The 72,089-nt window shown below is 36.6% G+C and overlaps 2 long non-coding RNA genes across 4 annotated transcripts; both read right to left on the reverse strand.

Annotated features, from left to right (window-relative positions):
• Nucleotides 1-26,219: 26,219 nt before the first annotated feature.
• LOC141706161 (uncharacterized) lies at nt 26,220-28,681 on the reverse strand. 3 transcript variants are annotated; one of them, XR_012568680.1, is made up of 6 exons: nt 28,667-28,681; nt 28,105-28,351; nt 27,895-28,000; nt 27,644-27,785; nt 26,457-26,554; nt 26,220-26,351 (listed from the first exon to the last, which is right to left on the reverse strand). It is a non-coding gene; the product is annotated as an uncharacterized LOC141706161 (long non-coding RNA). The 3 variants fall into 3 exon arrangements; XR_012568682.1 differs by having other exon boundaries at nt 26,457-26,616; XR_012568681.1 differs by lacking the exon at nt 28,667-28,681 and having other exon boundaries at nt 27,895-28,003; nt 28,105-28,203.
• Nucleotides 28,682-29,974: 1,293 nt separating this feature from the next.
• LOC141706162 (uncharacterized) lies at nt 29,975-30,890 on the reverse strand. Its single transcript, XR_012568683.1, has 4 exons — nt 30,621-30,890; nt 30,391-30,473; nt 30,145-30,281; nt 29,975-30,065 (listed from the first exon to the last, which is right to left on the reverse strand). It is a non-coding gene; the product is annotated as an uncharacterized LOC141706162 (long non-coding RNA).
• Nucleotides 30,891-72,089: the final 41,199 nt, after the last annotated feature.

A 72,089-nucleotide genomic window follows, 5' to 3' on the forward strand; every position in this document is an offset into this window, starting at 1 on the left:
TTCAAAGGTGATTGTGTATAAGCTCGAGGAAGAGCATGGGTCCATAGAATGATGGACGGAATAGAAATATTAAGGCATGGGAACTACGATGCTATAATGCTTGATGCTGATATAAATACATATATGTTTTGTTCTCCTATGACAAACCTCTATAGTTCAGAGGTAGATTCCAAGCCAGATATTTTATGGCAATATTTTTTTTTACATATATATACAATTCTCTTCAGTTCGCTCTTTTCTCTTCTTTTCATTTCATGTAAGCTGAGAAGAATAACCCTTCTAGAAGGGGAGGTATTGCCGAATGACTATCTATCTTTGTGATAGAAGCCTAGTAGGATACCACATGTTGTTTAATTGCTTGTCAAGTACTAAAGGCTGGCCACCTTTTGTACTAACTATGCGATATAACAAGTGTTCATGATCATAGTGATCTTTCAACAAATTCCTTTACTTCTATTTGATTGATCAAATTTTGGAAAATAGAAACAACTGAAAAAGGAGTAATAAAGTGGTGGTAGTATGCGGAATGGAAACACATTCGTGATACTAAGGTTGACGTGGTTATTAAAAGGTTATAGAACGCTAGCGAGCAAAAGTATAACCAGTATAATATTAGGAACGAAAGGTGATAGCGATTACGAACTGGAAAAGAATGGGTATTGAGAAGCAAAAGTTCTAATGCTAAAAGCTATAATGAGAGTCTGTGCAATAGACTTGAAAGAATTTGGAATGATCATTTAACGCGGATTAAGTTATCTTACGACAATAGATCATATGTCAGTATTGAGGTATCGCCTTATGAGATCCTTGAGGGAAGACAATATCGATCTCCCTTATGTTAGGATGAAGTTGTAGAGCGCAAGATGCTCGGACCCGCAGTAGTCCAAAGGACCAAGGATATGATAGATCTAATCAGAGGACGGCTGGTAGTAGCCCAAGATGGTCATGATAAGTATGTTGATTTGACACGAAAGGATAAAGAGTATGAAATAGGGGACCTAGTAATGTTATAGGTATCCCTTGGAAAGGATTGATGAGGTTCGGAAAGAAAGGAAAGCTAAGTCTACAATTTGTTGGACCCTTGGATATATTAAGACGTTTGGGAAGTTAGCATATAAGCTAGCCCTAACCCCGAACATGTAGCAGGTCGTAACGTGTTTCACGTATCAATGTTAAGGAAGTGTAATTCAGATGCCAGATAAATAGAGGCATATGAGCGCATAGATATGCAACCCGACGTAACCTATATGGAGCAACCAGGAAGGGTTATAGAGTGAAAAAGAACAAGTGCTTAGGAGAAGGATTATCAAACTAGGCAGAGTCTGGTGGTAGAACCACAATGTGGGAAAAATTGACTCGAGAGTTAGAAAGTGTAATGCTAAGCAAGTATCCCCATTTGTTTTCTATCTGATTCCGGGACGGAATCCTTTTAAGGAGGGGAGACTGTAATAACCCCAAATTTGGAGAAATTTTGAAACCCTTATGAATAGTGTTTTTGCTGAACGAGAAAACTTTTCATGCCACGCTATGTAGGGGTTCTGTTATTGATCTTATGGGATATTATTAGTACTCTATGTGGTATATAAGTGTATGTAAAGATCGTCAGAATCCAATTCCGAACACTTTGATTTTTCCAGGAAAATCCACAAGATACAGAGAGAATTGAGTATAAGGTAACAGGATAAAAAGGATTTAAATTAAAGGATTATAAGAGAGGATCATAGAAGGAATACAATATATTGAGAAAGGTTAAGGGAACCTAAGTAATAAGATCCCGGGTATGATCCCTCAAACGATAAACGAAAACGAAAGTTAAGCGAACCGTATAACAGATCAGCGGTCATTAGGCAAACAATTAGGAAGTTAATCAAAAGGGATTAGAGAGGATGATGTCACCCAACCAATGAGAAGAGGACAAGGAGGGGAGGATTACATCATGAGGATGACACAAGCATGACAAGGGAAGGAAGAAGGTGTGGTTGAATGAGAACCACGCAAATTCAAGGGCAAGAAGGTAATTGACTAAAGCAAATACAAAAACCTAGCAACCAAGCAAAACAAATCACAAAACACCAAATCCTCCATTTCTTCATGAAGCTCTCGGCTTCTTTCTTAAGAAATGGGAAGTCCAAGCTCCTCCACTTACTATTTAGCAAGGTAATTATCTAAGCTTCCCCATGGATAGTTACATACTTCCTATAAGTTTAAGCTTCTAATTCCAAGCCAATCTTTTTCTATAAATCATGAAAGAAGATGGTGAATAGTGTTTTCAAGAACTAAAATTTGTGTTCTTGAAGTTTTGTTTAGATTAAGCTTGGATAAGGGCTTTAAAGGTGATTCCAAGCCATTCTCTTGATTCTCCACTCTCCAAGGAAGGTATAAACTACAAACCCTAGCTTTAGTTTTGAGTAATTAGGATTGAATGTGTTTGATATAGCATATGTGAAGCATGATGCTTGATTGGTTGAAGTTTGGTTGAGTTTGTAGAGATTAGTTGGTTTTGTTGCATTGTTGGAGTTGTAAATCTTGGTAATTAGTTAAAGAACCTAAGTAAAGCTTTTAGTTCATGTGAGGAATAAGTATAAATGGTTAATGTGGATTTGTTGGGGCTGTTATGATGTGGTTTGGAGGAATATTGGTTGTATGATTGAATTGGGGTTGATTTGTGGTTGGTATTGAATGTTTTAAAATTTGGGAAATCGCGTAAACATAGCCGTCGTAACGTCCGATTTTCTGTAGACTGTTTTTGTGCATAACATTAGGACCCGAGAACCCCCTGCTAGATTATGACCACTTCCATGTTTAGATAGCTCATGTTACGAGCTTCGTTTTGATATGTAGTTCGTTCGATTCCGATGCACGGTTTAGGAGAAACGACCGTTTCAAGTAACGGCGTTTCGCGAACGAAACTTTTCCCCTCGCCTTACTTTGAAACATAGGTTAAAGACCAAAAAGGGTTAATTAATGTATGAAACATTTATGGTAAGTATTTTAGGCAGTTGGTAAGACACTCGCGAAGGAATCGCTTTAAAACTCGTAAAGGTTAAATTATTAAAAATGGTGGAGCCGAGGGTACCCGAGTGACTTAAGCGAATCAGTGAGCACAAAACAAGCGTTAGAGTCTAAGTTAGTTAAAGTATAGATTTACAAGTGACTTTGGTTTAATTCCAACTTACTTGTTTCTTATAGGTTACCAGACTCGTCCCGAGCCATTCGTAACCCCCAGTCGCTCAGGCAAGTATTCTATCCGTTATACTGTTGTTGTGATGTATACACTTGTATATGCATTATCTTGCGATAGATGCATGTTGGTTATTTAGCAAATTCTTGCGATATATTGTAGCATGTGATATGGTATATATGCATGCCTGTTTCATATTCTTGAAATATATATCTGTTGGTTCAGTTGATAATACCTATGCTAGAGGATAGCGGTATCTTGCATATACCCTTAGTATAGGGACCCAAAGGTGAAAATATTTTCTAAAACCGGGAGTCGAGGATCCCGAGTAGATTTTGTATATATGGATATGGATATATATATATATATATATATATTTATATATATATATGGTTATAGTTTTCCAAACTATTAATCGAATAAGGTTTATTCGATAACTTTAAACTTTATTTATTATTGAATATTATTTCGAATATTATTCGAAGGCGTATGACTCCTTTTATTTATTTATCTGAATATTATTTGAATATTCATTCGAGGGCTTATGACTCTTTTATATTATTTATTGAATATTATTTGAATATTCATTCGAGGGCTTATGACTCTTTTATATTATTAGTGAATATTATTGAATATTCATTTGAGGATCTATGACTCCGATTATTTGCTGAAATATATTCTTTATTTTATTAAAGAATAAGGTGTTAATAATCAAACTTATTTTCGATTATTCAAATAAAGATAATACTTTCATATAAGTATATCTTTGGTTATTTAATACTCGTTTCAAGTATAAATTTTAATACTTCTACTTCAATTATTTTTATAAAGACTATTCTTTATGGGAATATTATTTAAATAATAATATTCGGTCATTTTCTAAATATTCCGGGGACTGATTTACTTCATTAAATCAGCTTTACTCCAAACACTCTTTAAAGTGTTTTCGAGTCTTCAAAATGATTTTTAAAAGTCAGAGTGGATCCCAAAACTCTTTTTTTTATATATTTAAGATCTTCCTTTTAAGGGGATTTAAATACTCGCTCAAAACCAGGGGAATCAGGCTCTGTGGTGTATTTTATATTCGCAACGAGGTTGCAGTTTTGGTAAATGAATTGATTACTTGCCCAACGTTCGGGAAGTAAGCCCATCTAATTGAGTCGGCATAAGCGACAGGCCGGGGTACGGTCTATTATTGTGTAAGTGGCTGGGTGGCAGTCCATAAACGCGTGAGGGGCCGGGTAACGGTCTAGCGCGAGGTCCTAATGCGGCCAGGGTGATGACCGGTGAGGAATTCATCCATCTACGGTAGAAAAGGTTACTTATTGGTATCTTTGCCTGATCAGCAAGATATCTGGTTTATGCCAAAATTCTTTTCCTTTCCAAAATTCATTGGATGTTTCAAACTCTGTTCATACTTTACATAACAGAGGTTCCAGGAAATGTTTAAGAGATATATATATGTGGATATATATATATCGGGACTAAATAAAGTATCTCATAACTTTTTCATTCAATAATATTTCAAAGATTGAATCTATTCAAGTCTTAACTTGTGGTCTCATCTATGGGATGTTTTTCTTAAAACTAATTATAACTTGAACGGTGGTAGTTCAAGTAGTATTTGGGAAAGATATAAGTATATTGGGGTATCTTGTAACTTCATCTTTGAAACTTATATCTAGTTAATGATTGTCTTATGAATGACAAAGATTTTCGGAAAAACGTTGAGACAAGGTTAGATATATGAGATCACCTTGCAACGATATTTTTATATATATACAGTTATAAACTGGAACTTTGTGTGTATTATGCATGGAAGAGGACTTCCAATATTTTGAAAAGTATATATATGTATATATATATACTGAATATTTTGCGACTTCATCGCATTAAGATATCAAACTTGGTTCATTTCTTTTGACCAAGACTTTCATGAGTACTATGAGAAGGCTCATATACTAGTAAGTATATATAACACCCTCCAAATCCGGGGTATAGATTTGAGGCATTATTAACAACAATTACCAACTATACCTGCACAAGCGGAATATAAATATAATAATTACCCCGAACTATCACTACTCAGGATCTTTTAAGGTTTGAGTTTGAAAAACAAGAATCATGCACTACACTTTATTACAAACCCAACTAAATAAAACCTGTCTCAAGAACTCTCTTTATTACAAAATTTTATTCTATCTACAGTTTCCCTACACAATCTTTTATTCAAACTACACAAAACTTTTATTCAACCCAACATTACTACTTATCCTGCTACACCTGATCTGGCACTTCAAAACTCTCTTCGGGAATAGGAAGGAACACTCTTGGTATAAGAGGGTCCCGCCGCTTGACTCGCTTCTTGACTACGCGGGTCCTGATGGGTTTCATTCTCTACCTTAACTGTAAAACAATAGGAGTAACAATAAAAAGGGATGAGCCAAAATTGCTCAACAAGCCTGCAACAATATATATATATAAAGAGAAAAATAAATGAACCAAAATGCTGCTGGTTTGAATAACCATTTGTATCTGTATATGATAATAATTTGCCAACACTGGCGAGTGCCAAATGAACAAGACTGGAACAAGAACCAACATATGCACTATAACCTGCTGATCAGTCAGAATATAGTGCGGATCTATACCCAACTGCATAGACCCAACCAACATTAGGAGTACTCAGGCAACTATGGCCTATTAATTAATGGCCTGGGTAAAACCCAGTCCGCAAAGTAACCATCCAGTCCAAGGCTTAGCATCCGGAATAATCGGAATGCTATTGATATATCCTAACACCAGGATATACCAGACTATATGTAACAAGGGTAAAGGAATTGAAATATGAACAAGAATTCCATAAATTGGGTAAATCAAGAATTTAAATGAAATGGAACAAATGATATAAATGGGTAACAGTGTGTATGAACAATGAATATCAAAGAGAATTGATACGATAGAAAGGAAATATAAATCACTATTCTGAATTTAGAATAGAGGAAAAACTTGCCTTGCGCGTACTTAACCTGGTTTAACTTACTGCCTTCTGACCCTAGCTTGCTCTGCCTTGCTAACACTGAACAAATCATAGAAAGATAGGTGTTTAGGTAATCTACTACATACGTGTATCTTGAATTGATATCACGCAACCTTATCAGTCTACCCATGCGTTTCTATCTGACTCGCATATATATATACATATATTTACATAACACATTTATACACATAATCACATATAACACGTAACACGTAAAGCACACAATCAATTTCTAGATTTATAATTATTTTTAGAATCAATTCTAGGCTTATATCTGCATTACTAGTTGTATCTGATTTTATTATAATTTTTTTTTTCGGGATTTATTCGGCTCAATTATATCCCTACTAGGACCTTCGAACTATCAATTATCACCAATCACTCTTTTTCAGAAGAAATTATAACCTACAATTATTTTTATTGGATTCGTCTCATTTTTCTGAGTCTAGGGGTCTTCGTTTCACTCAAATCGGACTAACGGTTAAATTGTTATGAATTAAACACTGATAATTCAATTTATTATTCATTATAAATAATTATTACAACCTTTTAAATCCTAAAATAATTTTTACATAATTATTTAAGAAAAATCAAAGTCAAAAATAATTTTTTTTATAATTTTTGGAGTTAAAACGAAGAAGTTACGATTTATTGAAAATTATGTGATTAATTATTGAAATAATTAATCACTTAATAAATAAATAACTAATAAATAATTAATAGATAATTATTTGCTAATTTAAAATAATTAATCCCTAATTATTAGGATTAATCACAATTTATTACAAATATTTATAACTTATCGGTATTTATTCGATTAGATCGATTATTTACAAATAATCAATCAACTTAATTAACTGATACGCTATTTATCGGATAGATACGAATTATTCGAATTATAGATCATTTAACGATTAATCACTCGTACGATTCGTTAAACAGATAATTACCGATAACTACGATACGAATAATTATTACAATATTATTCAAATAACTAACGCTCGAATAATAATTCAATTATCGAATCATTACTCGTAATAATAACTAATTATCGAATTATTAATCATATTATTTAATTATTTCTAATCTTTATTTATTAATTAATTACCTAATTATTAATTAATTACCTAATTATTAATTAATTAGATAACTAATAAATAATTAGATAAATAATTAAATAATTAATTAAATAATTAAATTCGAATTTATAAATCAATAAAATAATTTAGAAATTAATAATACTATTTTTCAGAATATAAAACTAATTTTTAATTAATTATTAGAATTTTTAAAAACTGATTTTCTGATTTTAGAAAATACAATAAATAATTAATATTTCAGAAACACAACACAGGTTTTCAGATTAGGATTTTTAGGATCAAACCCGGGTCGTTTCCCGGGTTGAAACCGGGTCGACTCGGGTCAAGGATGAACAGCCAAGCTGCCCAGAATCCGGCAATGGTGGCCGGTTCCGGCGAGCTTTCCGGCAAGCAGCATACATGTCCAAAACACCACGGTTCTGCACCGTTCTTGCTTCCAACATGTTTCCCACGACTCCGCCATCACAACCACAGATTCTGCTATCCCAGACGGTCCCTCCGTCGTCTTCTCCGGCTAGAATCGGAGCGTTTCCGATGGGTTTCATCGGAAAAACGATCTCCCAAAAATCGAGTCAAAACTTTACAAAACTTATACCAAATCGGAGCTACAGACCTCAGCAATCATTCCCAACAGTTCATATCAATCAAAAACATCTAAAAATCTAAAGAAAACAAAATCAAAAACACTAAAACTCATAAACTCTGCACATCGATTTAGGGGTTGTAAAATCAAAATAAAAATACCTGATTACTCCTAAGACTACAACCAAACTAACTACATCAATCAAACAATCAAACGATTACTAAATCAAAAACCCCTAATTTCAGTCATAAACCCTAAAATACGAATTTAAATTCGAAGCTATAACACCTGAAATTGATTACATAAATAGAAAGTAGAGATCAAGAGGATCGTTTTGGTTACTCACATGATTGAATTGGACCACAGAATCACGATCAAAATCCGGTTTGATTCTCTGCCCTGTTCTTCACCCACAAACCCTAATTTCTTGATTTTCTGAATTTTTCTGATTTTTTTATGACTAATTAACTAATTAATTAATAATAAAACAGCTATTTATAGTACTGAAAATAATACCCCTAAATAAAATTAAGGGGCTAATTACACTCCTAATAAAAATATTTGGCCCCAATTTTTATAATTTTTGGGTATTAATATTGAATTTTTAAATATCCAATAAATACAAAATAAATACTAAAAATTCCCAAAAATTGTGAAAAATACAAAAATTACAAAGAAAAATGATATATAATAATTTCATGATCATATAAAAATAAAAATGTGATTTTTGTGGGGCTTTTGGTACCCGAAGGGGTCCGGAAAAATTCATTTTTCGCGAAAAAGGTCAATTGGTAAAACGTCTAGGGGTTCAAATTAGCAATACGGTACAGGGCATTTTTAATAAAACAGAGCCAATGATTTTGTTTGAAATATGGGCTTTTAAAATACTGTTTGAGCTGTACGGGTTTTGATATAATATATATAATTGACGATAAAACGCTCAATAAATATCCAAAACACGTTTGGATCAAAACAACCAACACATAACACATAGCAGTTAGGGTTCAACGACTTAACACATTTAATCACATAATAATACACATAATTTATTATTATTATAACATAATACAAGCGTAATTCCTCAGTCGTTACATTCTCCCCCCCTTAACAAGATTCTGTCCTCAGAATCTAATTATGCAAATAACTGAGGATACTTTTCTAACATTTCACTCTCAAGCTCCCAGGTTGATTCTTCAACCACTGGGTTTCTCCATAAAACTCTCACTAATGACACAGACTTATTTCTTAATACTCTCTCTTGCCTATCTAGAATTCTTATTGGCTGTTCTACATATGACAAATCTGCCTGAAGTTCTACTGGTTCATACTCTATTACATGCCTTGTATCAGGATTATACCTCTTAAGCATAGATACATGAAATACGTTGTGAATGTGCTGCATATGGGGTGGTAGAGCTAACTCGTACGCAACCTTCCCAATTTTCTTCAAAATCTCAAATGGTCCAACGTATCGTGGCTTCAATTTCCCTTTATTGCCAAATCTGGTCAATCCTTTCCATGGCGATATTTTGAGCAATACGTGTTCTCCTTCTTGATAATCCATATCCTTCCTGGCTTGGTTTGCATATCTGCTTTGTCTGTTTTGTGCTGCCTCGATTCGTTTTCGAATAAGATCAATCTTTTCTTTTGTCTGCTGAATTAATTCTGGACCCAAAATCTTGCGTTCTCCAACTTCATCCCAGTGCACGGGTGATCTGCATTTCCTCCCATATAATGCTTCATACGGTGGCATTCCAATACTGGCGTGATAGCTGTTATTATAAGAAAATTCCACTAGGGGTAAATGTTCATCCCAACTGCCTTCAAAATCGATCGCACAAACTCGTAGCATGTCTTCAATCGTTTGAATTGTCCTTTCACTTTGGCCGTCAGTTTGCGGATGATAAGCTGTACTCATATTCAACTTCGTTCCTAGACATTCTTGAAATTGCCTCCAAAATCTTGAATTGAAACGAGGATCTCGATCCGATACAATTGATACTGGTACTCCATGACGCATCACAATTTCTTTGAGATACATGTGCACTAATTTGTCGAGCGAAAATCTTTCATTAATTGGTAGAAAATGTGCCGACTTCGTAAGTCTGTCAATGATTACCCATATCGCATCATGATTTGCCCTAGTCTTCGGTAGACCTACCACAAAATCCATCGCTAGATGTTCCCATTTCCATTCTGGAATGTCTAATGGTTGCAATAACCCACTCGGTCGTTGGTGTTCCGCTTTAACTCGCTGGCATGTGTAACATTTACTCACCCATTCTGCTATCTCCTTCTTCATATTCGGCCACCAAAAGTTTTCCTTCAAATCGCGATACATTTTCGTGCTTCCTGGATGAATGGAATACTTCGAATTGTGCGCATCTCGCATAACTTCTTCTTTTAATTCTGCCACGTTAGGGATCCAGATTCTTGACACAAAACGTAAAATTCCCTCATTATCTTTCTGAGTTGTAACCTCTTCTCCTGTTAAGTTGTCGTCTTGACTCATCACTTCTTCTTGACAACGGCGAATCTTTTCCAGCAATTCTGGTTGGAAAGTCATAGCGTAGATAGTTTCTGCAGATTCATCGGAAATACGAATTTCGATTTCCAATTTATCGAATTCCCTGGCCAATTCTTCGCATGAAGTTAACCGATTTAATCTTTCTTTTCTGCTTAGCGCATCCGCTACAACATTTGCTTTTCCTGGATGATAACTAATTGTAACATCGTAATCTTTAATCAATTCCAGCCATCGACGTTGTCGCATGTTCAGTTCCTTTTGCGTGAAGATATACTTCAGACTTTTATGATCCGTGTAGATTTCACATTTTTCACCGTACAGATAATGTCTCCAAAGCTTCAATGCAAAAACAATTGCTGCTAGTTCCAGATCATGCGTAGGATATTTCTGTTCATGGGGTTTAAGTTGTCTCGACGCATATGCAATGACATTACCATGTTGCATCAATACACATCCTAAACCACGATATGAAGCGTCACTGTAGATAACAAAATTTCCTTGCTCGTCTGGCAATACCAATACTGGTGCCGTCACCAACCGATTCTTTAACTCTTGAAAACTTTCTTCACACTTACTATTCCATTCAAACTTTTCACTTTGTCGAGTTAACTTGGTCAACGGTGTAGCTATCTTCGCAAAATCTTTGACAAATCTTCGATAATATCCTGCCAAACCTAAGAAACTTCGAATCTCTGTCGGCGTCTTTGGTCTTTCCCAATTCAACACAGCTTCAATCTTTGTTGGATCAACTTGAATGCCTTCTCTGCTGATGATGTGCCCTAGAAACTGCACTTCTTTCAACCAAAATTCGCATTTGGAAAATTTTGCATAAAGCTGCTCCTTCCGTAATATCTCCAATGTCGTTATTAAATGCTCTGCATGCTCTTCTTCCGTTTTTGAATAGATCAAGATGTCATCAATAAATATAATGATAAACTTATCCAAATACTTCTTGAATATTCGATTCATCAAATCCATAAACGCTGCAGGTGCATTCGTCAATCCAAAAGCCATTACAAGAAATTCATAGTGTCCGTACCTTGTTCTAAACGCTGTCTTTGGAATATCTTCGGCCTTGATCTTTAACTGATGATAGCCTGATCGTAAGTCGATTTTCGAAAACCATGCTGCTCCTTTTAGTTGATCAAATAAATCATCAATGCGAGGTAAAGGATATTTATTCTTGATAGTTAACTTGTTCAGCTCACGATAGTCAATACACAGTCGCATACTACCATCCTTCTTTTTCACGAACAATACTGGCGCACCCCATGGGGATACACTTGGCCTTATAATTCCTTTGTCAAGAAGTTCTTGCAACTGTTTTGCTAATTCCCTCATTTCAACAGGTGCCATTCTATATGGAGTTTTCGAAATTGGTTCAGTCCCTGGCGTCAAGTCAATAGTGAATTCGATTTCTCGATCTGGTGGAAGTCCTGGTAATTCGTCCGGAAAAACATCAAGAAATTCTCGAACTACAGGAATATCTTCAATCTTTAAATTTCCCTTATCAACATCTCGTACATAGGCTAAATAAGCTTGACATCCTTGACGTAGCAATCTTCTCGTCTGCATTATTGATAGGAATTTCTGTTTTTGCTTCTCACCCTTAAATATTACCGTTTCATTTTCTTCAGTTTGCAATAACACTCTCTTATTCGCACAGTCAATTTGAGCATTATTACTAGACAGCCAATCCATTCCTAAAATAATATCAAACTCCCCTAACCTAAAAGGTATCAAATCAACTGAAAAATGACATTTCCCTATCTCAATATCACAGCTCGGACATACTCGATCTACTGCAACCTGATCATTATTTGCTAATTTTATGACTAACACTTCATCCAACCACTGATTCTCACAATCTATCTTAGAGATAAAGGCTTCAGAAATAAAAGATCTAGTAGCTCCTGAATCAATCAATACTAAAGCATTTATGGAATTTACAGGAAGTGTACCTGCAACCACATTCGGACTCTGTACCGCTTCCTTCATTGACATGTTGAAAGTCCTTGCTCTGGGCTGATTTTGCTGTGGTAGTGGAGGTGGAGGTAATGCTAAAATTCTTGGAATACTGGCAGCCATTGCAATTCCTCTGCAGTCTTTGGCGATATGCCCTTTTCTCCCACATTGAAAACAAGTAACTTCTGCCTTTCCCATTGGACATTCTCCAGAATAGTGTCCCCTTTGCTTGCACTTGAAACACGTAACATTTAGCTTGTTGCAAACTCCTGTATGCTTTCTACCACACGTTCTGCAATCAGGTATAGGCGGTCGGATAAGCCTTTGCTGAGTTGGGGCAGGTAGTCGATTACCCATCCTCTGGTTGTTTTGCTCTGGCCTTTTGAAATGTACTTTTCCCCGAGCTTGAAATCCTGGCCTTTTGTTGAAACGATTCTGAAAATTCCCTGGTCCTCTCTCTTTCTGAGCTGCTTCGCTTTCTCCTTCAATAATCATAGCTTTCTGAACAACAGCCGTATAAGTTGTCAATTCAAACACAGCTACCCTGCTACGAATCCATGGTTTTAATCCTTGCTGAAATCTCTTGGCCCGCTTCTCGTCCGTGTCCACCTGCTCTGGAACAAACCTTGCCAATTCAGTAAACTTGGTTTCATAATCCGTAACCGATAAGTTGTCTTGTTTCAGCTCCAAGAACTTGATCTCCATCTGGTTCTTCATAAAACGAGGAAAATATTTCTCCAAGAAAAGATCAGTGAATCTGTTCCAGTTCACCACACCTTCTTCCAAAGCTTTCTTTGATTCCCACCAGTAATTAGCTTCGCCTTTTAGAAAATAGCTAGCAAAATCTGTCTTCTGTTCTTCCTCGACCTTTGCCAACGAAAAAGCCTTTTCCATCTCTTTCAGCCAAGCTCTCGCTTTCGTAGGATCTGTGGAACCCATAAATTCCGGTGGCTTCACCGACTGAAATTGCTTGAAGGTAGTCGTAGGTGCTGCTGGTGGTATTTGATGTCCTGGATGAGCGGCTTGCTGTAACATCTGTTGCTGGAACTGCTGTTGCTGTTGCTGCATTTGTTGTTGCATCATCAACATCTGCTGTTGCATGAGATTAAACATCTGATCCATCTGTCTATTATTGTTTTGGCCCTCGGTGTTTCCATTCGATGAGTCGGGCTGCGCTTTTCTCTTAGGTGCCATTTTTCTGATAAATAAATAATGGACCTTATTTAATAACAGTATATTAAACATATATTAAAACAGTCGATTCAAGAAAATAACTTATTAAATAACTGAATAAATAAAACAGTATGATATGTTAATTTTTTTTTTAATTTTTTTTTTTTTTTTTTTTTTTTTTTTTTTTTTTTTTTTTTTTTTTACAACAAGATCTTAAATAAAACTACATTTGTAAATATGCAATGGTACTGAAATAAATGTAAATGCTTAAATGACTGGAAATAAAATAAAGAAAACGTGCAAAAGATTATCTCATATATATATATATAGGTAGAACACCAGCTACAGGTGTCAGTGCTTGATACAAAATCCTATGATATAACAGTCGTACTGCTACTACTATCAGTCAGAGTCAGTAGCTACACTCATACAAACTGGTCATACAATACTATGCTGCCTCTATCTACAAAATATACATAACACAACACTCATCGCCCTGCTGGTCTCAAAATCCTGGTGGTACGTGGCTCAACTCCTCCTGCACTGCCTCTAGCACTGCCTCGGTAAGTCCCAATGCTCTGCGATATGCTGTCTCCGCACTAAGATCCTGCTGTCTCAAATCAGTAAGCTGCTGCGAGCTAACCCGGTGAATATGATGTAGTCTCTCTCTCAGTATATAATCCGGTCGTAATGCTCTGACAGGACCATCCGTCTGTGTCTCATACAATCCAAGGATCTCTCTACACTGGTTCTGCCATCTAATCCTCTCCTCCCTCTCTGCCTGAAAGCGCTGGTAAGTCACGGTATGATGCTCATGAAGATCAGTGCTGGAACCTCGAGAAGGTAATGGTCCATCTACTACGATCTCATCCATAAACTCCGGCTGAGGAAACTGATACACTCCTGGAACAGGTGCATAAATGGCTAATGGGGCAGGAAATAAGACAGGCTGCTCCATAGGCACATACCCTGGCGGCTCTGCCTCTGGCTCCATATGTGGCAGCTCTGGAATCTCGACTGGTGGCATAGGAATCTGAGGCTCTACATTCTCCCACTGCGGAAGATCAACCATATCAGGAATATCGAACATCGGAAACTCTAATGGTGGAATATCTGGTATTTCTGGCTCAACGTATGGAAAATAATCTGCAAAACCTGGTACCTCCGGGAAAAGTGGTATCTCTGGTGCTGGCTCAGGTGGCAATGGAGGTAAGATCTGCTCTGACACTGGGGCTACTACCTGTGCATCCACTGGATCTGTCTCGGTCCTCTCCGTAGATGATGATAAAGAAGCCATCTAATATACATAAAAATAATAACACAAAAACAATCAAATCACAATCCTATAACTCATACTTCTAATCACATAGACAAACAGTCCTAACACTCTCACTCTCATCCTATCTTATCTTAACCCTAACATTCTTGTTTTCCAAGGTCAATCCTAAGCTCGGATACCAACTATAACACCCTCCAAATCCGGGGTATAGATTTGAGGCATTATTAACAACAATTACCAACTATACCTGCACAAGCGGAATATAAATATAATAATTACCCCGAACTATCACTACTCAGGATCTTTTAAGGTTTGAGTTTGAAAAACAAGAATCATGCACTACACTTTATTACAAACCCAACTAAATAAAACCTGTCTCAAGAACTCTCTTTATTACAAAATTTTATTCTATCTACAGTTTCCCTACACAATCTTTTATTCAAACTACACAAAACTTTTATTCAACCCAACATTACTACTTATCCTGCTACACCTGATCTGGCACTTCAAAACTCTCTTCGGGAATAGGAAGGAACACTCTTGGTATAAGAGGGTCCCGCCGCTTGACTCGCTTCTTGACTACGCGGGTCCTGATGGGTTTCATTCTCTACCTTAACTGTAAAACAATAGGAGTAACAATAAAAAGGGATGAGCCAAAATTGCTCAACAAGCCTGCAACAATATATATATATAAAGAGAAAAATAAATGAACCAAAATGCTGCTGGTTTGAATAACCATTTGTATCTGTATATGATAATAATTTGCCAACACTGGCGAGTGCCAAATGAACAAGACTGGAACAAGAACCAACATATGCACTATAACCTGCTGATCAGTCAGAATATAGTGCGGATCTATACCCAACTGCATAGACCCAACCAACATTAGGAGTACTCAGGCAACTATGGCCTATTAATTAATGGCCTGGGTAAAACCCAGTCCGCAAAGTAACCATCCAGTCCAAGGCTTAGCATCCGGAATAATCGGAATGCTATTGATATATCCTAACACCAGGATATACCAGACTATATGTAACAAGGGTAAAGGAATTGAAATATGAACAAGAATTCCATAAATTGGGTAAATCAAGAATTTAAATGAAATGGAACAAATGATATAAATGGGTAACAGTGTGTATGAACAATGAATATCAAAGAGAATTGATACGATAGAAAGGAAATATAAATCACTATTCTGAATTTAGAATAGAGGAAAAACTTGCCTTGCGCGTACTTAACCTGGTTTAACTTACTGCCTTCTGACCCTAGCTTGCTCTGCCTTGCTAACACTGAACAAATCATAGAAAGATAGGTGTTTAGGTAATCTACTACATACGTGTATCTTGAATTGATATCACGCAACCTTATCAGTCTACCCATGCGTTTCTATCTGACTCGCATATATATATACATATATTTACATAACACATTTATACACATAATCACATATAACACGTAACACGTAAAGCACACAATCAATTTCTAGATTTATAATTATTTTTAGAATCAATTCTAGGCTTATATCTGCATTACTAGTTGTATCTGATTTTATTATAATTTTTTTTTTCGGGATTTATTCGGCTCAATTATATCCCTACTAGGACCTTCGAACTATCAATTATCACCAATCACTCTTTTTCATAAGAAATTATAACCTACAATTATTTTTATTGGATTCGTCTCATTTTTCTGAGTCTAGGGGTCTTCGTTTCACTCAAATCGGACTAACGGTTAAATTGTTATGAATTAAACACTGATAATTCAATTTATTATTCATTATAAATAATTATTACAACCTTTTAAATCCTAAAATAATTTTTACATAATTATTTAAGAAAAATCAAAGTCAAAAATAATTTTTTTTATAATTTTTGGAGTTAAAACGAAGAAGTTACGATTTATTGAAAATTATGTGATTAATTATTGAAATAATTAATCACTTAATAAATAAATAACTAATAAATAATTAATAGATAATTATTTGCTAATTTAAAATAATTAATCCCTAATTATTAGGATTAATCACAATTTATTACAAATATTTATAACTTATCGGTATTTATTCGATTAGATCGATTATTTACAAATAATCAATCAACTTAATTAACTGATACGCTATTTATCGGATAGATACGAATTATTCGAATTATAGATCATTTAACGATTAATCACTCGTACGATTCGTTAAACAGATAATTACCGATAACTACGATACGAATAATTATTACAATATTATTCAAATAACTAACGCTCGAATAATAATTCAATTATCGAATCATTACTCGTAATAATAACTAATTATCGAATTATTAATCATATTATTTAATTATTTCTAATCTTTATTTATTAATTAATTACCTAATTATTAATTAATTACCTAATTATTAATTAATTAGATAACTAATAAATAATTAGATAAATAATTAAATAATTAATTAAATAATTAAATTCGAATTTATAAATCAATAAAATAATTTAGAAATTAATAATACTATTTTTCAGAATATAAAACTAATTTTTAATTAATTATTAGAATTTTTAAAAACTGATTTTCTGATTTTAGAAAATACAATAAATAATTAATATTTCAGAAACACAACACAGGTTTTCAGATTAGGATTTTTAGGATCAAACCCGGGTCGTTTCCCGGGTTGAAACCGGGTCGACTCGGGTCAAGGATGAACAGCCAAGGTGCCCAGAATCCGGCAATGGTGGCCGGTTCCGGCGAGCTTTCCGGCAAGCAGCATACATGTCCAAAACACCACGGTTCTGCACCGTTCTTGCTTCCAACATGTTTCCCACGACTCCGCCATCACAACCACAGATTCTGCTATCCCAGACGGTCCCTCCGTCGTCTTCTCCGGCTAGAATCGGAGCGTTTCCGATGGGTTTCATCGGAAAAACGATCTCCCAAAAATCGAGTCAAAACTTTACAAAACTTATACCAAATCGGAGCTACAGACCTCAGCAATCATTCCCAACAGTTCATATCAATCAAAAACATCTAAAAATCTAAAGAAAACAAAATCAAAAACACTAAAACTCATAAACTCTGCACATCGATTTAGGGGTTGTAAAATCAAAATAAAAAATACCTGATTACTCCTAAGACTACAACCAAACTAACTACATCAATCAAACAATCAAACGATTACTAAATCAAAAACCCCTAATTTCAGTCATAAACCCTAAAATACGAATTTAAATTCGAAGCTATAACACCTGAAATTGATTACATAAATAGAAAGTAGAGATCAAGAGGATCGTTTTGGTTACTCACATGATTGAATTGGACCACAGAATCACGATCAAAATCCGGTTTGATTCTCTGCCCTGTTCTTCACCCACAAACCCTAATTTCTTGATTTTCTGAATTTTTCTGATTTTTTTATGACTAATTAACTAATTAATTAATAATAAAACAGCTATTTATAGTACTGAAAATAATACCCCTAAATAAAATTAAGGGGCTAATTACACTCCTAATAAAAATATTTGGCCCCAATTTTTATAATTTTTGGGTATTAATATTGAATTTTTAAATATCCAATAAATACAAAATAAATACTAAAAATTCCCAAAAATTGTGAAAAATACAAAAATTACAAAGAAAAATGATATATAATAATTTCATGATCATATAAAAATAAAAATGTGATTTTTGTGGGGCTTTTGGTACCCGAAGGGGTCCGGAAAAATTCGTTTTTCGCGAAAAAGGTCAATTGGTAAAACGTCTAGGGGTTCAAATTAGCAATACGGTACAGGGCATTTTTAATAAAACAGAGCCAATGATTTTGTTTGAAATATGGGCTTTTAAAATACTGTTTGAGCTGTACGGGTTTTGATATAATATATATAATTGACGATAAAACGCTCAATAAATATCCAAAACACGTTTGGATCAAAACAACCAACACATAACACATAGCAGTTAGGGTTCAACGACTTAACACATTTAATCACATAATAATACACATAATTTATTATTATTATAACATAATACAAGCGTAATTCCTCAGTCGTTACAGTATATACTAGTAATTATCTTACACACGATAAAAGATTCTAGTAAGTATCCATTTAGATACTTATATTATTGTTATCACTATATATTATCTTGCGAGCTGTAAGGCTCACTCTTGCTTTATTTCTTCATCACACAACAACAGTTAGGAAAGATGGCCAGACTCTAGCAGACCCAGCGCAAGCGCGTGGGAAGCGTCCCGCGTCTTCCCGATGATGTTGTGGCTGCTATAGCTGCAGAGGTAGATCTATTGGTAGATCAGGCATTCTACTTTTGAGAATCAATTATGTATAATTATAACTTGTGGCAGATAATGGCAATTAACTGTAAATTTATCAAGTAATCATTTCGGGTTGTAATAACTGTTAAATTGTGGATTCAAAGACTTGTACTTATTTGAATTTCATCTCTGAGACTATAACGGGTTGTGGTGTATGTTAGTGTGGGGTCACAGCATAAGGTTGTTTATTATTAATTAAGTGAAATGATATTGTGGAAAGAAAGACCGTGACGACCCGGATCCCCGACCCCGGATCTGGGGGTGTTACAGTTGGTGTAAGCTTATAAAAACCCTGAGGTATCCCGAAGGAGTTTATAATTGAGAACTTTAATGCTAATGAGTAGCGTGGCGTGTATATATTTTAGACCGAGGATCGATCAGTTAAATTGATGAAAACCCGGAAGTATTCCGGAGGTGCTTATTTAAGAATATTAACGCTACAGTAGAGCGTGATGTATAAGTCGTAAGACCAAGGGTCGGTTAGTTTTGTTTTATAAAGTATAAACCCGGGAATCATCCCGGAGATGTTTTGGACGATTATAAGTCTAGAGTAGTACGTTTTAAAAAGGACTCAACGTCCACTTAAGAAACATTAGAACACCTCGAACTTTTATTAAAACAATTTTCCAACGATCATATTCCCTCAACTATATTTTATTGATGCAAATAATAAATACTATATACTTATTCTTTTATTATGGGAGTACTATACTCCAACGTTGATTTATTTCAAACCCGATTAATCATTATAGATTATTAATTATGTAGACACAAACTAGTTGAGGAATATTATTTTAAATAAATCTTTTAGAGAGTAAACTCATTCGAGGTTTGATTATTATCGATTATCATTTAATTATTTATTAAAGGGTTTATTAATGATTTAAAAATCATAGATCCTGATTTAAAACATACTTTCTGATTTCGGAATATCATTAGAATAATTTCAGATCGTCGGTGAATATTATCCCGACTTATTAATATATTGAATATAGTTTCAAGGAGAAACTTTTTCCCCTTATTGATTATCTATTGACAACGGTCAACTCACATCCTTAGTACTTCCTCCGAAACTTTCGGAAGTACCTATATATATATACATTTAAGCTATGCCTATCAACAAGCAAAACGCTCGGAGGAACTTCGATGTGGTTTGAGTTCTCGAGATATGATAGGATTTCCTAAAGGACAAGGGAGGGGTAGAATCCAAGTACTTCGTGTTTTGGATAGGCTACTGGTACCGTAGGAGATGGTACAATATGTACCTATGGACTGCGAAGTGTGTGTATACCCGAATTGAGGACACATAACCCGTATACGGCAAGGGTGATACCCGAGAGATGACGATTTCATCCTTCTACTAGTAGAAAATGTTATTATTTCCGTAGTACGACTGATCATCGTATGCGGTGGCTCCAGTGAATGTCCTATTATTCCAATTGGAATTGTGATGCAATACCGTAACCCAAGCCTAGGTGCTGGGTTTACTAATAAGGTATTCGCAGGTTAATAAAATCCGCTAAAGGATTGTTTTCATAATAAGGTGTGTATCACCAAGAAAAACTATTTTGAAGAAAACGTATTTATGAAATATGATATTTTACGTGAGTTTATGATACAGTCATTTTCATATTGTACATTATTATGCTGGGCATTATAGTTCACTCTTGCTTTCTTTTAAATGACACAACACAACAGATAACCAGTATGCCGTTGTGGGACCTAGCCGCTTGCAGTCATGGGGAGGATCCCTGGAAGCTTTGTCTCAAGTGTGCTAGAGTATTAGATAGATATAAGATAACAGTCATAATTATTGTAACTTCATGTAGAGGTTATAAATAATTGTTTGAGATCCTGTAAAGTACATTCGAGTGTAATAAAAGAAGATTACATCTTGTACATCGTTTCTAAGACTATAATTGTGTGTGCAAGTATGAGATTGGGGTCTATTGGATTATTGAATCAATACCAGGTTACACATAAGTGAAGGATGGCATGACGACCCAGATTCCTGACCCCGGATTTGGGGGCGTTACACATACTGTACATTATTATGCTGGGCATTATAGCTCACTCCTGCTTTCTTTTAAATGGCATAACACAACAGATAACCAGTATGCCAGTGTGGGACTTAGTCGCTCGCAGTCATGGGGAGAATCCCTGGCAGCTTTGTCTCAGGTATGCCAGAGTATTAGATAGGTATAAGATATCAGTCGTAATTATTATAATTTCATGTAGAGGTTATGAATAATTGTTTGAGATCCTGTAAAGTACATTTGACTTTTAATAACAGATGATACTTGTTGTACGTCGGTTCTAAGGCTATAAATTGTGAGTGTGTGAGGTTGGAGGTCTGTGATATGGAATTATTGGATTATTGAGTTAATGCAGGTTACACATGATTGAAGGATTGCGTAACGACCTAGATTCCTGACCCCGGATTTGGAGGCGTTATAATCGGGGTTTAAACTTATTTATTCCTAGTTTAATGGTGTGTGGGTCCTCATTTCCTAACCCCGAGATTGAGGGCGTCACAATACTGATGATATCTATGAACTAATATTGTTTCTTAAGACTCTGCATGTTAGTTATAGGGATCAAACCTTAGAGAACAATATAATAAAGAGTGAAAACTTTGAGTTAAAGAAAATGAATGATCACCTAGAAACTGAGTTGCTTTCCATGCTCGAAATTCAAAAAGAAAGAGATAATGTTTATGTTAAAGAAAAATTATTAGAAAACCATGCTTATCTAAAAAAGGAGTTAGCTAAAGAAAGAGAGGTGATTAAACTTTGGACTATCTCAGGGAAGGCAACTCAGGAAATTTTAGAGAATGGCTGCTGGGGATCAGGATTAGGATATGCTGATAGATCTAATTCTGAATGGAATATGTTGTGTACTTGATGATAAGTTAAATAAAACACTTAGTAGATTTAATTTAGTGATTTTGTAGCTTTCAACGGATGATCACTTTCAACATCCGTTGAAAGAGTAGCTTATGTTCTAATAAGTTTAGTAGCACATATCTGCATATTGTAATGCCTTAGAGAACTAGATGTTGTAAAATGTTTTTAAGTCATGTTGACTACTAGATTGATATGCACGATAGGTTAGCTAATTGGAAATATTAGATGCCTTATAATCTTGTATATATGAAATGGAGTTAACTACATTGAAGATAGTCTCAACGGATGTTCCACAAGGCATCAACGGATGATTAACAAAACTGTCAACGGATGTTCAACCAGACTCTCAACGGATGATCCAACATAGTCTCAACGGATGATCTAACTTAGTTTCAATGGATGAACAAATTCAAAAGAGCAGTTGATAGTGACTTGACAGTCACATACATTGATTGTATGCAAATGGAATGTGGAAGCCTATTTATAGGTTTTAGAGAACAAAGAAACATTTCCATTTTCATGCTAAACTGAAAATATTCAAAGATGCTGGATTTAGGAAAGAAGGAGCATGAAATTAGACTAGAAACATTTTATCCTTTTTTTTGTCTTTTTATCATGTAACTTGGTGATATGTAAACCAAGGGTAGCAATTAGAACATTAAGAATCCAAGTTAGTAAGCAATTACCAGATAAATAGATAAAGCCATATATGTAAAGAATTTCTCTGTTCTTGTAAGTTCAACTTGTAAGCAGCTGTATGCAAAGACATTGCATCACAGAGTTCTCATATTAATATATATCTCTGGTGGATAAATTCAATTCATCAAAAAGTTTTTAAATACTTGTATTTAATTACTTTATGTTTGATTTCTTCAATACTTTCATTCCGGACTTTAGCTAAATCAAACACTATTATATATTCATAGTAGAATAGTTTTTAAAATTGAAAAAGTAGACAGAATTACATTCAACCCCCCTTTCTGTAATTCTTTTGTAGATTGTTTGGGAAAAACAATTGGTATCAGGGCAAGCTCTTGAAGAACAAAGAGTTTAAATATCACAACAACTAACAACATGAGCTAGAAAAGATGTTGGAGTAAAAATTCCACTTCTGGAAAAAGACAACTATCACCATTAGAAGGTGAAGATGCACCTGCATCTCCTCTCTCAAGATAAAGAATATGTGTACTGCATTGAGAAAGGTCCACATGTCCCTATGAGAGCTGCTACAGGAAATGAGACATCCATCCCAAAGCCTAGAGGAGAATGGTCTGATCCAGATATTGAACAAGTTCATAAGGATAAGAAGGCCATGAATATTTTGTTTAATGGTGTTGATAGTGATATGTTTGACAACATCATAAAGTGCAAAACTGCTAAAGAGGTCTGGGATACTATTCAGGTTATATGTGATGGAACTGAGCAAGTAAGGGAAAATAAAGTGCAACTCCTGATTCAACAATATGAGCATTTTTATAGTGAAGAAAGTGGGTCACTCACTGACATTTTCAATAGATTTACAAAACTACTTAATGCTATAAAGTTGCATGGAAGAGACTATCAAATAAAGAACTCAAACCTCAAATTCCTTAGATGTCTACCAAAAGAATGAAAGCCTATGAGAGTCACAAACTCTCAAGATTACAAGGAATTCACCTTGGATAGACTGTATGGGATTCTAAAGACCTATGAGCTTGAAATAGAACAAGATGAGAAGTTGGAGAAAGGAATAAAGAAATGAGGATCCATTGCATTGGTTGCTGAGCAAGAAAAGGAGAAGGAGATAAAGGTTGAAGTTATGGAATCTGCCCCAAACTCTAGAGTTTTTGAAGGAAAGGGAGAAGAGCTAGTAGCTGAACATGAAGACCATCTTAGTCAAGATGATATGGATGACATAGATGAACATCTAGCTTTTCTATCTAGAAGGTTTTCCAAGCTCAAATTCAAGAAGAATTTTGGAGCAACCAAGCCAAACAAAAACATGGTTGACAAATCAAAATTCAAATTTTTCAAGTGTGGCTTGATTGGTCATTTTGTAAGTGAATGCAGAAAGCCTGATTCTGACAAAAAGAAGTTTGAGCTTGTGGATTACAAAAAGAAGTACTTTAATTTTCTCAAACAAAAGGAAAGGGCCTTTCTAACTCAAGAAAATGACTAAGATGCTGATGGATTGGATGAAGATGAGGATACAAGCTATATCAATCTAGCCCTGATGGCCAAATCAGATGAAGTGGAAGTTAGTTCTTCAAGTAATCCGATAGTCACCACTAATCTAGCACTTTTATCTAGAGCTGAGTGCAATAATGCTATAAATGACATGTCTACTGAGTTATATCATCTGCGTGGTACACTCAAATCTCTCACTAAAGAAAACACTAAAATTAAAGAGAACAATCTATTTTTAAGTGAAAGAAACAATGTGTTAGACACTCAATTTGTTGAGTTTGAAAAACTGAAGATAGATTGCAAGACTGCTAAAGAGGAACTAACTAAATCCTTAAAGAAAAAAGGAGATTTTAAGAAAGCAACTTGAACGAGAACATGAAGTAATCAAGGCATGGAAATCATCCAGAGATGTTCATGCTTAAATTACTAAAGTTCAAGGTATAAAATCCTTTTGTGATGAAGCCTGGAGAAAGAGTGAAGAGAAACTGAATTCCAACTTGGAAGGACTTTTAACTGATGTGGATTCGATGGATGATGAATGTTATCGGTCGAATGATCAAAAGAATTATCCGTTAAAAGATAAGGAACCACATTCGTTGATTGAAAAAAAGCCAGTTAGCAAATCCCAGCTAACTAAGTTAAATGAGAAATATGGATCAGTTTCCAAGAACTTTGTTCCGGGAGAAACAAGTCAAGTGAAAAAGAACAAAAGAGTCAATGTAGGCCATCTGTCAATCAAGCAATTGAATGACAGACTGGAGAAAATTGAGGTTAAAGGAGAATCTAAAAGGAAAAGCAATAGAAATGTGAAATTAGGAATTATCAAACATAACAACTACACTCCTGATAAATATGTACCTAGAAAAACCTATGTGAAGCGTGGTAGTGTTAATCATTGGTCTGTTAATTGCAAACCTGCTATTCTAGCACCCTTGTCTGCGCCTCCTTCTTTTCCTAACATGCCTTCCATGCCTGTGGATGTTATGCCTGCACATAATTTGAATGCACAATTTGCTAATATTCCATTTGCACAAAATTCTTACTATGCTGCAATTAGTATGCCTCAAATGCCATTTACCATGCCTTACTGGAATAATAAGTTTGCAAAAAATATGCCCTTCCATGTAAATCATCATGTGCGTGATAATTTTGTAATGATGAATGGTTTCAAAAGTTCTACTCAAATGACTAAGGATGAATCTCATATGCCTAGGTCAAATGAGGACAGGCCTAAGAAACCTAAGAAAAAGGCTAACAGAATAGGACCCAAGGAAACTTGCACTACAAGAAAAAAGTCCATAGACATCGGTTTTTGGCCGATGTCTATGCTGTTTAGCAACCGATGTTGATATCGGTGATGTCTATTCTAGACATCGGCCATAACCCGATGTCTATACTGGCTTAGACATCATTTCTTGCAAAAAAGCTGATGTCCATGCATTGTTTTTTTACAAAAAATGTTAGAAATAAATAATTTAATAAATAAATTACACCTATTACAACAGATTAAACATATAATGAGCTATGTTTTTTTCCACATAGACATCGAATATTTTCATTTATGTGATGTAAAATCAGATATTAAACATCAATTTCTTTACTAAAAGGTGATGTCTATATTGGCATATAGACATCAGTTTTATCCCAAATAAAGTGATATCTATGTTCAATTTAGACTTGAACATGTCATTCTTTGACATCGGTTGCTTATCTAAAAGCGATGTACATTAAATTTTTTGACATCAATTTTTCTTCTTTAAAAGTGATGTCTATATTGTCACATAGATATCAGTTTTATCTCACAAAAACTAATTTGTATTTTATTGTTGACATCAATTTTTACACAATAAAAGTGATGTATATTTAGTTATTACACTACTTACACAATACAAAAAAATCAAATTATTTTTACACCAAAATAACAACCAAATATTATCATTCTCACATTAATGAGTAAAACAAATATGACTTGCATATTCATATTCTATTAAAACCAAATTGTTAATACATTGATCTGTAAAAATATTTCGAGTTTGAATTATAGCTTCTAAATGTTGTTAGAGGCAGTACATGACCCGACTCAGTGTATTCTTCTCTGATCGAACGAATCTACCTCGCGATCATCAACTGCACAAACATATGAAACATTCACTTTATCATATCAAATGACACAAAATATTGTAAAGTTTGAACACTAGTTGAAGATTTAAGAGTGGAAAAGGTAGAACATACTTCCTCGGGAGGTTTTGAGCGGTCAAATGTCGACATATACACTTCAGCAGCTAAATCATATGCCGTCTGACATTCTGCTTCCTCTTCACTATGCAGAACTTACATAGTTCAAACAGATTTTAGACAGCATACCACTTAATATGAGCTCCTAGAAGAAAATCTAATATGCAGCAGCAGAAGATACACTTTACTTGAATGAATACACGCATAAATACAATCACAAACACAAAAATATTGGAAACCTTTTCAGAAGTTTCTTGTTCACTTTTCTCATCTCCAGCCGATAAAAATTAGAGCCACATCGATTTTGGCTTTATATCAATGGTAGGAAATCCGTTTCTAGTAATCACTATTGTAACACTTTTGACTTTGGAGTTAAATTAATATATAGAGTTTCATGCACTAAAAAAAGGTTCATTCACTAACAATCCAACCAGGCTGACCTTCATAAGTCCCCTGTAATAAAATTAGTTTTAAACTATTTCAGGTTATCATCATGACTGGTTCAAAAAGCATATCTGAGACACTAACATGGGCCGTGTCATTACTACTTAACAATCCAACTTCCCTAAACTTAGCTAAAGAGGAGCTGGACCGCAATGTGGTAAGTGGCAAATGGGTTGAAGAATCAGATATGAAGAACTTAACATATCTACAAGCCATAGTAAAGGAAACACCGCGTTTATATCCACCAGGGCCCTTATCATATAGCATATTAGCATGTGGTTTTGATTAGTGATCTTACCTTCTACTTCTTCAAGTCATGACCCCCTTGTACTTTCTACTACTTTATAATTAAATTATTATTATATTAACTGTTTATCCGTGACGTGATCATGTATACACACCAAACACTAAATTTTATATATTTAATTATATTTATATATTTAATTATATTTGATTGCCTCTTACTTTTTAATAATGATGACATCGCTCATATATAAAATTTTCACCAATCAAATAGAAGGAAATATAACTTGTAGTCTGCAATTCATGGCTTCCTGATGTTCATAGCAGACACACATTGGACACACCGTCTAAAAACAATTGTTAATGATGCATCTGTTCGTATTCAAGACATGCAATAAACATCACCATGACTAATTATGTTCTAGAAAAGAGACGCCTCATATTAGTTGTATCACAAAACATGTCACATATAAATTAGGCAGATATAGTTAAATTACCTTCACATTTAAGTGGCCTGTATATGACTGAAGAGGACAATCAAGGACCCAAGATGTGCTCATTGATAAATCCCAAAGCTTCAATATGTTATTCGTGGACGCATACATTGACTTTGGTTTTTATGGTACCAATATTTGCTCCCTGCAATAGCAACACATGTAAGACAGACAACTTATTATACATCCAAATTATTCCATTGAATAGGTAATTAGATTATTGCAGTACATTTAATTTTAAAGATGACATTCACCATGAGAAAAAATATAATTGCCTGATTGATATTCCAGAGCTTCACTGAACCATCATCACTCCCACTGGCCAACATTATTGGATCTTTCATTGCCAAGGACACTTGACTTCTTGTAACATCCCATGTATGATAAATAAGCAAATAGATTATATCTTAAACAAAAGCAATTTAACAATATAAGCTTATAAGCATATAAGATTTAAGGACTACCTGCACTACACCTTCAAAGTTACTTGAAGCAATCTGGCTTATTACAAATACCAAATACTTTTGATGATTATTTTGGTTTGAGGGATCTTGAGAATTCCGTATAACATAGTTCCAGTGAATTGGGGATTCTCCAATGGGAACTTTGGAGCCATAGTAGAATGAAAGCAACATTGCACCTCCTACATAGATTATAGTTCATATAACTTTCGCTTGCCCTGCTCTACTCTTGATTGCAACACTCTCTATTCTACATAACACAAAAATTGATAAACAAAATAATCAGGGGTACAATCATGTGGAGATGTAAACAGGTGTCACATAGATCAACTGCAAAGCAGTAGAAAATATTCAAAACTTTGAAATGCGTATTTGGAACATACACATCGGATGATAAGATAAAACCACCACCTTGTACTCTACGCTACTAAGAAATTTGTATCTCAGTGTGGTGTTTCGGATCAAAAAATTAAATCACAGTATAATTTTCTTGGCAAAGGGGATTTAAACCGAGCTAGCGAAGAAGATGAAACAAGAAATAAAGTAATTACTGACAAGGAACAACCATGAGGAAAGTGACAGCCGAAAGTAAGTTTGTCAATGCGCAAGCTACTGTTGGTGTTGAATGTTTTAGCCCAACAAAGTATGTAATCTGGTTCAATGTCATCCTGCACAAATATATCAACACACAACTCATTGTATATTGCAAGTTTGCGACACACTGCTAAAATCTTTTAACACTATGTAGTAGTAGCTAGTTTATATATTATTAAAACAAAAGATTTGAAGTTTAGTAGGTGATGATACCCAAATATAGAAGATAAAAAAATCTGAAAGAAAATAGGTACTGTCATCCTGAGCCTTGTTTTCCTGCATTAAGATAAATAAATATATTTAAAACAATAATTAAATTATATATCATCTAACTATACTACACCTAATAAAGAGAAATTAAATGAACCATTTTCATTTAACGTTTATGTTTACCAGTTTACCTGTTCTATCTGTCAAGCATGAACTATTATTATAGAAATGAGTTGAAATGCAGAATAAGATGTTCCATACAAACATAAAGCATAACAAATACAAAACAAAACAATTTAACATGTCACAAAAGACCCAATCAGTTGTTTTAGGCCAATTAGTGTCTTCTTATACTTAAACGAAGATGAAGAAGATGCTGAACTCGAGTCGTGGCCTAACGCTTGTGATTTCAGAAATAAGACACGCTGTTAGTGTTTGGCATGATTTGACAAGGCGTAGAAGCGTAGTGATGAGGTGGGATGGTGAAGTGAGGATAATAAACACCAGCTGATGAATCAGTAATCTTTGAAGTAATGAATCCTGATGATGCTGCAGTCGAGAAGAGTGGCACTGAAGTCGCTTCAGCATAAGGTCCTTGATCACTTCACGCCCAGGGTAGCTGCGAATCAACTCCTATACTCTTCTTTATTTCTCTTCCCTGTTACATGATCACATATAGGATAGAACACATATAAAACTGAGACCAATTATACAAGGCCTTACATCGACTTGTCATGTTCAAGATGAAAGTATACCATCTTAAAAAAAACCCTGATATATGTGGGTTGCATAAGCCCTCTTCGTTCAAGAAGACAGAGGTGACTGATATTTCAGGTAATTTAAATAACTATGTGGTAAGGAGATTGACAACTTATGGGAACCTAGCTATCATTAGAATTATTGATTTTCTGCTTCAGTGTGACATAAAATTTGAGAAATTGAAGTACTAACCAGTCACTTATAGTCAAGTATAACTGGAGCAACATAATGAACAACCATGGCAACATAATGTACATTTTATATACCTCAAAGACAGGAAGAAAACTTGAACTTACACCACTCCAGAAAGAAGGGTGGTGCTCTGGTGTATAAACTTGGCCTAGAGGCAGTTGAATGCCCATTATTGTGGAAGCAGAACTCTCCTCTTTTCGAGTGACCTTCTGCGGATGACAGAGTATTACCGATAAGCTAGCTTTGTTGAAATGTAACTAGGTATTGAACTATTAATATTTAACTTACCCTAGATTTTGAAACCTCAGGGGTTTCATCTAAATGATTCTGGAAACTTAAACTCCCAAAATCATCCATCCCTTTAGCACCATCAGGAAAATAAGGTGGAGAAATTAACAAGTTCAAATCTAGATACTGACCACTGCCTGCATATGATTTATCAACTGATTTACCAAAACATTATTATAGAAAATGTTTGATCTATCAAGCATGAACTATTATTAGGTGTAGTATAGAAAGAAATGAAGCAGTTACCTGTTCGAGCACCCATACTAGAAGTTCTATCTCGGTCCATGGACTGGCCTCTAGCCACCATCATCCAAAGCACAAAAAAGGAACTGCATTAACATCAGGCATACCATTATATCATTATTACTTTAAAAAGGCTCCTTATAACAAATATTATAATTTAAAAATAAAACCCTTATTTAAAATTAGGGTTCCAATTTTCAGAAAACCCCCTTTACAAATGCTTACATACTCACCAATTCGAGTTTCGAAACTCCAAATCAATATCATTTCAGTTCGAGCTTCAAACTCCCAACCAATATCGTGTTGTCAGAGATCAATAAATTTCGAGCTTACAATTCGAGTTACCCATTCGAGATGAAACAACCAAATCGAGAGAGGTTAAAGTCGAGAGAGACCAGAGGAGAGAGGTAAGGAGAGGACAGAGAAGAGATGGTTGAGAGTAGAGATAACGTTGCAGATATGAGAGTTGAGACTTGAGAGAGAGAGAGAGAGACAGCCAGAGAGGTGAGGGTCGAGAAGAGACCAGAGAAGAGATAAAATATATTTTACTTATTTTGTTTGTTTAATCACAAGATAGTGAAAAAAAGAGGGGGAACAAAAATTTAGCTGAGGCGGTATCATTTGGTAAGTAAGCGGGGAAAATTTTAACAAGTAGGGGAAAATAATTTGAAGTGCCGCGCTTTGAATTTTTTCAGTATTTAAGACATCGGTCTGTTAAGGAAGTGATGTGTTAATAATACAAAGACATCACATTAACGCGAGATGATGTTAATGAAGTTTTTAACAACAGTGGCATGAATGACTGATGTCTAATGTGTGATGTCTATTATCTTTTTTCTTGTAGTGTTGGGTACCAAAATCAACTTGATTTGATTTTATTGTGTGTAGGGAAACAGAAAGAATCTTTGGTATTTGGATAGTGGGTGCTCAAGACACATGACTGGAGATTCTACCCTGCTCACTGAGCTCAAGGAGAGAGCTGGCTCAAGTATCACTTTTGGAGATGACAACAAGGGATATACTATGGGATATGGCTTGATTTCTAAGACAATGTCACCATTGAGGAAGTTGCCCTAATGGATGGACTCAAGCACAATCTATTGAGTATCATCCAACTTTGTGACAAGGACAACTCAGTAATATTCAACTCTGAAGCCTGTGTTGTGACCAACAAGAAGAAAAACAAAGTGGTTCTCACTAGAGTGAGAAAAGGAAATATGTACCTTGCTGACTTCAACTCATCAAATACAGAATCTGTCACTTGTCTCTTTAACAAGGCAAATCAAGATGAAAGTTGGCTGTGGCATAAGAAGCTGTCCCATCTTAACTTCAAGACTATGAATGAACTAGTCGGGATAGATTTGGTAAGAGGTATTCCTCAAGTGGAATTCTCAAGGGATGGACTGTGTGATGCCTGTCAGAAAGGAAAACAGATCAAAGCATCATTTAGAAAGAAGCTTGACTCAACAATTGAAGAACCTTTACAATTACTACACATGGACTTATTTGGACCAGTCAACATATTATCAATCTCAAAGAAAAGATATTTTCTAGTAACTGTGGATGATTTCTCAAAGTTCTCTTGGACATATGTTCTATAATTCAAAGATGAAGCTAGTGAAATCATCATCAATCACATAAGGCAAGTTAACAATCATCCTGATTTTAAAGTTAGAAGAATCAGGAGTGAAAATGGAACTGAGTTCAAGAATTCTGTGATGAGATTATTTTGTGAAGAGAATCGGATCATGCATGAATTCTCAGCAACAAGAACCCCAAAACAAAATGGAGTGGTTGAAAGGAAAAATGGATCTCTCATTGAAGCTGCAAGAACAATGCTAGAAGAATCAAAGTTACCAACATATTTTTGGGCAGAAGATGTAAATACTGCATGCTACACTCAAAATATTTCTTTGGTTAATCAAGCAAAATGCATGACACCCTACCAATTGTTCAAGAATAGGAAGCCAACATTAAACTTTCTTCATATCTTTGGCTGTAAATGTTATATCTTAAGGAATCAAACTGATCAGCATGGAAAGTTTGATGCCAAAGTAGATGAAGGAATTTTTGGTGGATATGCAGTTGGAAAAGCATACAAAGTCTACAATCTCGGAACCAATATTGTTATGGAATATGTGCATGTTGTGTTTGATGATAAAAATATTGAAGGACCGTAAGATAGAGATTTCCATGAAAGCCTCAAATTCGACAATGTTGAGATGATTGGTGATGATAGTCATGATGAGAGTGATCAAGAAATTATATCTAAGGATAATGCAGAAAAATCTACAACTAATGAAGCACATAATTCAATATCCGTTGAAAGACCAAGTGCATCATCCGTTGAAAGACAATCTGCATCATTCGTCAAAAGGCTAAGAACAACATCTATTGATCCATCAATAGAAGTTGAAAGCCAATTCAGATCACAATCAGAAAGAACCCCAACTTTAACTCAAAGATCCAAAAACTCAGGGGGAGTTTCTTCTAATCAAAACTCTGTCACACATCAAGACAACAATGAGGCCTCTTCATATAGAAATAATCTACCACAAGAGAGAAAATGGACTAGAGATCACCCATTTGAGCTAATTATTGGTGATGCATCTTCAAGGGTGCAAACTAGGAAAGCAACTCAAGAAGAATGTCTATACAACAGCTTTCTGTCTTAGGAAGAACCTAAAAAGGTAGAAGAAGCTCTGTGGGATCCTGATTGGGTTTTAGCTATGCAAGAGGAGCTAAACCAATTTGAAAGGAATAAAGTTTGGTAACTAGTACCCAATCCTAAAGGAAAGAATCCTATAGACACCAAGTGGGTATTCAGAAACAAGATGGATGAAAATGGCATAGTGGTCAGGAACAAAGCAAGATTGGTTACTAAAGGCTACTGTCAATAAGAAGGAATATATTTTGATGAGAAATTTGCTCTTGTTGCAAGACTTGAAGCCATCAGAATCTTTCTAGCCTATGCAGCCCATGCCAATTTCAAAGTCTATCAAATGGATGTCAAAAGTGCATTTCTGAATGGAGACTTGGAGGACGAAGTCTATGTCAGTCAGCCTCTTGGTTTTGAAGGCCCCAATTTTCCAGATTACGTCTACTATCTTTTGAAAGCACTTTATGGACTAAAGCAAGCACCTAGAGCCTGGTATGACACCTTGTCAAAGTTTCTCTTAGAAAATCATTTCACAAGAGGTACTATTTATAAAACTTTATTCTTTAGAAATGTTAATGGCCCTAGTATACTTGTTCAAATTTATGTAGATGATATCATATTTGGCTCTACTTAGTGATGGAATATTCATTAGTCAAACCAAATATATTTATGAACTTTTAAAGAAGTTTGACTTAATGGATTGCACATCTGCAAAAACTCCCATGGCCACTGCAACTTAACTTGAATTAAACACTACTAAAAAGTCTGTGGATATTTCAAGATATAAGGGCATGGTTTGCTCACTTTTATATTTAATAGCTAGTAGGCCAGATATAATGTTTTCTACTTGTCTTTGTGCTAAATTTCAGGCTGATCCTAGAGAATCTCATTTAGTAGCTATTAAGAGAATTTTTAGATATCTCAAAGGAACACCAAAACTTGGCATTTGGTATCCTAGAGATTCTGGTTTTGATCTAACTGGTTACTTAGATGCAGATTATGCAGGTTGTAAAATTGATAGAAAAAGTACTACATGAACCTGTCAATTTCTAGGAAATAAGCTAGTATCCTGGTTCAGTAAAAAGCAAAATTCAGTCTCTACTTCTACAGCTGAGGCTGAATATATTGCTGTCGGTAGCTGTTGTGCACATATTTTATGGATGAAAAATCAACTGTTGGACTATGGTTTACAAGTGAATAAGATTCCTATTTTCTGTGATAACACAAGTGCTATTGCAATTACTGAAAATCCAGTACATCATTCAAGGACCAAGGACATTGACATCAAGTACCACTTCATTATAGAGCATGTTATGAATGGTACTGTGGAACTTCATTTTGTTCCAAGTAAGAAGAAACTTATAGACATCTTTACCAAGCCACTTGATGAATCCACCTTTACTAGGTTGGTAAGTGAGTTAGGTATGCTTAATTACTCTTAATTTGTTATGATGTCTAAGCAATTTGAAATGCAACCAGAGTAAAATTTGATATTTCCTGTCAAAAGATGAAAATTTGGCTAAGTCAGAATCTACATCTCGACGGATGTTCATTATCCGTTGAAAATGAATATCCGTTGAATTCTATCATCCATCAAAGTATCAAACATTACTCTGGGTACTTTACCCTTATCCGTCGAATTGTTTTCAATCTTAGCCATTAATTCTTGGCATTATCAGCTAAATTTAGTTACAGCCTATAAGTATATTTCGATAGATAATTATTAGAATTTTGATAGTTTTCTTTATTTTTAAACGACCATTTTGGGCAAATTTGATTGGTTACTTTTTTTTGGCTTTTACTTTTTAACCGTTTATTTTTGAGATAGTATAAAAGCCAATTTCATTTTTCATTTTTAATTTTATCTTTCTCAAGCAATTTCTCTAACTCTTTCGTCTTCAAAGCAAAAGATTTATTTTCTGCAATTTCTTTAATTCTTAGCAATGGCACTAGTAGTCAAGATCATGTCCCAAACTGGGTTTTTTATGAAAAGAATAACTTCGTCGCACTAGTAAACAAGGAGATTGCAGCTTCTGAAGATTACCACAGAATGATGGATTTCATTCGAAGTTGCAAACTGAAATATGCTATGTTGGAGTCTCCTGTTATCTATTATGAAGTGGTTGAGGAGGTATGGACCACTGCTGTTTACAACTCAAAGGAAAAAATAATTATCTTCACTCTTAAAGGTAACTAATGCATTAAAAGTGATATAATTTGTTCCAGCTTTCAATTGGCTGAGAATAACACACTAGTTCCACACACTGACACGGATGTAAGCTCTATGTTTATTTCTATGGGTTATTCTTTTGACCCTGCCAAGCTAGGTGAGGTTAGAAGAAAAGGCCTTAGAATGGAGTGAAGCTTTCTCTGTGACTCTTTTATTAAAGTCTTTTGCTGGAAATATTAGTAACTTTCTTGTTGTGACATACTCACTTATTAACATGTTATATATGTTGCTTAGTGATAAGTACCATAACTTCAGCGATTCTGTCCAGTATGAATTAGGCTTTAAGCTAGGAGACATTAAGAAAAGGTATAAAAACAATTATTATGCTAGATTCTTTACGATGATAGATAATTTTGTTTCTGAAAATCTCTCAATTGATAACCCAACAAACAAGTTAGATTGTTGGGTCCAAAAGATAAGGGTTATTGCTGATCTTAATAGGGCCAATCACCATAAGGAGTTTCCCTTAATCTACATGCCAATTATGGAGCATCCTTAGGTAAGTGAGGTAAATACTTCTATTCCTACTACTTCTCTACCACCAGTTTCTTTGCAGACAACTGTGGCTATGGCATATGTGACATTGAACAAACAGGTGCCTACCCAAGCCACTAAAACAAAAGCTTCCAAAACCAAGTCTCAAAGACCCCACTCTAGTTCCTCTCAAAATGAACTAGTTTCAAAACCTACCAAAATAAAATAGGAGAGTGTGAAGGGAAGTAAGTCTGGTGAGGGACATGGTGAACATAAAAGAAATCCTAAGGATAAGGATGGGGAGGTGTGTGTAACCCAACCTAGCCATACTACAGTTTCCCAACAAACTGTAGTGCTTAATAAGGATTTAAGCTCATTACTGGTTTCATCCTCCCAAGAGGATGTTACTATTGAAACAAACTCTCAATCAAGAGCACAGGCCAAGAGGGTTAGGGACACAGACTCACCCCAAACTTACACAAGAGAGAAGAAATAAAAAACACTTGGGGATACAAAAGGTGCACACATTATGTAAACTGCAGTCAAAGACTTAGTTACAACACCTTCTTAAAGTCAGGCTGATGTGGGTTCTGTAAATGTGGAGTCACAGCCAAAATCTTTAATAGTGGAAGCACCTCACACACAAAACTCACCCATAAATTCTTTGGATGTGGATATGATTCACACATCAATTCCTAATTCTTCAAATTTAACTCTCATGGAGAAGCCAAAATCTCAAGTAAGTGAGCATCATCTTTTAGATTATTTGTTGGCTCATTTGCCATTTCTTTCCGATTCTACTGAGAAATCTGTGCCAAATCTTAAATCAATCACCACAGATTCTACAATAGTTTCCACTCCAAACTCTGTCATTTCTACTAACTCGACGGATATTGTTCATCCATTGACTAGTGATTGTATCTTGACGGATGTGCTTAATAGCAGTCATCCGTTGAAACTCTCAACTACTACCTCGACGGATGTTTCTCATCCGTTGACTATCACTGCACCACTTGAAATCTCAATTATTGTTACAAGTGAAGATGATTTAGTAGTTGTACAATCACTCCTAGGATTGTGGGAAGGGAGTGAACAGAGTGAGAGGCTGAGTTGCTTTCAGGCAAAAGGAGAGGAAAAGAGTGAAACTATGCAAGCTATTTTTTCCATCTTGGCAAAAGTGAGTTAGTGGAGTCCCACCTTAGTAGGTGAAGGTGAAGGTGTAAGCATAGGAAGCCAAGGGGAGCCCTTGATTCAAGAAAATAGAGAAAATAGGAGAAAAATAGGCTCTGAATAATGTGAAGAGCCCAATGTAAGTGAGTTAAGGGATGCCAATGAGGATGAAAAGAAACAGCTATTTTAGCAAGAATATCGAGCTGTCTTAGAATCTGTTTCTTATGAAGCTGAGGAATTTCCTCACCCTGTTCCAGCTTATCAAGTTTTGGCTGAACATGACAATGTGGCTGCTGAGAGAATTCTCAATTTGGTGCACACAATTTCTTCCATGCAAAGGGCCAAGTATGCAATCACTGCCATGCCCTCCACAGCTGGTGATGATTGTGCTGGTGTTTCTGAAGACAGTTTTGGGGATGATGGTGAAGATGATGAAGGAGATTTCATGAACATAGGAGGAGAAGCAGGCCCTAGCTCCAGTACAGACACTCCATCATGGATGTTTAGCAAAGAATGCAGTGGGCACCACTTCAAATCAACTCTCTTCAAACTAATTTATCGAACTCAGATAGCTCTTCAAGCCACTACTGATGCCAACACCAAGAGTCTTCTTCAAGCCCAACTTGAGTCTCTTCAATTACATAAAATCCAATCTATCAAGCAAAATCAAGATGTGTCTGAAATCAAGATAGAGATTGAACAAGTCAAAAAGGACATCTCTGAAAGATTAGAGACTATGCTTCCTGCCACTATAATATTGAATATTATAAGGAAACTCAGGAAAAACTCTGATCTCAGTAGCAAGGTGGATTCTTTGGACACCAGGCTCAAGACTCTAGAAACCTCTATTACTCAAATCCAATTCCATCAAGCTCAACATAACCTGCTTCTTCAAAAGTTGGTGGCTGCACAAACCTCAAACTCTGTTCAACTTGATGCTAACAAAAAGGGGGAGAAAGACTCTATCATTCCAGTTAGCCATGAAGAGTTATCTAGTGAGGGGGAGAAAGTGTTCAACATAAATGTCAGCAAGGTAATAGTTCCAACAATTGCCTTCATAAAGCCACCAATGCTTGACAGCATTGACTTAATCAACATAACAGCATCTGAATTGGAGTTGAATGAAAAATGGAAGAAGCTTGATGAGAACATCAAGAAGAAATTTTGTCCAATTAAGAAACAAGACAAATCCTTATCTCATTTCTCTCAATTGAGACCAATTTCAGCAAATGACATGAGCTTAGGGAACATGAAAAGGGGACAACCCTCATCAATCAAATCTCCAAAGGCCAATGTGATTTTTCAGCCAAAAAGAAATTACCCAAAGAACTCAGACAAAAACCCATTAGACCTGGCCTATGAAACTCCCAAGCTTGATGAAAAGAAGCTGCTTGGAAGGTCTATTGCTTTCTTCAAAGATCCCAGAGACTCAGTACTAAAGAAAATAATTGTTAAAATCTACAGGAATGGAAAATTAATCTGTGTGGTGGCTGGACATCCACAGTTTGCAGAGGCTAAGAAAGAAGAAAAGGTGAGGCTCAAACAACAACAAAAGCAAGTTGCTTTAGATACCAAGAACCAAGCTAAGAAGCCTGCCACTACAGATTCTATAATGCCCATTGTGATAGCTGAGACTCATATTGAAGAAAAACAAGTAGAACCAAAGCAGATTAAGAAACAAAGATACAAGCTCAAACCAAAGAGGATGCTGGATTTCAATGAAGATAAGCAAGAATACATGCCAACCCAATCTACCACCTCAAGTCAAACAGCCATGCCCAAAATGAGCAAGCTGAATTTAAGGTTTATCCAGACATGAATTTTCATGGTGAAATAATTCCGAAGGATGAACCTATGGATTGGGAAAGCCTACCACTTCCTGGTCTGAACATTCCAATATAAATCAAGCTAAGGAAAATAAAGAAGAGAGCAATAAAAAAGGTCAAGCCTATCAGACTTCAATCCAAAACATTAGCCAAGCCCAAACCAATTGTCAACAAGGGAGATCAACTCTTCATCTGTGACATCAAGGAATTCTCAGACATAAATCTCCACCTGGATGAGCTAGAAGAAGTTAGAGCCATTGATGCTTATAAAAATCTTCCAGAGAGATTAGTCTTCAGGTACAAGGGTGGAAAAGAGCTAACTTGGCCTTTTCATAGAATTCTCAATGAAGGCTATTCTATTACGCCCTCCAAACCCGGGTCAGAAGTATGGGGTCCGCAACATACACACACACACACACCATATTTAAACTTGTTTATGAATATAATATTATATATGCAATGACCCTATTTACCAATTTCCACGGATCGAAGCAGTTTAAAGTATGCCTATAAGCCCCAACCTTATTTATATTATAATCGTACCAATTCCCAATTTATTTATCTTACAACGAAAGTAAACTTTATTACAAACTATCAACACAAACTAAGCCACATATCCTCTGCTAGTTTATTCTATTTCAACCTGGATACCTAGCTCATACACTTGTCTGGGGATCCTCGCTACAACCAGTTTCCTTTTTCACTGGAAAATAATATAAACAGATTTGCAAGAGTGAGCTAACTAGCTCAGCAAGTCACAATAACAACACTGAGATTAAACAATGATCAATTGAAATGATATAAGGAATCAAGTTTCTGATAAGCAATGATTAGAATTGGATATTCACTTTCATTTTAAAACACTAAGGTTTGGCTGCTGATCAGTCACGTACTAACCCTGAGCAAGGCTCCCGGCTTTGCTCTATATACTGGATCCAAGGCACGCATTGGCCTATTATGACCACGAATCTGGTCCGACCATGAATCTGGTCCATATTTAAAAACAATCCAATTCTAGAATAACAATATGATAAATAACATAAATCAATAAGCTGAATCATAAACAACATTTATCTTGAAGCATAGGGTGATTCACAATACCATGAAGGTATAACAAGGAATTCAAAAAGATTATCTTTCAATCAAAGAAATAATCAGAAAGTAGAAGACCAAGGGTTCAAGGGTTACGTGGATTAGTCTTCTGTTAAACAAGGTATAAGGGTTGGTATGTCAAGCAATTCAATATCAGAAATCAGTATGTGGTAGATATGTATTTGTGGAGTAGTATCGTATATGTGTGGTTTATATCTGTGAATACAATAATCAATGGTTTATGAAGGATAAGGCTTGCAGCTCAAGATCAATAAGAATCAGGGTTTAGGGTTAAGTACTTCAAAGTAGTTGCAATATAGCACAAGAACTGTTTGGAATAATTGCAACATAATGAAAAGAGTGAAAACCAGCAGTCAAGTACGAGTATAGTAAAGATGAAATGATAAGGAAAGTATCCCTAAAATTTCTTGTACTATAATTGCAACATAATGAAGAGAGTTCAAGAATACTTACAATTATAGTAGAAGAAAGTTCAGGGATACTTGCCTTATCAGTTCACCTTTACTATACTCGTACTTGACTACTGGTTTTCACTCGTCAACCACTTATTTTCCCTTTCTACATCTCTCTTCCTTTGTTAAACATCACATGTACTTATCAATACTCATTCTCATCTCATTCTATTTGTTACAAGCTTCTATCTATCCTTCGTTTCACCCAAATCCGACATACGGATTGAAAGTTATGGCAAAAGCAGTCAAACAATGCACGTACAATTATATTATACATCAATCGGATCACATATAACATGTAGCATGTAAGATATTCAATTATAATAATTGTTCAAAGAAGATTCTGGGTTAAAATTATTTTCCAAGTATTTAATATGAATTTTTGAACATTTTTCAGAATTAAAACGGGTCTCCGAATCATTTTATAATTAAATAATAGAATTCGAACAGCCGAATCTGACTTTAAAATGATTTAATACTAATTATCGAGCCTTGAAAATAATTTTAAATAAAATTTGAAAGCTCAAAACTATTTTTTGGATTTGTAAATCAAATTAAATAATTAAATCTAATTATTAAATCAATTAAAATTAATTAATTAATAATTAAATTACTTAATCAATTAATATTAGATTAATCGATTAATTAAAATAATTAAAAGCTAAATAAAATTAATTAATAAAATAGATCAAATTTATTTTTAAATAAATAAATAATTAAAATAATTTTCAGGATTTAAAATAAATAAATAACCAATTATCTGATTTTTAAAATAATAAAAATATTATTTTTAAAATAAAACTAAACAGCAATCCAAGTTTTTTAGGTTTTTAAAATTCCAGGGACTGTTTTGAAAGGCCATTAAACTACAGAGGACCTATTGGCACTTTTCATCATCTTCCTCGGCTTCACCGCTGTTCGCCGGCCGGTCGCCATTAACGGCGACTACCGAGCTTTTCCGGCGAGCCGAGAACTGCCCAGAACCCGATCAAACTAACGGGGCGTGTTCCCCTGAACTCCAGGATCCCATATATGTGGTTAATTCAATCAAATAACTCGTAATTTGTCTGGAAATCTTGGGTGAAGTTTCCCGGCACTGCCACGCGGTGGTTTCCGGCGAAGCCCTTCCAGGGGTCAAAAATTTTACTTAAATATATGAATCGAATTATTTTTAAACTATCTATTCACTGGTACTGATCAATCAAACCCAGATTCAACAAAAATGAAATCCCCAAATTCAATTAAAATTATTCAAGAACATAAATCCTAATTTTATGATTCACAGAATTAAACCTTAATTTCTACATGTTATTGAACTCCAAATTTGACATATAATACACCAAAATGACCAGAATAAAATTATCTACAAGATTAAGCCATCAATTCATATCAACAACATCAAGAACAAAATTTCATAATATAATCTTTAAATAATTTGAAATAAAATAATTAAATAAGAAAAATACCTTGATTTCTGTACTAAAATGGTTGATTGATTCAGGAAGGTCTTTTCGAGAGCTACGATTTGATATATGGCACGCTCGAATCGGAGTTCGATAACGCCTTCATTTATGCGTTTGATTTTCAAGAACGTTAACGAATAATTAGGTTTTTGTCTGTATTTCACTGGATTTTACTGACCGATTATGATTATACGAATAAAATAGGATAAAAAGGGATATTTATATTTATGGAATATTGGTTCATGTTGGATCATTTTAGATCGATAAATTAGTTACTTAGCCGCGAAGTAACTGCAAAACGATCCGTTTTGATACCCGTATTGGATAATTATCCAAACCGGGCTTCTTATAAAATACTTTATACGAAAATAATGTAATATTATCCCGTCTTTCGACAATACGGGTTTCGTTGGTTTATCGAAATGATTATCGTATCGAAAATTTTGCACCGGGACGCGTACGGGTCATACCGTAATCCGGATCGAAAAAGTCAAAACACGAAAAATGTCTGTAATTACCAGATTAGGTTAGGAATGTGTTTTCCGAAAATAGTTTTGTAATTATTTTTGTAATTATTCAGAAAATATTTAATAAATTAATAAATTAATATAAAATCATATAACAGTCCAAAAATTACCATAAAAATACCACACTTATCTATATTTTATTCTGGACATATTAAAATTAACTTATTCGCCTTTTATCACATTTAAACATCTAAATATCCACATCAATCAATAGATAATTCACCAGAAATAACATAATAATCACATAATATTCATTTATTCATAAAATAATTTACACGCGATATCCCGGATATACATCCTTCTCCCTTAAAAGGATTCTGTCCTCAGAATCTCCTAAGTAAACAAATGAGAGTACTTTTCTCGCATATCACTTTCTAACTCCCAGGTGGCCTCTTCAACCTTTGGGTTTCTCCACAACACTCTTACTAGCTTTACAACTTTATTTCTCAATACCTTTTCTCTTTCTTCTAGAATCTCTATTGGATTCTCTACATATGATAAATCTACCTGAAGTTCTATCGGCTCATACTCAATTACACATCTAGATTATACTTCTTAAGCATCGATACGTGAAAGACATTATGAATGTGCTCCATATGCAGGGATAACGTCAATTCGTATGCAACCTTGCCGACACGTTTCAAAATTTCAAAAGGTCCAATGTTGTTATTCCCTAACAATACAAAAAGAATTACGGAAGGGGGGTTGAATGTAATTCTGGCTTCTTTTTCTAGATTTTAAAACAGTTCTAACTCGATAGATATATATGTATTTTGATTTGTAAAGTGCGGAATGAAATGATTAAATAAATCAAACACAAAGTAATAAAAACACAAGTCTTTAAAAATTTATGGTGGATTTGAATGTATCCACCAGATATCTATATATATATATATATATATATATCGATTTGAGAACTCTGTGAAGCTCAAATTGGCTCACAGCTGCTTTACAAGTTGAATAAACAAACTACAGAGAAATTCTTGACAAATACAGCTTCTACTATTTCTCTCTTAAAATGTGTTTGTGTAGTTGAGTTTGTTTTACTAGCTACACTTGGTTTATATATCACCAAGTTTACATGGTAATAAGACAGGATAATAAAACAAAACCTATCAAGTCTAATTCCATGTTGCTTCATTACTCTATTCCGTCATCTTTGAAAATCTTCGGAACTTGCATGAAAATTGTAATGCTTCTTTGTTCTCAATTTCCTGCTAAACAGGCTGCCACATTCCTTTTGTAAACACCCAATGCATATGACTGTGTTGTCACTGTCAACGGATATTTGAATTTATCATCTGACAGGTACATTCTTGTTATCCGTCGGGTAGCTTTGTTGATCATCCGTCAGGTAGCTTTGTTGATCATCCGTCGGGTAGCTATTTGACACTTGACTCTATTTCACCTATGCAGAATTACAAGACATCTCATATTTACAATTAATCAACCTATTCTGCATATCTACTAGTAGTCAACATGACTCATAAGCTCCTGCAGAATCTACACAAAGTTATTTGCAGAAATATGCTACAATACTTATTATTACATAAGCTACTCACTTGATGGATGTCAAATCGTCATCCATCGGGACTATATTGAATCATCCGTCGGGACTATATTTGATCATCTGTCGAATGCTACAAAATTCACTAAGTTAAATCTACTAAGGTGTTTTGTATCATTTATCATCAAGTTCACAATATATTCCTAACAATATCCCCCAATTTATGTCTACTGGAATTGTACCCATAAATTAAGAGAAACTTAATGATAACAAAACACTCTAAGAATACAGATTGAAAATAGTAGATAAAATTGATAAGTGCTGCAGTATTTACCGAAAATTGAACAATGCAAAGTATACAAAGAAATTGCTCACAATTATTATCAAGGTGATCCTCTAGTCTGAGCAGATAAGTCTATTTCCTTGATTGTCTAGGTTTTTTCCCAAGCCTCCTGTTGTTCTCTTCTATCTGGTTTTGGAGTTGTCTGTGGAATTTAAGTTCATCAGCTTCTAAGAGATCTAGCATTCCTTGCGTTTCTAATAGAGTCTCATTGCAAGAGATACTCAACTGGTCCTTCAATATGAAGAATCTTCTAACTCCCTTTTCATCCCTGAATTCCATCAACCAATAAGGCCTCAAATGCACTCTCTTTCATGTGAAGGGAATTGATAGAGGTTTTGGAAGTACATCTTTGGCTCTATTACTCCTCAGCTCCTCAATCTTCTTTAGAACTAATCTCCTATCATTCACATGGTACCCAAAGTTCTTTTTGAAAGATGAGTAGATCTTTATTGGCACATATTAGCTTTGTAGAAGAATCCTGTGAAGTGGCCATATGATCTCTTTTCCTCCCTTGTATTTGAATACCAGTCTTTCAGGAAGATGTCCGTGAGTATCAATTCCTCTAACTTCTTCCAATTCATCTAAGTAGAGGTTAATGTCAGAAAACTCTTTGATGTTACAGATGTACAACATATCTCCTTTGTTGACTATGGATTGAGATTTGACTAGGGTCTTGGATTTGAGAGTCACTGGTTTCACTTTCTTTCTAGCTCTTGTCTTTGTCTTCTTTGTCTTAAAGATAGGAAAGTTTAGCTCAGGAATTGGCAAACTTTCCCAGTCTACTGGCTCATCCTTAGGATTAATGGGTTCACCATGAATGTTCCTAGTTGGATCCACCACCTTGAATTCTTCAAATACCACTGAGGGTTTTGATGTCTGAGTTGAAGTTGTAGACTTTTTAAGAATGTGGTCTTCCTTTTCCTTATCACTAAAGTCCAATTTTCTCTTGGAATGGAGCTTGTATCTGAATCTTCTTTTCTGTTGTGGTTCTTCTTGCACCTTCTGATCCTTAGGTTCAGCAATTACAGTTGGTTGTGCAGGAATTTTTATTGTGGTTTTTACAGCTTGAAGCTTGGCCAAGATAACAGCTTGCTTTTTCTTTTGTTTAAGCTTTTTAGCATCCAGAGCAGCTTGCTTCTTTTCTTGCCTGATTCTTTCTTTCTTTTCCTTCTTAGCTTCCACAAACATGGGGTGTCTAGCCACCACACAAATTTCCTTACAATTTCTGTAAATCTTGGCTAATCTTCTTTTGAGTGCTGAATCAACTATATCTTTGTAAAAGGCAATTGACCTAGCCAACAGCTTCTTCTCATCTGGCCTAGGTGTCTCATACACAATATCCATAGGATTCTTGTCTGAAAACTTTGAGTAGTTTCTTTTAGGCTTCATGATGAAATCTGCTTTTGGAGATTTGATGCAAGATGTTTGGCATTTTCCAGATAATTCATACTCATTTCATTCACATAAATGTTCTTGACTTGAGAGTGATGAATGAATTTTTTGTCTGGCTTCTGAATTGGCCCAAACTTTTGTTAAATTTCTGCATCTATCTTTCTCCATTTTTCTTTCAACTCCTTTTCAGCTGCTGCTACATCAATCTTTAGCAGTTTGTCATCTGTGTTTAGTTTTGCTGCTTCCAGATTTATGATGTCAATGATGTCCATGACTGGTGGCTTTGGGAAAGCAACTGCTGGCATAATCACTTTGCTGACTTGTATGTTGAGCTGTTTCTCCCCCTCACTTGAGCCTTTCTTCCCCTTTTTGTTAGCATCAAGTTGTTGAGTGGGAGGGAGTTGAGCAGCCACTAATTATTGGAGTAGAGCAGTCTGAGTTTCTTGATTAGTGAGTATCTTGGCCATTGACTTCTCTACATCAGATAATCTTGAGTCCATGGCCTCAACTTTTCTATTGAGATTAACCTCCTTCCTTAGCTTGTGAGCTATTTCAGTCAAGGTGGTTCCAGGAATTCTAGCTTCCAACCTTGCTATGAAATCCTGTTTTACTTCAGAAATTTCTTGCTTGATTTCATCCACACTCTAACTGTGTTAGAGAGCTTGAATTTTGTGCAGTTGGAGTGCTTCAAGGTGAGCTGTGAGTAGCTTCTTTGTGTTGGCATTAGTAGATGCATGAATGGTTGTCTGGGTGTCATGGATCAGCTTGAATAGTGTTGATTGGAGATGTGAGTGGGAACATTCTTTTGTTAGCATCCAGGAAGGAACATCTGCATCTTCCCCTATGCTCATGTTGTCTTCCTCATCATCCCCACTAGCATCACCAAATGAATCTTCAGCCAGTTTAAAATCACTGCCAGTGTTGGAAGGCATAGCAGTGATTGCATCCTTTGCTCTTTGAAGAAATTGTGTAGTGTGCACCAAATTTAGAATCCTTTCAGCCTCCTCATTGCCCTGCACAGCTAGAGTTTGGTAAGCTGTAACAGGATGAGTAAATATCTCAGCATCCAGGGAAATAGAATCTATGACAGCTTGATATTCTTGCTGAAATAGCCTTTTCCTTTCTACATCATTGACATTCATTGACTCACTTACAATGGATTCCATCCTTATCATTCATGTACCCGCTTTTCTCTCATGATCTCTCTTTTTGCATCAAGGGCTCCCCTTGGCTTTCCACCCTCACACCCTCACCTTCACCATCTAAGGTGGGACTCCTCTCACTCACTTTTGCTAGGCCTGAAGAAATGGACTGCATGGATTCATTCTTATTCTCTCCTTTTGCCTGGGAGCAACCCAGTCTCTCACTCAATTCACTCCCTTCCCCCAACCCTAGGTGTGATTGTACTACTACTAAGTCTTTTGCACTTGTGAGAATTGAAGAAATTTTAAGTTGTGCAGAGACACCCGAGGGATGAGGAATATCCATCGGGATAGTAGTTTGGCTATCCGACGGATGACTGCTGTTAGGATTATCCATCGGGATACAATCACTACTCGATGGATGATGAATATCCATCGGGATAGAAGAAATGAATGATTTTGGAGTGGAGACTATTGTAGACTCTGTACAGATTGATGAAAATTTTGGCACATATGTCTCAATAGACTCAGAAAGAAATGGCAAATGAGCCAACAAATCAATTAAAAGATGATGCTCACTTTCTTGGATTTTTGGCTTCTCCATAAGAGTTATAGATGGAGAATTTGGAAGTGATGTATTTATCATGTCAACATCCAGTGAGTGTGTGGGAGAATTTGGTGTATCATCAGGTGCTTCAATTATTAGAGATTTTGGCTGTGACTCCACATTTATTAGAGCCACATCAATCTAACTTTGAGATGGAGCAGTGACTGGGTCTTTAGCACCAGTTTGCACTGTGTGTGTACCTTGTGCATCCCCAAGGGTTTTTGATCTTTTCTTTCTAGCATAAGTTTGTGGCGAGCTAATGTCCCTACCCCTCTTGGCCTGTGCTCCTGGTTGGGAGCTTGTTTCAATAGTAACATCCTTTTGGGAGGATGAAACTAGAAATGAGCTTATTTCCTTATTAACAACCATAATTTGTTGGGAAACTGTGGTGTGGCTAGGTTTGGGTACACTCTTCTCACCAGCCTTATCTTTAGGGTTTCCTTGATTTTCACCTTGTCCCTCACCTTGCTTACCCTCCTTCAAACTCCCTTCTTTTGTTTTAGTGGATTTTGCAACTGGTTTCTTTTGAAAGAAACCAGAGGGGGCTTTATTAGACTTGGATTTTGAAATTTGTGGTTTAGTAGCTTGGGTAGGCATCTGTTGGGTCATTGACACAGATGCCATTGCTACATTTGAAGGCAAAGAAGTGTGTGAGGTTGGAAAAGTTGAGACAATAGAAATTACCTCACTTACCTGAGGTCCCTCCATGATTGGAAAATAGAAGAGAGGAACCTCTTTGTGGTGGTTTGTCCTGTTGAGATCTGCAATAATCCTTCTTTCTTGAACCCAACAATTCAGCTTGTTGGTTGGGTTCTCAATCATAATGTTCTCAATGAGATGGTTAGCAAGCATCATAAAAAAGCTAGCATAATAGACACTTTTACCTCTCTTATTGAGTTCTCCTAACTTAAAGCCTAACTCAAACAAAACCAAGTCACTGAAATTAAAGTAATTATCAGTAACTAGCATGTAAAGCATATTAAGCATAGAAATGTTAACAGAATCAAAGTTACTAATCTTACCAGAGAATATGTTGAGGTGGGACCTGCCACGTCAGTAGGGGGTCCACCTGCCATGTCAGCAAGGTGGGACCACATGTGGTGACTCACCTGCCATGTCAGCAGTGTGGGGACCCATCTCTGCCACATCAGCATTAATTTATTTATTTATTAATAAAAAAATGAATTTTTTTATTAATATATGTATTGGTAACACTTTACGAGACCTATGCTAACATAATTAAAACATGTTACAGTATGGTACATTATCATATAACTACTGCAACATTATCTACGGCAACATCACGTAATTATGTGGTAGAAGGCCGTTTATGGCGTAGTGCTTAGATACCACATCACACATAAAGCTCCATTTTTTCTAAGACCTAACCTCCTAATTTCACTTAACTTAGAGGTAGTACGTGCATAGCCCATGGAATTTAGCATGTTAACTATGTCAGTGTGTGTGTGTGGAGCAGTAGCAGTATTATCAGGAATTCTAAAGCATGCTTTGACAATGTCACTATTTATGCAAAATTGCTTACCTTTTATAGTGAATGTAATGGTCTTTTCAGTTGAGTTGTACATTGCAATTGTCCATATCTCTTCTACAACCTTAAAGTAGATAGTGGAAGATTCCAGCATAGCATAGTTAAGTTTATAGCCTCTCACAAAATCCATCATTTTGTGGTAGTCTCCAGACTTTTAAATCTCCTTGTTCACTAGAGCTGTGAAGTTGTTCTTTTCCTAGATCTATCCAGTTTGAGACATGATTTTGATGACTGGTGCCATTGTTAGAGATTGGGAAATTTGCAGAGAAAGTATTTGCTTTTGAGAAGAAAGAAGTTAGAGAAATTGAATCTTGAGAATAATGAAAGAGAAGAATAAAAAATGATTTTAGCTTTTATACTATCTCAGAAATAAACTGTCAAAAATAATAAAGTAAAATAAAGTGACCAATAAAATTGCCCAAAATAGCCATTTTTTTAAAAATAAACTGTAGAAATTCTATCACTTATCCGTCGTGTCATGCTTACAAACTGTAAGTATACTCGATGGATGATGTTCAGAGTTTTAACGGCTAAGATTGAGACAATTCGACGGATGAGGATAAATTAGTTATCCGTCGGGATAACAATTAATAATTGATTTTTATTAACAATTAATATTCCGAAGGATGATCAAACTCGATGGATAATGAACATCCGTCGGGATGTAAATTTTGACTTAGCCAAAATTTTATCCAAAACTGAAAAATCAAGTAAATTTATGGCTGCATTAAAACTTGCAAAAATATCTGAAATGATTCAGAAATAATTAAGCATACCTAACTCACTTACCAACCTTGAAAATGTGGATTCATCAAGTGGCTTGGTAAAGATATCTGCAAGCTGTTTTTCACTTGGAACAAAATGTTGGGGGAGTTGAATGTAATTCTGGCTTCTTTTTCAAGATTTTAAAACAGTTCTAACTCGACAGATATATATGTGTTTTGATTTGCAAAGTACGGAATGAAAGGATTAAATAAATCAAACACAAAGTAATAAAAACACATGTCTTTAAAACTTTCTGGTGGATTTGAATGTATCCACCAGATATATATATATATATATATATATATATATATTTATATATCAATTTGAGAACTCTTTGAAGCTCAAATTGGCTCACAGCTGCTTTACAAGTTGAACAAACAAACTACAGAGAAATTCTTGACAAATACAGCTTTTTCTATTTCTCTCCTAAAATGTGTTTGCTTAGTTGAGTTTGTTCTACTAGCTACACTTGGTTTATATATCACCAAGTTTACATGGTAATAAGACAGGATAATAAAACAAAACCTATCAAGTCTAATTTCATGCTGCTTCATTACTCTATTCCAGCATCTTTGAAAATCTTCATAAGTTGCATGGAAATGGTAATGCTTCTTTGTTCTCAATTTCCTGCTAAACAGGCTGCCACATTCCTTTTGCAAACACCCAACGCATGTGACTGTGTTGTCACTGTCAACATATATTTGAATTTATCATTCGTCGGGTACATTCTTGTTATCCGTCGGGTAGCTTTGTTGATCATCCGTCGGGTAGCTTTGTTGATCATCCGTCGGGTAGCTATTTGACACTTGACTCTATTTCACTTATGCAGAATTACAAGACTTCTCATATTTACAATTAATCAACCTATTCTGCATAGCTACTAGTAGTCAATATGACTCATAAGATCCTACAAAATCTACACAAAGTTTTTTGCAGAAATGTGCTACAATACTTATTATTACATAAGCTACTCACTCGATGGATGTCAAATCATCATCCGTCAGGACTATAGTGAATCATCCGTCAGGAATATATTGATCATTCATCGAGTACTACAAAAATCACTAAGTTAAGTCTATTAAGGTGTTTTGTATCATTTATCATCAAGTTCATAACATATTCTTAACAAATGTATCTAGGACTCAGCTTTCCTTTCTTTCTGACTCTTGATAATCTTTTCCATGGTCACACTTTCAATAACATTAGATCTCCTTCTTTGAATTCCTTCTCCTTTTTGATTGATCTGCATACTTTCTTTGACGATCTTGTGCTGCAATTAACTTTTTCTGGATGACTTCCATAACTTCTTTTGTCTGTTGCACTAATTCGGGTCCAAGTATCTTACGTTCTCTGACTTCGTCCCCATATACCGGTGATCGACATTTACTTCCTTAAAGAGCTTCATAAGGAGACATTCCGATACTGGCATGATAACTGTTATTGTAAGCGAATTCCACTAAGGGTAAATTTTCATCCCAATTTCCTTTGAAATAAATGGTACAAACACGTAACATATCATCAATAGTCTGGATCGTTCTTTCGCTTTGGTCGTTAGTCTGCGGATGATAAGCCATACTCATATTTATCTTAGTTCCCAAGCATTCTTGAAAAGTTTTCCAGAATCTTGAATTGAATTGTGGAACTCGATCTGATACGATAGACATAGGGACTCCGTGATGAACTGATATTTCCTTCAGGTACATGTGAACCAACTAATCTAATGAAAATCTTTCATTGATAGGAAAGAAATGAGCTGATTTGGTTAGGGTGTCTGCTATAACTTAGATGGCATCGTGGTTCGCTTTCGTCCTTGGTAATCCAACTATAAAATCCATGGTGATGTGCTCCCACTTCCACTCTGGAATTTCTAATGGTTGTAGTAGTCCACTTGGTCTCTGGTGCTCCGCTTTAACTCTTTGACACGTGTAACATTTGCTAATCCATTCCACAATTTCTCTTTATCATGTTTGGACACCAATAATTCTCTTTCAAATCCCTGTACATCTTGTTACTTCTTGGATGGATTGAATACTTTGAGTTGTGAGCTTCTTGTAGAATTTCATTCTTCAACTCTGCCACTGGTGGAATCCAAATCCTTGAAGAAAATCTGAGAATACCTTGATCGTCTTTCTGAGTGCATAACTCTCTTCCAACCAATCGATTTATATCTTGATCCATTATTTCCTCTTGACATTTCCCTATTTCTCTAGCAATTCTGGTTGAAAAGTCATACTATACATCTTTACTTCATTAGGCTTACAAATTCTGACTTAATTCCAACTTCTGAAATTCCTTGTATAACTCTTCAGGTATTTCTAGCACGTTCAATCTTTCCTTTCTGCTTAATGCATCTACCACCACATTCGCTTTTCCTGGGTGATAGTTAATCATGCAATCATAGTCCTTAATCAACTCCAACCACCTCCTCTGTCTAATGTTAAGCTCCTTTTTCGTGAATCTGTACTTCAAACTTTTATAATCAGTGTAGATCTCGCATCTTTCTCCACATAGATAATGTCTCCAAATCTTCAAGGCCAATACTATTGCTGCTAGTTCCAAGTCATGAGTTGGATACTTCTACTGATGAGGTTTCAGTTGTCTAGACCCATACACAATGACTTTATCATAATGCATCAAAACACAACCTAATCCCTTATGAGAAGCATCACTATAGATTATGAAATTTCCTTGATCATCTGGAAGTGACAAAACAGGTGCCGTGATTAATCTTTTCTTTAATACCTGAAAACTTTCTTCACACTTCTCGTTTCATATAAACTTCTCACTTTTCCTGGTAAGCTTCGTCAAAGGTGTCAAATCTTCGAGAAATCTTGAACAAATCTTCGATAATATCCTGCTAATCCCAAGAAACTTCTCACTTATGTTGGTGTTTTTGGCCTTTCCCAATTCATAACAGCTTCAATCTTCGCTGGGTCCACTTTGATTCCTTCATTACTAACTACGTGTCCTAAGAATTGAACTTCTTGTAACCAAAATTCACACTTTGAAAACTTGGCATACAATTTCTTCTGTCTTACAAATTCCAAAGATATCCTTAGATGCTCCGCGTGATCTTCCATTGACTTAGAGTAGATCAAAATATCATTGATAAACACAATTACAAACTTATCCAAATATTCCTTGAATATTCTGTTCATCAAGTCCATAAATGCTGCTAGGGCATTGGTTAATCCAAAAGATATTACTAAAAATTCATAATGACCATACCTTATTCTGAAAGCTATCTTTGGTATATCTTCAAGTTTAATCTTCAATTGGTGATATCCGGATCTCAAATCAATCTTAGAGAAGTACTTAGCTCCTTTCAGCTGATCAAACAAATCATCGATTCGAGGTAACAGATACTTATTCTTGATTGTAAGCTTATTGAGTTCTCGATAGTCGATGCATAACCTCATGCTTTCGTCTTTCTTTTTAACAAATAGTACTGGTGCACCCTATGGGGATACACCGGGTCGAACACTCCTTTCTCTAATAATTCTTGCAATTACTTTGCTAGTTCCTTCATTTCAACTGGCGCCATTCCGTAAGGGGCTTTTCCCCCTTATTAATTATCTTTTGACAACGGTCAACTCACATCCTTAGTACTTCCTCCGAAATTCTCGAAAGTACGTATATACATATATATACACTTATATCTTAGAGAGATAAGATGTTTCTATCAACAAGCAAAATGCTAGGGGAACTTCGATATGGTTCGAGTTCTCGAGATTGATAGAATTTTTTTAAAGGACAAGGGAGGGGTAGACTCTGTACTATATGTGCTAGATGGACTACCAAAGGTACCGCAGACGAAGGTACTCAGTCTACTCAGGAACTTGTGAAGTATGTGTATACCCGAAAATGGGACACGTAGCCCGAATGCGGCAAGGGTGATAACCGGGATACGAAGGTGCCGTCCTTCTACTAGTAGAAAAGGTTACTATTATTGTATTACGACTGATCATCGTATACGGTGGCTCCAACGAGTGTCCTAATTCTTCCAATTGAAATTGAGATGCAATACCGTAACCCAAGCCTCGGTGCTGGGATTACTATTAAGGTATTCGCAGGATATTAAAATCCCTTGAGGAATTGTTTTCATAAGAAGGTGTGCATCACCAAGGAAAACTATTTTCGAATAAAACATAATTATCATATATGATGTTATCATACAGTCATTTTCATATTGTACATTATTATGCTGGGCATTATAGCTCACACTTGTTTTCTTAAATTGACACAACACAACAGTGAATCAAGATGTCTGCCATGAGAACCACAGCCAGGAAACGGGTAGGAAATGGCCAGCTGTTCCGTAGATTGTTTGGTGTTGTACCACAGGTAGTCAGAATAAGCTGGATTAGTTTTCAGTTGTTTATAGTTCGACTTATTTATAAGTATGACTTATGTAAGGTAAGAAACAAGAAACGTATATTTGGCCGGTGGACTAACCATACCTAAAGGTCACTCCCCGGTAAGATTAATTACTTTTGGGTTGTAATAAATATCACTTGATGGTTGACAATTACTCTAGTTATGATGGTTCGTTTCCAAGACAATAACCTGTAAGCGTGTGTGCATGATAAGTATGGGGTCGTGAAGCGTGAGTATTTATATATTGCAGTGTGAGTTGTGTGGTTGTAAGAGTTTTGATGGCGTGGCTTCCGAGACTCCTGGCCCCGGGTTTTGGGGCGCCACAGAAATGGTATCAGAGCCTTAGGTTATCAAATCTTTGAAATGATAGGACATAAAATACGTAGACATAAAAATAATAAAATAATCAATTAGAGCTCAAGTTGAGTTCGTCATCGGGCTACACGGGTATTCTTGACCATTTTACCCTCAAGGGAATTCCAACTCTAAGTTAGTAACACCTTGCCTATTGTGTCAGGTACCAGTGGAGCCTAGGAGGGAGGTTGATCCTGTTGATGATGTCATGATTCCTGAGCATGACCCTATTCCCGAGCCAGAGAGCCCACCCATTGATGATTCAGATGATGACCCTACTGAGGATGTCCTAGAGGAGGAGACTGACCTTCTTATCCCCATAGCTAATGGCTTAGTATGGAGGGATGTAGAGATGTACCCTCACCAGGCTATTCGCTCTCCTACACCACCCCCAGGGATCCAGAGCCCTATGCCCTATACTGATGATGATGATGAGGAGGCGATACATGCAAAGTTCCACGAGGTTCATGACATATCCTCTAGCGACCCAGATTCACCTCTACCACCACCGGCGACCATGCATGTAGCCGTACACGACTGGATAGTGAGTTAGCTTAATGGTGAGATCACTGCGTCATCCGCTCGCATTGCGGAGTTACGCCAGGCACTGACAGCTGAGAGAGCCACCCGACTAGGATACCCAGGAGATTTCAGAGCTGCTTCCCCAGCCATAGCCCGTAGAGAGATCGATGGGATCGAGCTCCGTACCAGGGTTCAGATGAGGATGACAGCAGTGGGAGGATACATCCCGGTAGTTGATGCAGAGCTGATGATTGCAGGAGCGATGAGGAGGGTGCGTGACCTCACTCGCAGTGATAGTGACTGAGAGACTAGTGACTAGATATAGACCTTGAAGAAGGATGGGTGACTTGTCACCAATTTTGATAGGATAATTAGTAGTAGATAGCATTCCTAGCCCTTCAGGGTACACAGCTTATGTATTTTCATTTCAGTATTCAGGTCTAGTAGTGATAGATTGTAATCAGGCATGTATGAACTCGGCTAGTTGTTTCATCCCTAAGATATAAATGGGAGATCTTATAAATATATATCTAAGCAGTTATTAAGAAATGATGTCTATATTATTGCACTTTATAAAAACCTGCTAGATAATAAATAACATGCTTACATATGAATAAAATAATCCATATGTTATAATTACAACTATGTTGACCAATTTTCAATATCAGAACAATGCCACCCCGTAGAAGAGGAACCAGGGCACAGCCCGCAGAATCTGTTAACCAACAACGAGGTGAACCTGACTCTGTAGTGAATGAGGAAAGTGAAAAAGACCTAGACTATAATGAATATGATGAGGAAGAATATGTAGAAGAAGAGGCTGAGGATACCCATCAGAGAGGAAACCCCATGAATAAATTTGATGCTTATAACTGGGTCAGCAAAGCAGGTTTAGTATGGAAAGACATGAGGGGAGATGAAGGTATGATGGTTTAACTGTAACTATTTTTAAGAAATGATGCTTTAAAACCAAAGGAATTCTTTCACAAGGCTATAAGAGTGTTGTTTGAGACCATGTGTTGGTTATCAGAAGTTGAACAACTTAACTAATAAGAACAAGTGTATATTGTCAATGATGGAAGAATTAGTAATTAGAGAGCTTGAATTGAATCACGAACTAGAAGAATTCTAGAATAATTTGTAATTGTACTCAGTAGTGATATTCCGTTATAATCAGAAGAAATGAGGAAAGATATGGTATAATAAGAATTGTTCGCTATAATCTTAAGTTGAAATAAAAAAAAAATGGGTTGTACTGGTTAGTATTATATGAGGGGGTGACATAGTGAGCTTAGAAGGTGGAAGTGGATTGGTATACTTCTGGGTTGAATGTTGGTTGTCTGATTAATTATTGGTGTCAGCTTGAGTCTGGCTGGTAGTCAATAATATAAAGGAGATGCTGCCCAAATTTTCGGAAAAATACCCTACTTTTAATGATAGAAAGTATACTTCCGTGTGTTATTGATATTCCTGTTGATACTCCAAATAATTGTGATGTCGGTTCTTAAAAGAGGTTGTTACAATCAATCTGACTATATATAATTGGTCTTTGATTTCATTTAGCTAGTCATCACTTGGTGCAATTGATCAATTAAGTGAGTTAATTGGTTAATTTTATCAAATAAGGGTTAGTTAGATGACAATCGATTCTAATTAGATTAAGTCAAATTTTGATGTGACTTTCAAATCCGAAATCGAAGCAATAAGGAATTTGGAGAAGGTAAAGACACCAGTAGAATTCAGAAATTGCTGCAAGTGTGTGGGGCTCTACTTGGATGGATATGCCTTTATAATGGACAAGAGAAATAAAAATTTATTGGTATTGACAAGTGAGAGAAATTTTGTAATAACCCCAAAAATTTTGGACTTTTTGTAAACCTTATGAATAGTGATTTTGCTGATTATGCTGAATAAGAAAACTTTTCATGCCACACTATATAGCAATTCTTTTATTGATATTTTGAGATCTTATTAGTACTCTATATGGTCTATAAGAGTATGTAAAGATCGCCAAAATCCAAATTCGAACACTTTGATTTTTCCTGAAAATCCACCAGATACCAAAAGAATTGACCATAAGGTAATATGATTAAAAGGATTTAAATTCAAGGATTATAAGAGAGGATCATAAAAGGAATATAAAATATTGAGAAAGGTTTAAGAGAACCCAAGTAATAAGATCCCGGATATGATCCCTCAAACGATAAACGAGTTGTAAAACAATTAAACGACAAGTAATGCAAGAGAGATTAGTGCAAGGATTAAGGATAATGATCAAGCAATTAAGCAAGGATTAGCATAAAAGATGCTTCCACCACCAAATAATGACAAGTGGCAAATGATGAAGTCACCAAGGTGATGTCATGCTTAGTCACACTCCTCTCACTTTAATCAACCAATTAACCACCCAAATATCTCACCCAACTCGCATTTTCCACCACAAACACAATTAGCAAAGAAAAAAAACACTCCCCCTCCATTGCTCTCGGCTTTCTTCATTCCAAGGAAGAAAATTTTCAAGAATTCAAGCTTCACTTAATAAACAAATTCAAGGTAAATCCCTTAGCTTCTTGATGATTAGATAAGCATATCCTAGAAGTTTAAGATTCCAATTCTTCATAAATCTCTTCCAATAAATCAAGGAAGAAGATGATGAATAGTGTTTTCAGTTTACTAACTTTGTTTTCTTTGTTTTTCCTTTAAGATCCAAGCATTCCTAGGCTATCTCAAGGCTTCTTAAGGCTTCCTAGATACTCTAATCACTCCAAGGAAGGTATAACACCTCCAAACCCTAACTTTACTTTGAGTATTAGGAATGGTTTTGATTGTTATAGTAAATGAGAAGCATGATGCTTGTGTGTTTAAAGTTTGGATTGGATTTGTAGTGATTTGGATGTTGGAACCTTGTTTATAGTTAATGAAACTTAAATATAGTGAGTAATTCATGTTTGGGGTTGAATGAATTGGAAAATCTTGAGGTTTGGGACTGATGTAGTAAGGTTTGGATGAGGGTTGTTTGTATTTTTGGTTGTGAGTTGAATTATGGTTGTTTGGACTGGTATAAAACTTGGTAATCGCGTAAACATAGTCGTCGTAATGCCCATTTTCATACAACTTCTTGTTCTTAGTGTTCGGGACAGAGAGCTAACTGTTGAATCTTTTACTTTGCCATTTTTAACTAGATTGTGTCGTAAGCTTCATTTTGATATGTGGTTCGCCTAAATCCGATGTACGGTTTAGGAGAAACGACTGTTTTAAGTAACGGCGTTTCGCGAATGAACCATTACCCCTCGCCTTACTTTAAAACCTTGGTTAAGGTCCTTAAATGACTATTTGGAGTATGAAACAATTATATAAGGTTAATAGGTCAGTTGGTAGAGTATTCACGAAAGAGTTGCCTTAAAATTCCTAACGGTTAATTTATTAAAAATGGTGGAGCCGAGGGTACTCGAGCGACTTATGTGAATCGTTAAACGCAAAAGCGAACATTAGGGTCTAATTGGTTAAAGACTAATTTCTTAAGCGACCATGGTTTACTTCCAACTTATATGTTGTTTATAGGTTACCAGACTCGCCCCAGGCCTTTTACCACCCCTAGTCGCTCAGGCAAGTTTTCTACCCGTTATATTGTTGTTGTGATGTAAATATATTGATGCATTATCCTGAGATAAGTGCATGACTGTTATTAGCAAATCATGCGATATATTGGAGCATGTTGATATGGTATATATATGCATGTTGTGAAATCTTGATATTCTATTATCAATTCAAATGCTTATAAACTGCATAATACCTATGCTAGAGATAAGCAGTAGTTGCGTATACCCTTAGTATAGGGGACCTAAAGGTGAACATTTTTCTAAACGGGGAATCGATGTTCCCGAGTATATTATATGTATATTTATATATATATAGTTTTCTATAACTATTAATCGAATAAGGTATATTCGATGGTTTTGAATAATAATCAAACTTAATAATCGTACTTTCGTATAAGTATTGATAGGGATAAATAAATCCTGATTGTGTAATTAAATATTACAGTAATTATACATGATTTGGGCTGCTAGGCCCAATAAGAAGATGTATGACATTCAGAGCAAAAAGGTTAATGCATTGATCAGGCCTGATGGACCAGATCAGGCCTGATGGAATAAAGAAGGCCCAAAAACCCTTAATATTAATTAATTTCGTAATTAATTAATAAGGGAAAAATTAGCTATTAAAAAGAGTCCTAGTGAGGACATAAATCCTTGCTTATTAGCCTAAGGGACTTAGAAGGATAAGGAATCAGTTTCCTACTATTTAGGACTCCAAAGTCCATTCTAATTCAGAGACTTGATCACCAAGTCTCCTATACCAAGTCCAAATTTGGGACCACCAACATCTATATAAGGGGTCTAACCCCACAAATCAGAACTACATTTTTTTTGGCTTGATTCTCTAATTCACAGAGATACGTAGGCATCTCGTAAAGGCAGAGTTAAGCTACGAAACACGAGAGCAGCCATTAAAGGCCTTGAGCTTCCAAACCTTAGCATTAAATACAGCAAATAATAACCTTAGTTTTTTATCCATAACATTTGGCGTCGTCTGTGGGAAAGCACAACAATAACCATGGCGAGAACACGGAGAACAGTTAGAGCCCTTGGAGGAGGAACACCAACGGGGACAACCCAAGTGATTTCTTCAACTGTGGAGGTGCCTCCTCACTCAACCTATGCAACCACGCAAGGAGAAGCCCTGATAGGGGCAACTGAACCCCAGCAACAAGGGACGGTTCCCTCGGCTACTCAAGGTACGAATCCTCAAATTCAAAAAGTACATGCACCTATGAATTCTCGACCCATTGGGTATGAATATTCAACTGTTGTTACTACTAACCCCCCTTATGGGATACCCCTTTACCCCGAGGTTGAAGGAAGTGGACATGCTGGATGTAGTGAAGCACGAGGGCGTTCTCCCCCATACATACGAGGTTTGGCTCCTATCCCTGAGGATCAAGAATTTTCTGGTCCTTACACTGAGAGAGACTCCGAATCTTCGGATGATGAAGTAGCCCCAAGAAGGAGACGTGCTGACAAAGAGCCGATGGCTGATGGTAGCCAACACCCTCAAAGCACCCAAGGGACGAATCCCCAAGAAGTACAGGAAAGAATCAGGGCTCACGAGGCTGAAATTCAAAGGCTGAGACACGACTTGGAGGCCAACCAAACCACCAGACCCCCAGTACCTCCTAGGGGGAGAAATCCTCCTCCTATCATAGATCTGGATGGTCCAGTGTAGAGAAGGGCTGTTATCCCAAGGGCTGATCCAAGCAATCTTCTTCCCCTTGGAGATCCTGATGATCCTACTCCACCCTTCACTGAAGATATAATGAATGCCCATATCTCAAAGAAGTTCAAGATGCCAACTATAAAAGCTTATGACGGCACGGGATATCCCGCTAATCATGTTAGAACATTCTCTAATGCGCTGCTGTTGCAGCCCGTAAATGATGCTATTAAGTGTCGGGTCTTTCCTCAAACCCTGTCGGGTATGGCTCAAAGGTGGTATAGTCGTCTGCCCCCGAACTCTATTGGGTCTTTCAGAGAATTAAGTCAGGCTTTTAGCAATTCATCAGCTGGAGAGTACATGAGAAAAGTTCAGCATCTCTTATGAGCATTGTGCAGGGAGCAAAGGAATCCTTGAGAGACTACCTGAATCATTTCACAAAGGAGGCTTTAAAAGTCCCAGACCTTGATGATAAGGTAGCCATGATAGCGCTGCAACAAGGAACTAGGGATGAGTTTTTCAAGATGTCCTTATCCAAACGCCCCCCTGAAAGCATGTTGCAGCTCCAGGATAGGGCATGGAAGTACATCAAGGTGGAAGAAAGCATGAGGAAGACCGTAGTGAGTAATGAGCCCACTGGAGGCAAGAAGCGGAAAACTGATCTAGAGTATATCGCTAAGGAAAAGTATCCTAGAACTGAGCAAAACCCTGATTCAACCCCCAAGAAGGGAGGACCTGGGAAAAAGTTCAGTGAATATGCTAAGCTGAATGCTCCTAGAAGCCAGATCTTGATGGAAATCGAGAAAGATCAAGATATTCGTTGGCCTAAGCCCTTGAAGGTTGATCCTGCCAAGCTAGATAAGAACAAGTATTGTAGATTTCATAAAGATGTCGGTCATGATACCGATGAGTGTAGACAACTGAAAAATGAAATTGACTTCCTCATTCGAAAAGGAAGATTGAATAAATACACTGGAGATGGAGGAGATAGGAATAACAATGGAAGAAAGAACTTTGAAGATCGTAGGAGGGACCAAGATGATCAGGGGCGGAATCCCCAGCCTAGGGGACCTGTGATAAATACAATCTTTGGAGGACCATGACCCCGAGGGCCTGTAATGATGAAGAAGGCCAATAGAAAATAGAGGATGTGTGTGGACTTTACTGATCTAAATGGTGCCTATTCTAAGGACTGTTTCCCGTTACCAAGGATCGATACTTTGATAGATGCCACTGCTGGGCATGAAATGCTGAGCATCATGGATGGATTCAGTGGATATAATCAAATCAAGATGCACAAGGATGACATTCCAAAGGTATCATTCATCACTGACTTTGGTGTTTATTGTTATCTAGTTATGACATTTGGTCTTAAGAATGCAGGAGCCACCTATCAAAGGTTGGTAAATAAAATTTTTAAGAATCTTATTGCAAAGACTATGGAAGTTTATGTCGATGACATGTTAGTCAAGAGTCTGGTAAAGACTGACCATATAACCCATTTGAGGGAAGCTTTTGAGGTCCTGAGGTACCATAAGATGATGTTAAATCCAACAAAGTGTGCTTTCGGAGTAGGGTCTGGAAAAGTTTTGGGGTTAATGGTCTCCAAGAGAGGGATCGAGGCTAACCCCGATAAAATAAAGGCAATCCTGGACATGGAACCACCAAAAACTATCAAGGATGTTTAAAAGCTCACAGGAAGGATTGCTGCGCTGGGACGATTCATCTCCAAGTCAGGAGACAAATGCTTGTCATTCTTCAAGTCACTAAAAAACATTAAGGACTTTGTATGGAGTGAGGAAAACCAGAAGGCTTTCGAGGAGTTAAATAAATATATGGCCCAGGCCCCGTTGTTGGCCAAACCAGCTTTGAATGAAGTTTTATACTTGTACTTGGCCGTTTCAGAGAATGCTTTGAGCGCTGTGTTGGTTAAGGAGGAACTGAAAATCCAGAAACCCGTATACTATGTCAGCAAAATTCTGCATGGTGCTGGGTTGAATTATTCAACTATTGAGAAATTTGCTCTAGCCTTGGTAATGGCTTCAAAAAAATTACGTCCTTACTTTCAGGCTCAACAAATTGAGGTACTAACAAATCAGCCCCTGAGAAATATCATTCATAGTCCTAAGGCTAGTGGGAGGTTGATCAAATAGGCAATAGAGCTGGGAGAGTTCGACATCAAGTATAAGCCACGAACGCCAATAAAAGCCCAGACATTAGCTGACTTCATGGTGGAATGTACCATACCCAACCCAGAAGTCGGGGGGCAGGAAGATAACATACCCTAAGATAAGGAAGATAAAGAAACGGTTAATAAGGAAAAAGAATACTGGGTTCTCTATTTTGATGGAGCATCAAAAATGAATTCAAGTGGAGCAGGTTTGGTTCTACAAAGCCCTGATGGGTTCTTAATTGAGTATGCCATAAAGTTAGACTTCCCAACCACAAACAATGAGGCAGAATATGAAGCTCTGATAGCTGGTCTTGGCTTAGCAGGGACACTTAGAGTCAAGAACTTAAAAGTCTGTGGAGACTCAAAGTTGGTCATATCCCAGGTGAAGGGAGAGTTTGAGGCAAGGGATGATACGATGGCTAAGTATGTCCGCCTAGTAAAGGCTGTGATGACCCAATTCGATGAATGTCATATTGAACATATTCCGAGGGAGGAAAATGCTAAGGCAGATGCGTTATCAAAGTTTGCTTCATCCGAGATAGAGGAAAGTTCGGGAAGTGTATACTTCCGCATTTTGAAGACACGGAGCATTGATGTTAAGCTTGTAGCTCCTATAGGTCTGGGGACTTCATGGATTGATCCCATTAAAACTCATATTCAAACCGGATGGTTGCCAAACAATGCTACTGCAACACAAAAATCGGTTGTTCAAGCACTAAGATACTCTTTGATAGATGGAATTTTGTATAAAAGATCCTTCGTGGTTCCCTACTTAAGATGTCTCAGGCCCGATGAGGCTCGCTTGGCTCTTGAAGAAGTACATGAAGGCATATGCGGGAAACACTTGGGGGGCAGGGCTTTGGCTCATAAGATAACCCGTTTAGGCTTCTATTGGCCAGAAATGATGGCTGATGCCAAAGAATATGTAAAAAAATGTGACCGTTTTCAGAAGCACGCACCAGTTGTTAGACAACCCCCCGAGATGCTGACCTCTATCAACTCGCCCATCCCCTTTGCTATGTGGGGAATGGATATACTGGGGCCTTTCCCCATGGCCACGACACAAAGGAAGTTTCTGATTATAGCTATTGATTATTTCACCAAGTGGATTGAAGCCAAACTCTTGGCCAAGTTCACAACTAAGCAGGTTGCACAATTCCTGTGGGAAAGTATTATGTGCCGGTATGGAATTCCCCGTATCCTAGTCACTAACAATGGAACACAGTTCAACAAAGAGGAATTCAAGAAGTATTATGAGGAAAATGAAATTGAGTTACGATTCACATATGTGGCTCACCCGCAAGACAATGGGGAAGCGGAAGTGGCAAATCGAATAATCCTGGATGAACTAAAGAAGAGGATCGAGAAGTCAAGGAATAACTGGGTGGATGAAATACTCCCCATACTATGGGCCTATAGGACTACCTGTAGAGTCACGACTGGAGCAACTCCCTTCTTGTTAGCATATGGTGTAGAAGCAGTTGTTCCTGTAGAGATATCACATTCCTCCCCCAGGATTGAAGCTTTCAATATTGAGGAAAATGAAGAAGGGCAAAGGTTAGCCCTGGATCTAATTGATGAAGTACGAGACGAGGCACATGCGAAGATAGTGGAATATCAGAAAAAAGCTTCATTCTACTACAACCTAAGGGTTAAAGAAAGGTTTTTCAAATAAGGTGACTTAGTCTTGAGGAAAGTGGAAGCTTCTGGTGTAGGACAGAAAGGGAAACTTGCCCCAAATTGGGAAGGGGCGTACAAAATCAAGAGCGTTCAGGGTAGAGGAACATACAAGCTAGAGACTATGGATGGTTTTGAAGTCCCGAGGACCTGGCATGCGCAAAACCTGAAGGTTTACCATGTGTAAAACAGTTGAAGCACGATTCTCAATTGTCAGAGTGACAAGTAGGTTTAAAAGCACCTTGAAGCTTTGCTTGCTTAGGATTTTTTCTATATAGAAGATATGTTTAGATTTTATAAGGGTTGAACCCATTTCATGTAAGGTATCAAGAATACCAAGTTATAATATAAAGCCTTCGACTTAATTTTAGCCTCTTAGATTGATGCATTATAAAACCAAGTTATAAACTTGAGTTTGAAAAATCGAAAGAAAAATACAATGATACTTGGGCAAAATATGACTGAAAATAATAAAAGTCGATTACAAAGTTCAATATTGTAGAAATACATAAAAAACTTAGGCCTTGGAAGGCTGGGATTCTTCGGAACCACTATCCGAAGTCTCCTCAGATGTCTCTTCAGTCGGTCCCTCAGAAGTCCCCTCGAAAGTCTCCGTAGAGGTTCCCTCAGAACTATCTTCAGGCGCTTTGGATGCTGCAGGAGACACTGGCTTAGGAGACGCTGCCTTTGGAGGCTCTTCTACCCTGGCCTTCTTTATAATAGGCTCAGACTCCTCTCCAGAAGAAGATTCCTCCTCTTCAGAGCTGGACTCGAGCTCCTTCCTCTTTTGGACTTGGCCTTGACTCCCCGATGGGCCATATTTGATCAAATCGGCAAGCTTGTCTGTAACACCCCCAAGTGCTGGAACCCGCACAGGACAAGGGAAGGAAGACTGTTCAAGGACTTCTGGAAACTCGTCCTGAATTGCCTCCACCGCGGCGTCCTAGCCTTCCTTATAGCTGACTGGATGAAGGAGGGAATCATGCTCCACCATTAAATCCTTGAATTCCTGAGTGTCAATCCAGCCGTCAAAGGCTTTATCCTTTTGAGCCTTGAGGATAACATTTTCAGCCCGGGCCGTTTCCAAATCAGAAGTAGATGAGGCAAGTTGGACTTCAAGGGCCTCTATTCTTTGGTTGGCCTCCTCCAGCTTCTTGTTCGCATCCTCGAGGCCAACCTTCCAAGCCTTGGCTTGATGAATCGCCCCTTGAAAATGAGCGTTCGCCTACAAGAAGCACAACAAAAGTAAGAAATGGGAAAAATCAAAAAGGCAACTATGAACGGCTAAAGAAAAAGACGTACCGTCGCCAAAGCCTGAGCTCCAAAAAGCTCGTTACCCTCCAAGTCCTGCTGAAGGACAAAGTCTTGATAGTTGACCGGGGAAATGGAATGCTTAGACCATTCGTTGGCAAGCGCTGTATTGCCGACAATCGAATCCTTCCCCCGGATTCCCCAAGCAGGTTGGAAGTAAGACCCTGGTTTTTTCTTGGTACGTAAAACTTGGCTGGGGCCTTCTTCGCCTGGTTCCATTTCCTGGAGTAGGAACTCCATGAAACGATCCCCAAGGCCCGGGTCTTTAAAGACTTTTCCATCACGCTTCATCCTGGTCGTTTCCAGGTCCTTAGGCTTTATAGCCTCCTCTATTTTCTCAACCACTGCAACAAATAAGATAAGTAAGTTGAGAAGTTAGCAAAATGGATGATAAAAAGAATGAAAACAACTAGATAAGGAAGGACACTTACTCTTCTTAGGGACGGGAGAAAGGCCGCGTTCTACAAGAATGGTCTCCCTGATAAGATCCCAAGAATGGGAAGTCACATTATCTTGCGTAAGGAGGTTGAAAGCTCTTGTCTCCTCCTCAGACAAAACTATATCTTTTGGGCTCCCATCTACGGCTAGCCCAAAAGACGAGCGAAATAGGGTGCCCCAATCTCCACCCTCCCAAACAACGAACATAAAATCTTTCTTCCACCCCAAGTTGTTGTCAGTGATGGACTTCCCGTTCACTATGTGGGGAACGGTTGGGCGCTGGTTAAAAGAAACCCACCCCGAATTCTTGTCAGGACTGTTTTTGAACTGGAAAATCTTCCTAAAAACAGCAACACTTGTAGAGACATTGTGCTTGGCGCATTGTTACAGATAACACAGAGTCAACCTCCAAGAGTTAGGAGGGAGTTGGCAAGGGCTGATTCCCACATCAGCTAGCAAAAGAGGGATTAATGGGTGAAAGGGTAGTCTGATACCTGCCCTTAAAGTATCCCTGTAGACGCATAGTGTGTCTTTCCTCCACTAACATGCCCTGTCGGCCGGACCTGCAAGAACTAACTTGAAAGGATCCTTAATTCTGAAACAACCGCTCAACTTATCTAGCTCCTTTGGATTCCTTTAAGGCGCTGATATGGTCGTGTGCGTCTAGATGCGCATCTGACGGGTACTCGTCCCCTCGGGTGTTGATCATGTCAATCAAGGAAGTGTACCTTGACCGAATGGGGAATTCATTGGACTTTCTGGCCACATTCATCTTGGCCAAACGGGTCATTTTCTTATCAGCTATCTAAAAAAAAGGGCACATAAGGAGACAATTTTAAAATGCAAACTATGCAAAAACAAGCACAAGAAGTAAAGGGAGTAGTCTTACCTGGAGTAATGCTCCTAAAAAAGGCTTTGGGCTTAAGACACTCCGACTTACTGTTATTGCTCTGAGATTTTTAACAGAAGAAGAAAGAAGAAGAATTTAGAAATAAGAAAGTGAGGAGCAGTAGACTCTACTCAGTCCTTTATATAGGAGAAAAAGTGAAGTTGAAGGGACAAAAAGCCCAATAAGGATGAAGGCCCAAAGAAAAAAGCCCAGAAAATGGAACATTCCAGAATATTCCAAGGAATTCCAAAGAAATTAAATAAAAATTCCCGAGAATTCTAGAGAATTCTAAAGAGGGTGTTTTGATATATTAAGCCCAGATTAATAAGAGGCCCAATGGGAGTTAAAAAGCCCAAATCCAATTAAGATTTGGAAAAATAAAAAGCCCAAATCCAATTAAGATTTGGAAAAATAGAAGGCCCAAATCCAATTAAGATTTGGAAAGTAGAAGGCCCAAATCCAATTAAGATTTGGAAAATAGAAGGCCCAAATCCAATTAGGATTTGGAATAGAAGGCCCAAATCAAAGCCCTAAAAAAGATAAGGCCCAAACAAGGCCCAATCCAAATTGGATGAGAATGAAGCCCAATAAGACTAGGATTGAGGTCGAATTCTAGGTCGTGAATTCTACTCGAATTCTTTCGAATAGACACCCGAAAATTATGGGTTAAAAAGACCAGGATTGAGGTCGAATTCCAGGTCGTGGATTCTACTCGAAATCTTTCGAACAGGCACCCAAAAATTACGGGTATAACAGAATAGGATTGAGGTCGAAAGTCAGACCATGATTGAGGTCGAATTCCTGAATCAAGCACAATATTTTTCAAGAATAAGTGCAGAAACCTAGACTAAAATCCAGGTCGAATAATCGACTAAGATTCTGGTCAAAACCCAGGTCGTGAATCCTAGTCAAAACCTAACGACTAGGAACCCAAAAAAGACATAAGTTTTTGACTAAAATCCAGGTCGAATAATTGACTAGGGTCCTAGTCGAAATCTAACGACCAGGAAGCAAATAAGCACAAAAGTCTCGACTAAGATCTAGGTCGAAGGTTCGACTAGGATCCTGGTCGAAAACCAGGTCATGGATCCTAGTCGAAACCTAACGACCAAGAAGCAAAGGACGACATAGATTTCCACCAAAATCCAGGTCGAAGGTTCGACTAGGATCCTGGTCGAAATCCAAGTCGTGGATCCTAGTCGAAGTCCTTCGACCAGGACTGGAAAGCTGGCCCAAAATTCGACTAGGATCCAGGTCGAAATTTCGACTAGGATCCTGGTCGAAAAAGGGCTGAAAATTTGAGAATATTTGTGAAAAACTGCAGACAATTTGGAAAAATCTCGGGAAAAAGGGAAAATTCCTGAAAAAATACCAGAAAATTCCTAAAAATAGGGAGAAGGTAAGAAAATAGGAAGGGAAGTTTTTAAAAGACCCTGAAGTCGCGTACAAGGCAAATCGTTGTAAATGTGTAGGTCGCTCCACACTTTACGCAAAACGATACCCCGAAAGGGAATGAACGAACTTAACTTTTGCGAAATCTTATACGGTTTCCCAAAAGTTGGGGGGCAAATGATAGGGATAAATAAATCCTGATTGTGTAATTAAATATTACAGTAATTATACATGATATCGGCTGCTAGGCCCAATAAGAAGATGTATGACATTCAGACCAAAAAGGTTAACGCATTGATCAGGCCTGATGGACCAGATCAGGCCTGATGGAATAAAGAAGGCCCAAAAAACCTGAATATTAATTAATTTCGTAATTAATTAATAAGGGAAAAATCAGCTATTGAAAAGAGTCCCAGTGAGGACATAAATCCTTGCAGATTAGCCTCTAAGGGACTTAGAAGGATAAGGAATCAGTTTCCTACTATTTAGGACTCCAAAGTCCATTCTAATTCGGAGACTTGATCACCAAGTCTCCTATACCAAGTCCAAATCTGGGACCACCAACATCTATATAAGGGGTCTCACCCCATAAATCAGAACTACATTTTTTTGGCTTGATTCTCTAATTCACAGAGATACGTAGGCATCTCGTAAAGGCAGAGTTAAGCTACGAAACACGAGAGCAGCCATTAAAGGCCTTGAGCTTCTGAACCTTAGCATTAAATACAGTAAATAATAACCTTAGTTTTTTATCCATAACAAGTATATCTTTTGTTATTTATTATTCATTTCAAGTATAAGTTTTAAAACTTCTACTTCAATTATTTTTATAAATATTATCCTTTATGGGAATATTATTTAAAGAATAATATTCAGATATTTTCTAATATATCGGGACTGATTTATTTTATTAAATCATCATTATTCTAAACATTCTTTAAAATGTTTTCGAGTCATCAAAATGATTTCAAAAGTTAGAGCGGATCCTAAAACTCGTTTTCAAAGTTTAAGATCTTTCTTTGAAGGGGACTTGAATACTCTCTCAAAAATCTAACGGATTTGGCTATGTGGTGTATTTTATATTCGCAATGAGGTTACTATTTTGAGATAACAATTTGATTACTTTCCCAATCTTCGTGAAGTAAGTCCATCTAATTGTGTCGGCATAAGCGACAGGGCGGGGTACAGTCTATGAACGTGTAAGAGGCTGTGTGACAGTCCATCCACGCGTGAGTGGCCGGGTAACGGTCTAGCGCGAGATCCTAATGCGGTCAGGGTGATGACCGGAGAGGAATTCATCTATCTATAGTAGAAAAGGTTACTTATGGGTATCTTTGCCTGATCAGCAAGATACCGGGTTTATGCCAAATTCTCTTCGTTCCAAATTCATTGGATATTATAACTCTATTTATACTTTTCATGATAGAGGTTTTCAGGGAATGTGTGAGAGATATATATAGGTATATATATATATATATATATCTGGACTTAATGAAGTATCTCGTAACTTCATTTCATTCAAATAATATTCCAAAGATTGAATCTATTCAAGTCTTATATTGAAGTCCCATCTATGTGATGAACCTTTGAAAACTTATCATACTTTGAACAGTAATAGTTCAAGTAGTTTTCTAAAATGATATAAGTATAGTGAAGTAATTGGTAACTTCATCTCCCTTTAAGCTTATATCCAGTAAGTAATTATCTTACACTTGATAAGAATTTCCAGTAAGTTATCCATTTAGATACTTGCATTATTGACTACACTATATATTATCTTGCGAGATGTAATGCTCATTCTTGCTTCAATTCTTCATCGCACAACAACAGTTGGGAAGGATGGACAGACTCAAGCAAACCCAACGCAAGAGCGTGGGAAGCGTCTCGCGTCTTCCTGTTGATATCATAGATGCTATAGCTACAGAGGTAGATCTATCTGTAGGCCAGGCATTCTACGTTTGGGAATCAATTATGTATAATTATAACTTGTGTTGGATAATGGCAACTAATTGTAAACTTATTAAGTAATCATTTTGGGTTGTAATAACTTTTAATTTGTGGATTCAAGGACTTGTACTTATTTCAATTTCATCTCCGAGACTATATCGTGTTGTTGTGTGTGTTAGTGTGGGGTCAGAGCTTGAGGTTATTTATTTTTAAGTAATTTAAGTGATATTTATGGAAAGAAAGACCGTGATGACTCGGATCCCCGACCCCGGATCTAGGGGTGTTACAGAAATGGTATCAGAGCCAAGCGTAAACCTCAGAGATGATGCGACAATATAATAATAAACTCACAAAGATAATAAGAACTCTTGCCAAGTTCATGGTCGGACTAATTAAAGTAGCGCTGACAGTTAAAACCCCTACGGGAATTCTTATAAGTATCATGATAGTAACATAGCTCATTTAATGTGTAGGCGCATGAGATAGAGGACCCAGAGATGTTCGAGCGTGAGCATGATGAGGCACTGCTAGATGCCGAGGATTAGGAGGAGCCTGGGGAGGATGAGATGGAGGAGGAGGACCCCTCAGAGGTGTCAGAGACAGAGGTTATTGCGATTTCAGATGAGGAGGACCCGGATGAGGTCCCAGTAGCTGAGGAGCATGCCGGTGCTATCGTGGAGTATACTGGTACCCCCTACCCTCACTCCCCGTGGTCAGAGCTCCTACCCCTCCACCACTATCTTGGAGCCCTTATGATGACAGCTCTGAAACCATACCCCCGAGCCCAGGCAGACCGAGGAGGCACCTCCAGCGGATCCAGATTCACCACCTCTCGACCTTGCCCATAGGCAGTCTTTGTTAGCTCACGACTATGTCTAGGATGTTCTGAGGACTCGAGTGGCTGTTGCTGAGGCCCGACTGGATGAGGTCAGGAGAGAGTTATATGCAGAGAGAGCTGGTAGGCGCGCACGAGCTCATGAGGCTAGAGCTACCATACCCCGATCTCTGAGGAGAGAGCTGACTGGGATAGAGCTTATGGCCCGTGCGAGACTTCGATCACTTCAGGGAGACAGACATGACAGGATATCCAAGAGGCAGGCTGATTATATTTTCCTTCGTTCAATGGAGAGGGTGTGGGAGTTAACCTGCTCTGGTGATTGATTCAAGACCAGTGATGTGGTAGTATAGTCGTCTAGTTAGTCGAGGCCATAGTAAGAGCTAGTTTTCCGAGATAGTTGACTTGTATATAGTATCCCTTTCTCTGACTAGACAGATAGACTCGTGTATTTCACTTTTGGGCAGATGACTGTAACACTGTTGTACTTTGGACCAGATCAAATTATGTATTTCTCGCATTATGTATATATTTGTTTCCTTTCAGTTCAGTTCTTTAGTGACGAGATCACTGTTTTTATCTTTATTATTACTGCACTTCTTGTGATTAGAACTGTCATAATATAATAAGATTGCGAGATACGTTCTCCCCATTATAGAAACTGTGAAAGGCACAATCTTATGTATGATTGTGACCTAACGTTGAATTTTCCAAAATTTATCAGTATCATGTCGCCAAGAAGGATTGGAACTAGGGCGAACCCTGGATTTGAGGACCAGGGAAGCCATAACCAGGATGGTATTATTATATTATTTTCATATAAAGTGTCTTATTAGTAGCTCGGTTTGGATAATTATCCAATATGGGTATCAAATCGGATCATTTTTGTAGTTACTTAGCGGCTAAGTAACTAATTTATCGATCCAATACGATCCAACACGAACCAATATTCCATAAATATATATAGCTCTTTTATTATTTCAATTTATTCGTATAATCATAATCAGTCACTAAAATCCAGTGAAATACAGAGAAAACCATAATTAAACGTTACGTTCTTGAAAATCAAACACACGAACGAAGGCGTTATCGAACTTCGATTCAAACGTGCCATATATAAAATCGAAGCTCTCGAAATGTTCTTTCTGAATCAATCAACCATTTTTGTGCAGAAATCAAGTTGATTTTCTTATTTAATTATTTTAATTCGAATTATTTAGTAATTAAAATATGATTTTTTGTTCTTGATGTTGTTTGTATAATTTGATGATAGAATCATGTAGATCTTTTCCTC

This window comes from Apium graveolens, chromosome 2, assembly GCF_009905375.1.
Source record: "Apium graveolens cultivar Ventura chromosome 2, ASM990537v1, whole genome shotgun sequence".
In the NCBI taxonomy this organism is placed as follows: domain Eukaryota; kingdom Viridiplantae; phylum Streptophyta; class Magnoliopsida; order Apiales; family Apiaceae; genus Apium; species Apium graveolens.